This window comes from Salmo salar, unplaced genomic scaffold, assembly GCF_905237065.1.
Source record: "Salmo salar unplaced genomic scaffold, Ssal_v3.1, whole genome shotgun sequence".
Taxonomy (NCBI): Eukaryota; Metazoa; Chordata; class Actinopteri; order Salmoniformes; family Salmonidae; genus Salmo; species Salmo salar.
This window is the reverse complement of record NW_025548356.1, coordinates 136,223-208,311: the sequence shown is the minus strand read 5'-3', so window position 1 is coordinate 208,311 and position 72,089 is coordinate 136,223. Positions and strand designations below refer to the sequence as shown.

The window sequence follows — 72,089 nt, the reverse complement described above, 5'->3', positions numbered from 1 at the left end:
ATTCAAGACTCTGTCTACCAACGTGGTCACTAACGTAAGTATCAGGGCAATTCCACGCCAGCGTTGGTGGAAAACATTTCTGGTAGCTCAGATTGTTCTGGCAATTCTCACACAGAAACTTCATTGGGAGGAAGGCTGTTTGACACTTGTTTTACTTTTTACGACAATCCATTTTTGGGACAATCATAGGGCAGCGGTCTAAGGCACTGCATCTCAGTGCTAGAGGCGTCACTACAGACCCTGGTTCGATTCCGGGCTGTATCACAGCGGTCTAAGGCACTGCATCTCAGTGCTAGAGGCGCCACTACAGACCCTGGTTCGATTCCAGTCTATATCACAGCGGTCTAAGGCACTGCATCTCAGTGCTAGAGGCGTCACTACAGACGCTGGTTCGATTCCAGGCTGTATCGTAACCGGCCCTGATTGGGAGTCCCATAGGGCGGTGCACAATTGGCCCAGCGTCGTCCTGGTTAGGGTTTGGTTGGGGGGTAGGCCGTCAATGTAAATAAGAGTTTGTTCTTAACTGACTTGCCTAGTTAAATAAAGGTTACATACATAAATGTAAGTGTCCCTTTTAGACTTGTACAATCCTCCTGTAAACCCCTATCATCAGTGAGCCTGTACATGCCTCCTGTAAACCCCTATCATCAGTGAGCCGTACATGCCTCCTGTAAACCCCCTATCATCAGTGAGCCGTATATGCCTCCTGTAAAACCCTATCATCAGTGAGCCGTACATGCCAAGTCAAAAAGGATACTATTGAGAGGTCTATTTACTATGAAAGAATTAAACCAAAGCTTCTGTTAATGCCGTCAAGGGCCCTGTTTTCATTGAACCTTTGATCATCCTATCTTTCAACGCAGGTGAACACGGTTTTTGCTGGGACGGCAGGCTTCCGTCGTTCCATTGTCAACTCATTCAGGTAAGTGTATGAATTCTCATTACTGATTGACTAGGTTTCTGTTCTACCTTGTGTTATTTGTACTACTACATTGATATTGATTACTGCATTGTTGGGTTTAATGCTTGCAAGAAAAGGCATTTCACTGCACTTGGTCACATGACATTAAAACTTGAAAACTTTGACGATTCTGGTGATGATGATTTCTGAGGGTTGTCCATTTTCTCTCCTTCTCCTGAGTAGGAGTGGATCTGTAGTTACCGACATGACCCTCGTGTTCGACAAGCAGTCTTCGGTTCCCAGCTCAAGCAGCGCACAGACAATTCTCACCAACAGTTCCACCTCCCTGAACATTCTACCAGGCAGTATCAGTGTTGGTAAGTATTCATCTCCAGGGGCGGACTGGCCATCTGGCATTTTGGGCAAATGATCATGTTTTTTTCGGGGGGGGGGGAAAAATTATAATTATCTGGCTAATAATTTGGGGGAAAATGAGCCAATATGTTAAAAATGCCAGGGCCAATTTCTGGTCCCAGTCCGCCCCTGTTTCACTGTCACCATACACATCTATAAGAGCAAAGTCAACATTTGAACAGAAACATGAAAAGACAATCCACTTTTGTAATTTACTGAACAATTTCTCTGTTTTTCCTACTTTTTCAGGGTCATCAACCACATCAGGAAGTGCTCCCCGACCCACTGCCTTCACTCTGGCTGCCTTGCCTCTCAGTTTGGCTCTGTTAATGGTACAGCTGTTGGCTAGCTAATAGCCTGGGGCATAGCTGCTGTGGCTCTGCTAGCTGCTAGGCTAGCTAATAGCCTGGGGCATAGCTGCTGTGGCTCTGCTAGCTGCTGGCTAACCAATAGCCTGGGACATAGCTGCTCTGGCATTGGTTTAACCAATCAATGGTTTCCCAGCTCTCATAGATACAGCCTTAAAGCTAGAATCCTTAGTTGCTACACCCATTTTTTGACCAATAAATTAATTATATCTACCCATTGATTCTAGAAGAATGTAACATATGAATGCCTCATGAGTTTAGCTCAACTGTCGTACCCCATCAGAACCCAAAATATAAGCTTGTTTTACTCCAATGTTTCTAAACAATGCAAACAAACACTGTATAGCTTTAAAACATTATTAAAACTATAATTCTGATATCATGTATGGTCAGTCCTTGCAACCATAGCTCTGTCTATGAATTTGAGAGTGGTCACATTCGTATTACCAAAAACAGAGAGCAGGTGTGAATGTGTTATTGTTTCAGTTAAGGATTCTAGCTTTAAGATGAATTACCTGCTTAAGCATGAGAGTACATAACACATTTTCACCATGTTATTTGGCAAAATTAGATATGTACATTACCCTACATTCATACACAAACAAAAACAAAACTAAATGTACTTTTTTATGTCATGTATGATATTTGTGAAATACTTTAAGAATTCTTATAGTTTTTGTTCATTAATATTATTATTATATTATTAACAAATGGATATTATTATTATTATTATATTATTAATAAAGGGATATTTTGTTTGTTTTTTACAGATTTTTTTTTTACACACCAATACTAACATGTGACAAGTTTAAATGCATATACCTTGGGCTAGATTCCATCTGTTCTACTGCTAAATGACGTCCGAATAGCCGGTTGTTTTGACGGTGTCGTAGGTGGAACTGCATTAGAGCTGTCAATTTGGGGTGAGGCGGCAGGTAGCCTAGTGGTTAGAGCATTGGACTAGTTAACCGAAAGGTTGCTAGATTGAATCCCCGAGCTGACAAGGTAAAACTCTGTCGTTCTGCCGCTGAACAAGGCAGTTAACCCCACTGTTCCTAGACCGTCATTGAAAAATTGAATTTGTTCTTAACTGACTTGCCTAGTTAAATAAAAAATCCACAATCTGTTCCTGGGAATATACCTAAAGCGGACATTGGCTGCACGAAGAAGCATTAACAGAAATCCCATGTAGCCTTGTTGGAACACTGGAATGTGAGATGTAATCAACACCTCGATTAGGTTGATAATGATAATCATTATAATGATTTTACAAAATTGAGCGTCAATATTTTCTATATAACCTACACAATTTCCTCATTGTGAACTTGTAACGCAAGTAGGGACGGTGTACTTTTCGTGACAAGAGCTGCTGCTTACCGATTTGACAGCTGATTTGGATCAGTTACACCTCCGACATGTTATTTATTTATTAATGTTATATTTATTTAACCAGGTAGGCTAGTTGAGAACAAGTTGCCAAACACTAGCTGTCGGCTATCGCTGGTAAACAGCTGATTGGATGGAAACTAAGCCCGTATCTTTCAAGTTTCAAGTTATTATTATTATAATTAATATTATTATTAATTTTATTATTATTATTATAGTTATTATTATTATTATTACTATTATTTCAAATTACTATTATTATTATTATAATTATTATTATTATTAGTATTATTATTATTACTATTATTTCAAGTTACTATTATTTAACACTTATAGGTTCTCACAGACATCAATTCATGATGTATTCACACTTGCACACTATTTATCCTTCAAATTTTTATACTGAAAATAACTAAAAGAAACAACAACTTTCCTATTGTACAATTTTTTAATTTTTTAATTTTTAAATGTTTTATTTGATCATAGTTCCCTCTTTAATTATTAACTATATTTAAATTTAAATTCACCAGGACCGGGATGATATTTACTTTGAGTTATTTTGGGCATATCACTGAAAATGTGGACCACTACAATGTTTTAAAACTGTTGTAGAGCCTCACCTGGTTTGTACTTGTCTTGTTATTAATAAATCTAATATATTACATAACACTCAAGAATATAGATATGACATTTCTTTCATTAGTGTTGGAATATAATGACATGTCAAAATCATTCTAGGGGTAAATCTCAATAGTTTGGTCTAATATCCTTCTAGGGGTGCATCTCAATAGTGTAGTCTAATATCCTTCTAGGGGTAGATCTCAATAGTGTGGTCTAATATCCTTCTAGGGGTGCATCTCAATAGTGTAGTCTAATATCCTTCAAGGGGTACATCTCAATAGTTTGGTTTAATATCCTTCTAGGGGTGCATCTCAATAGTGTGGTCTAATATCCTTCTAGGGGTGCATCTCAATAGTGTGGTCTAATATCCTTCTAGGGGTACATCTCAATAGTGTAGTCTAATATCCTTCTAGGGGTACATCTCAATAAGTTGGTCTAACATCCTTATAGGGGTATCAAATTCAAATCAAACGTATTTATAAAGCCCTTCTTACATCAGCTGATATCTCAAAGTGCTGTACAGAAACCCAGCCTAAAACCCCAAACAGCAAGCAATGCAGGTGTAGAAGCACGGTGGCTAGGAAAAACTCCATAGAAAGGCCAAAACCTAGGAAGAAACCTAGAGAGGAACCAGGCTATGAGGGGTGGCCAGTCCTCTTCTGGTTGTGCCGGGTGGAGGTTATAACAGAACATGGCCAAGATGTTCAAATGTTCATAAATGACCAGCATGGTCAAATAATAATGATCATAGTAGTTGTCAAGGGTGCAACAAGTCAGCAACTCAAGAGTAAGTGTCAGTTGGCTTTTTCATAGCCAATGTTTGAGAGTATCTCTACCGCTCCTGCTGTCTCTAGAGAGTTGAAAACAGCAGGTTTGGGACAGGTTGCACGTCCGGTGAACAGGTCAGGGTTCCAGCAGGTCTGGGACAGCAGGTCTGGGACAGGTAGCACGTCCGGTGAACAGGTCAGGGTTCCATAGCCGCTGGCAGAACAGTTGAAACTGGAGCAGCAGCACGGCCAGGTGGACTGGGGACAGCAAATAGTCATCATGCCAGGTAGTCCTGAGGCATGGTCCTGGGGCTCAGGTCCTCCGAGAGAGAGAGAGAAAGAAAGAAAGAAAGAAAGAAAGAAAGAAAGAAAGAAAGAAAGAAAGAAAGAAAGAAAGAAAGAAAGAAAGAAAGAAAGAAAGAAAGAAAGAAAGAAAGAGAGAATTGGAGAGAGCATATTTAAATTCACACAGGACACCGGATAAGACAAGAGAAATACTCCAGATATAACAGACTGACCCTAGCCCCCCGACACGTAAACTACTGCAGCATAAATACTGGAGGCTGAGATAAGAGGGGTCCGGAGACACTGTGGCTCCATCCGATGAAACCCCCGGACAGGGCCAACCAGGCAGGATATAACCCCACCCACTTTGCCAAAGCACAGCCCCCACACCACTGGAGGGATATCTCCAACCACCAACTTACCATCCTGAGACAAGGCTGAGTATAGCCCACAAAGATCTCCGCCACGGCACAACCCAAGGGGTGGCGCCAACCCAGACAGAAAGACCACATCAGTGACTCAACCCACTCAAGTGACGCAACCCTCCTAGGGATGGCATGGAAGAACACCAGTAAGCCAGTGACTCAGCCCCTGTAATAGGGTTAGAGGCAGAGAATTCCAGTGGAGAGAGGGGAACCGGCCAGGCAGAGACAGCAAGGGCGGTTCGTTGCTCCAGCCTTTCCGTTCACCTTCACACTCCTGGGCCAGACAACACTTAATCATAGGAGAAACTGAAGAGATGAGTCTTCAGTAAAGACTTAAAGGTTGAGACTGAGTCTGCATCTCTCACATGGGTAGGCAGACCATTCCATAAAAATGGAGCTCTATAGGAGAAAGCCCTGCCTCCAGCTGTTTGCTTAGAAATTCTAGGGACAATTAGGAGGCCTGCGTCCCACCTACTCAACAGCCAGTGTAATCCCGTGGCGCGATATTCAAATACCTCAAAAATGCAAAAACTTCAATTTTTCAAACATATGACTATTTTACACCATTTTAACCTGTTAGGGCTAGGGGGCAGCATTGACACGGCTGGATAAAAAACATACCCGATTTAATCTGGTTACCACTCCTACTCAGTAACTAGAATATGCATATACTTATTACATATGGATAGAAAACACCCTAAATTTTCTAAAACTGTTTGAATGGTGTCTGTGAGTATAACAGAACTCAAATGGCAGGTCAAAACCTGAGAGATTCCTTTACAGGAAGTGGCCTGTCTGACCATTTCTGGAACTTCTTTGCCATCTCTATCATTTACTAAGGATCTCTGCTCTAACGTGACACTTCCCACGTCGTCCATAGGCTCTCAGAGCCCGGGAAAAAGAGAATGTCGTCATTCCAGCCCCAGGCTGAAACACATTATCGCCTTTCTCAAGTGGCCCATCAAGAGACACTAGCTTATGCGCGTGACCCCGACCGCCCCCGCCTTTGGGATTTTTTCCTCTGTTTGCCGAAAAGGAGATTCCCTGTCGGAATTTTATCGCTTTTCTACGAGAAAAATGACGTAAAAATTGATTTTAAACAGCGGTTGACATGCTTCGACGTACGGCAATGGAATACTTTGAATTTTATTGTCAGGAATTGCGCCAAGCGCGCGACACTTCTTTACTATTTCGGATAGTGTCTGAACGCATCGAACAAAACGCCGCTATTCGGATATAACGATGGATTATTTTGGACCAAACCAACATTTGTTATTGAAGTAGACGTCCTGGGTGTGCATTCTGACGAAGACAACAAAAGGTAATGACATTTTTATAATAGTAAATATGATTATGGTGAGTGCTAAACTTGCCGGGTGTCTAAATAGCGAGCCCGTGATGCCTGGGCTATGTACTTAGAATATTGCAAAATGTGCTTTCACCAAAAAGCTATTTTAAATCGGACATATCGAGTGCATAGAGGAGGTCTGTATCTATAATTCTTAAAATAATTGTTATGCTTTTTGTGAACGTTTATCGTGAGTAATTTAGTAAAATGTTAGCGAATTCCCCGTAAGTTTGCGGGGGTATGCTAGTTCTGAACGTCACATGCTAATGTAAAAAGCTGGTTTTTGATATAAATATGAACTTGATTGAACAAAACATGCATGTATTGTATAACATAATGTCCTAGGGTTGTCATCTGATGAAGATCATCAAAGGTGAGTGCTGCATTTAGCTGTCTTCTGGGTTTTGGTGACATTATATGCTGGCTTGAAAAATGGGTGTCTGATTATTTCTGGCTTGGTACTCTGCTGACATAATCTAATGTTTTGCTTTCGTTGTAAAGCCTTTTTGAAATCGGACAGTGTGGTTAGATTAACGAGAGTCTTATCTTTAAATGGCTGTAAAATAGTCATATGTTTGAGAAATTGAAGTAATATGATTTTGAAGATTTTGAAAATCGCGCCACAGGATGGCAGTGGCTGTTACGTAGGTGGGACGAATTCGTCCCGCCGGTCCCATAGAGGTTAAACACAAGACTCTCATTAATCTAACCACACTGTCCGATTTCAAAAAGGCTTTACAACGAAAGCAAAACATTAGATTATGTCGCAGAGTACCCAGCCAGAAATAATCAGACACCCATTTTTCAAGCTAGCATATAATGTCACTTAAACCCAAACCACAGCTAAATGCAGCACTAACCTTTGATGATCTTCATCAGATGACAACCCTAGGACATTATGTTATACAATACATGCATGTTTTGTTCAATCAAGTTCATATTTATATCAAAAACCAGCTTTTTACATTAGCATGTGACTAGCATGTGACTAGCATTCCCACCGAACACTGCCGGTGAATTTACTAAATTACTCACGATAAACGTTCACAAAAAACATAACAATTATTTTAAGAATTATAGATACAGAACTCCTCTATGCACTCGATATGTCCGATTTTAAAATAGCTTTTCGGTGAAAGCACATTTTGCAATATTCTCAGTAGATAGCCCGGCATCACAGGGCTAGCTATTTAGACACCCAGCAAGTTTAGCACTCACCAAAGTCAGATTTACTATAAGAAACATGTTATTACCTTTGTTGTTCTTCGTCAGAATGCACACCCAGGACTTCTACTTCAATAACAAATGTTGGTTTGGTCCCAAATAATCCATTGTTATATCCAAATAGCGGCGTTTTGTTCGTGCGTTCAAGACACTATCCGAAAGGGTAAATAAGGGTGACGAGCATGGCGCATTTCGTGACAAATTTTTGGGAAATATTCCATTACCGTACTTCGAAGCATGTCAACCGCTGTTTAAAATCCATTTTTATGCCATTTTTCTCGTAAAAAAGCGATAATATTCCGACCGGGAATCTGCGTTTAGGTAAAAAGAGGAAAGAAAATAAAGCACGGGTCGACTCGTGCACGCGCCTGAGTCTCAGAGTACTCTGATCGGCCACTTGCCAAACGCGATAATGTGTTTCAGCCAGAGTCTGCCTCGATATCATTCAGCTTTTTCTCGGGCTCTGAGAGCCTATGGGAGCCGTAAGAAGTGTCACGTTACAGCAAAGATCCTCAGTCTTCAATAAAAAGAGCCAAGATGAACAACAACTTGTCAGACAGGCCACTTCCTGTAAGGAATCTTCTCAGGTTTTTGCCTGCCATATGAGTCCTGTTATACTCACAGACACCATTCAAACAGTTTTAGAAACTTTAGGGTGTTTTCTATCCAAAGCCAATAATTATATGCATATTCTAGTTACTGGGCAGGAGTAGTAACCAGATTAAATTGGGTACGTTTTTTATCCGGCCGTGTCAATACTGCCCCCTAGCCCCAACAGGTTAATAGGAAGCCAGTGTAGGGAGGCTAGCACTGGCGTAATATGATAACATTTTTGGGTTCTAGTCAGGATTCCAGCAGCCGTATTTAGCACTAACTGATGTTTATTTAGTGCTTTATCCGGGTAGCCGGAAGGTAGAGCATTGCAGTGGTCCAACCTAGAAGTAACAAAAGCATGGATACATTTAGGATATATTCTAAGCAAACAGGACAGGAACATATGACATATGTAGGTGATCCAGGATCATTGAGGGTATCGAGATAAATTTAAGTAGCTATGGAATAATCTTGATATTAACTTCTTGGGGCTATGTGGGACGCTAGCGTGCCACCCGTGGTGCACCCTATCAACAGCAGGTGCATTTCAAGAGCGGCAAATTTGAAACCAAATAAATGTCAAAATTCAAATTTTTCAAACATACAACTATCTTACATCCTTTGAAAGATAAACATCTCCTTAATCTAACCACGTTGTCCGATTTCAAAAAGGTTTTACGGCGAAAGCATAAAGTTAGATTATGTTAGGAGAGTACATTGACAATAGCTGTGTGTAATGTTTTGTCAATTCAAAGACGGGCGTCACCAAACCATAAAACCAGCTAAAATGATGCACTAACCTTTTACAATCTCCATCAGATGACACTCCTAGGACATTATGTTAGACAATGCATGCATTTTTAGTTCTATCAAGTTCATATTTATATCCAAAAACAGCGTTTTACTATGGCATTGATGTTGAGGAAATCGTTTCCCTCCAATAACCGGCAGTCAAGTCAGCACCACAAATTAAATAATTAAAATTAGAAAACATTGGTAAAATATTATATTGTCATTTAAAGAATTATAGATTTACATCTCTTGAACGCAATCAACTTGCCAGATTTAACCTCTATGGGCTAGGTGGGACGCTAGCGTGCCACCCGTGGTGCACTCCATCAACAGCATGTGCATTTCAAGAGCGGCAAATTTGAATCCAAATAAATGTCAAAATTCAAATTTTTCAAACATACAACTATTTTACACCCTTTGAAAGATAAACATCTCCTTAATCTAACCACGTTTTACGATTTCAAAAAGGTTTTACGGCGAAAGCATAAATTTAGAGTATGTTAGGACAGTACATTTACAAGAGTTGTGTGTAATGTTTTGTCAAGTCAAAGACAGGGTCACCAAAACCATAAAACCAGCTAAAATGATGCACTAACCTTTTACAATCTCCATCAGATGACACTCCTAGGACATTATGTTAGACAATGCATGCATTTTTAGTTCTATCAAGTTCATATTTATATCCAAAAACAGCGTTTTACTATGGCATTGATGTTGAGGAAATCGTTTCCCTCCAATAACCGGCAGTCAAGTCAGCGTCACAAATTAAATAATTAAAATTAGAAAACATTGGTAAAATATTATATTGTCATTTAAAGAATTATAGATTTACATCTCTTGAACGCAATCAACTTGCCAGATTTAAAAATAACCTTACTGGGAAATCACACTTTGCAATAATCTGAGCACTGCGCCCAGCAAAATACGCGTTGCGATACAGACTAGACGTCATGTTGGGGAGATCTAAAATCGAAAATACTATGTAAATAATCCATTACCTTTGATTCTCTTCATCAGATGTCACTTCCAGGTATCACAGGTCCATAACGAATGTAGTTTTGTTCAAAAAAGCTCATCATTTATGTCCAAAAATCTCCGTCTTGTTAGCACATGATCTAAGCCAGCCGGACTTCTCGTCATGAACGAGGGGAAAAATATATTTACGTTCGTTCAAACATGTCAAACGTTGTATAGCATAAATCATTAGGGCCTTTTTAACCAGAACATGAATAATATTCAAGGTGGACGAATGCATACTCTTTTATAACGTATTGGAACGAGGGTACCCAACATGAACTCGCACGCCAGGTGTCTAATGGGACATCATCGTTCCATGGCTCTTGTTCGGTCAGATCTCCCTCCAGAAGACTCAAAACACTTTGTAAAGGCTGGTGACATCTAGTGGAAGCAATAGGAAGTGCCATAATATTCCTCAGCCCCTGTGTTTTTCAATGGGATTGGTTTAAAGGTAATACAACACATCAGGTATCCACTTCCTGTCAGAAAATGTCTCAGGGTTTTGCCTGCCAAATGAGTTCTGTTATACTCACAGACACCATTCAAACAGTTTTAGAAACTTTAGAGTGTTTTCTATCCATATATAATAAGTATATGCATATTCTAGTTACTGGGTAGGATTAGTAACCAGATTAAATCGGGTACATTTTTTTTATCCAGACGTGCAAATGCTGCCCCCTAGCCCTAACAGGTTAAAAATAACCTTACTGGGAAATCACACTTTGCAATAATCTGAGCACTGCGCCCAGAAAAATATGCTTTGCTATACAGACAAACGGACATGTTGGAGAGATCTAAAATCGAAAATACTATGTAAATAATCTATTACCTTTGATTCTCTTCATCAGATGTCACTTCCAGGAATCCCAGGTCCATAACGAATGTAGTTTTGTTCAAAAAAGCTCATCATTTATATCCAAAAAGCTCTGTGTTGTTAGCACATGATCTAAGCCAGCCGGACTTCTCGTCATGAACGAGGGGAAAAAAATATATTTACGTTCGTTCAAACATGTCAAACGTTGTATAGCATAAATCATTAGTGCATTTTTTAACCTCTATGGGCTAGGTGGGACGCTTGCAGCCACTGGCAGCCTGTGGCGCGATTTTCAAAACCTTAAAAATCCTATTACTTCAATTTCTCAAACATATGACTATTTTACAGCTATTTAAAGACAAGACTCTCGTTAATCTAACCACACTGTCCGATTTCAAAAAGGCTTTACAACGAAAGCAAAACATTAGATTATTTCAGCAGAGTACCAAGCCAGAAATAATCAGACACCCATTTTTCAAGCCAGCATATAATGTCACCAAAACCCAGAAGACAGCTAAATGCAGCACTCACCTTTGATGATCTTCATCAGATGACAACCCTAGGACATTATGTTATACAATACATGCATGTTTTGTTCAGTCAAGTTCATATTTATATCAAAAACTAGCTTTTTACATTAGCATGTGACGTTCAGAACTAGCATACCCCCCGCAAACTTCCGGGGAATTCGCTAACATTTTACTAAATTACTCACGATAAACGTTCACAAAAAGCATAACAATTATTTTAAGAATTATAGATACAGACCTCCTCTATGCACTCGATATGTCTGATTTTAAAATAGCTTTTTGGTGAAAGCACATTTTGCAATATTCTAAGTACATAGCCCAGTCATCACGGGCTCGCTATTTAGACACCCGGCAAGTTTAGCACTCACCATAATCATATTTACTATTATAAAAGTTTGATTACCTTTTGTTGTCTTCGTCAGAATGCACTCCCAGGACTGCTACTTCAATAACAAATGTTGGTTTGGTCCAAAATAATCCATTGTTATATCCGAATAGCGGCGTTTTGTTCGTGCGTTCCAGACACTATCCGAAATAGTAAAGAAGTGTCGTGCGCATGGCGCAATTCGTGACAATAAAATTCTAAATATTCCATTACCGTACTTCGAAGCATGTCAACCGCTGTTTAAAATAAATTTTTACGCCATTTTTCTCGTAGAAAAGCGATAATATTCCGACAGGGAATCTCCTTTTCGGCAAACAGAGGAAAAAATCCCAAAGGCGGGGGCGGTCGGGTCACACGCCTAAGCCCTTGGTCCCTTGATCGGCCACTTGAGAAAGGCGATAATGTGTTTCAGCCTGGGGCTGGAATGACGACATTCTGTTTTTTCCCGGGCTCTGAGCGCCTATGGACGACGTGGGAAGTGTCACGTTAGAGCAGAGATCCTTAGTAAATGATAGAGATGGAAAAGAAGATCAAGAAATGGTCAGACAGGCCACTTCCTGTAAAGGAATCTCTCAGGTTTTGACCTGCCATTTGAGTTCTGTTATACTCACAGACACCATTCAAACAGTTTTAGAAAATTTAGGGTGTTTTCTATCCATATGTAATAAGTATATGCATATTCTAGTTACTGGGTAGGAGTGGTAACCAGATTAAATCGGGTATGTTTTTTATCCAGCCGTGTCAATACTGCCCCCTAGCCCTAACAGGTTAACCAGAACATGAATAATATTCAAGGTGGACGAATGCATTCTCTTTTATAACATATTGGAACGAGGGTACCCAACATGAACTCGCGGGCAGAGTCTAATCGGCCATCACCGTTCCATGGCTCTTGTTCGGTCAGATCTCACAGTAAAAGACTCAAAACACTTTGTAAAGGCTGGTGACATCTAGTGGAAGCAATAGGAAGTGCCAAAACATTAATCAACCCCTGTGTGTTTCAATGGCATAGGCTTAAAGGTAATTCAACACATCAGGTATCCACTTCCTGTCAGAAAATGTCTCAGGGTTTTGCCTGCCAAATGAGTTCTGTTATACTCAGACACCATTCAAACAGTTTTAGAAACTTTAGGGTGTTTTCTATCCATATATAATAAGTATATGCATATTCTAGTTACTGGGTAGGATTAGTAACCAGATGAAATCGGGTACGTTTTTTTATCCAGCCGTGAAAATACTGCCCCCTAGCCCCAACAGGTTAAGACTATAGACATGTTGATTTTTCTAAAAAGCCAGGAGTGCAACCAGGGAGACAGTGAGACATTTAGTCAATATTTGGAAACAACCCATATTTGATACTGACTGTTATGAGAAAAAGCTACAGACCGATAGAAGGAAGGGCAGATGGAGAAGTCCTCCCCGCACTGCTGAAACCTTGAGGGTTGGGGAGTAGCAGGAAGAATGGAGGGGGGCCAGCAGGAGAAGATAGTAAGCAATATCCCATGAAACCTTGAGGGTTGGGGAGTAGCAGGAAGAATGGAGGGGGGCCAGCAGGAGAAGATAGTAAGCAATATCCCATGAAACCTTGAGGGTTGGGGAGTAGCAGGAAGAAAGGAGGGGGGCCAGCAGGAGAAGATAGAAAGAGAATTTGGTTCACTTCGCTTTAGGATATTAATTCATGGAGAGACTAACGGCTCCATTGGCATGTATTTTAGTTTTGATTTTAAGTTATGTTTGGTAAATTCGCTAGGAAAAGAGAATTATAATTTTGTTGAAAGTAGTTGTTAAATCTTAAAGACGATAAGACACTTGACAGAGAATTGTTACAGGATAGCAAAGGATGAAGGCCCCAGGGAGAATTGGACATGTGGAAAATGAAAGGCGGCATCCTACAAGAGAAGGTCTGACATAAGGATCATTTACTAATCTTACCAAAGACATTGTTTAGAAATGCAGCAATATTGATACATGGGCTGAGCCATGTGTCAATAGGGGGGAAGAATGGTAGAGCAGGTGATAGAACAGGTTAGGATAATTACTTAAACCTCCAGACTACACTAGAGACTATTGAGACTCACCTCTAGACTACAGTAGAGACTATTGAGACTCACCCCTAGACTAAACCAGACTATTGAGACTCACCTCTAGACTACACTAGAGAATATTGACTATTTCTTGAATTGTTTAACACTTTTTTAGTTACTACATGATTCCATATGTATTATTTCATAGTGTTGATGTCTTCACTATTATTCAACAATGTAGAAAACGCCCATGACATGCTGTTCAGCATGTACACTGAGCTGCAGACACAGAAGATCAGAATCCCTGCTGAGATGAACACCAACCTCATGATCCTCCACTCATACATACTGGTGAAGGTAGAACTACACTACCCAGCATCCTCTACCGCTATACCATTACACTACCCAGCATCCTCTACTGCTATACCACTACACTACCCAGCATCCTTTACCGTTATACCACTACACTACCCAGCATCCTCTACCGATATACCACTACACTACCCAGCATCCTCTACCGCTATACAACTACACTACCCAGCATCCTCTACCACTACACTACCCAGCATCCTCTACCGCTCTACCACTACACTACCCAGCATCCTCTACTGCTCAAACCACTACACTACCCAGCATCCTCTACTGCTATACCTCTACACTACCCAGCATCCTCTACTGCTATACCTCTACACTACCCAGCATCCTCTACTGCTCTACCACTACCCAGCATCCTCAACGGCTATACCACTACACTACCAAGCATCCTCTACTGCTCTACGACTACCCAGCATCCTCTATTGCAATACCACTGCACTACCCAGCATCCTCTACTGCTATACAACTACACTAGCCAACATCCTTTACCACTATAGCACTTCACTACCCAGCAACCTCTACTGCTCAAACCACTACACTACCCAGCATCCTCTACTGCTATACCTCTACACTACCCAGCATCCTCTACTGCTCTACCACTACCCAGCATCCTCAACGGCTATACCACTACACTACCAAGCATCCTCTATTGCAATACCACTGCACTACCCAGCATCCTCTACTGCTATACAACTACACTAGCCAACATCCTTTACCACTATAGCACTTCACTACCCAGCAACCTCTACTGCCATACCACTACACTACCAGGCATCCTCTACTGCTATACCACTACACTTCCCAGCAAACTCTACTGCCATACCACGACACTACCAGGCATCCTCTACTGCTATACCACTACACTTCCCAGCAAACTCTAATGCTCTACCACTACACTACCCAGCATCCTCTACCGCTATACCACTACACTACCCAGCATTCTCTACTAATCTACCACTACACTACCCAGAATTCTCTAATCCTATACCACTACCCAGCATCCTCTACTGCTATACCACTACCCAGAATCCTCTACTCCTGTACACCTACCCAGCATCCTCTACTGCTCTACCTCTACACTACCCAGCATCCTCTACTGTTATACCTTTACCCAGCATCCTCTACAGCAATACCACTACCCAGCATCCTCTACTGCTATACCACTATCCAGCATCCTCTACTGCTATACCATTACACTACCCAACATCCTCTTCTGCTATAGCTCTACAATACCCAGCATCCTTTACTGCTGTCCCACTACCCAGCATCCTCTACTACTATAACACTACCCAGCAATATCCACTCAGGTAGAACTACACTCCTGGGGGCCAGATGATGATACCTGATGCTGTGATTATGGATTGATTGATTTATTGACTGGTTGATGTATTGATTGGTTGATGGATTGATGTAGTGACTAATTGATGTATTGACTGGTTGATGTATTGACTGATTGATGGATTGGTTGATTGATGTATTGGATCGTTGGTGTATTGGTTGGTTGATTGATGTATTGGTTGATGTATTGGTTGGTTGATGTATTGGTTTGTGTATTGGTGTATTGGTTGGTTGATTGATTGATGTATTGTTTGGTTGATGTATTGGTTGGTTGGTGTATTGGTTGGTTGACTGATGTATTGGCTGATGTATTGGTTGGTTGACTGACATATTGATTGATGTATTGGTTGATGTATTGGTTGATGTAAAGGTTGCTTGATTGATGTATTTGTTTATGTATTGGTTGACTGATTGATGTATTGGTTAATGTATTGGTTGGTTGATTGACATATTGGTTGGTTGATGTATTGGTGGGTTAGTTGATTATTGATTGGTTGATTGATATATTGATTGATGTATTGGTTGGTTGATTGATGTATTGGTTGATTACTGTATTGCTTGGTTGATGTATTGGTTGGTTGATGTATTGTTAATGTATTGGTTGGTTGATGTATTGGTTGATGTATTGGTTGATGTATTGGTTGATGCATTGGTTGGTTGATTGATTGATGTATTGGTTGGTTTATTTATTACGTTATGTATTGGTTGATGTATTGTTTAAGTCTATTTTCCTAGAACAATAAGGGTGCAATAATTTTCCTTTGTGGAGTAGTACAGATTAGTCATTTTGATCTGATTATGTTATTTTAATATCTTTTGACCAGTAGTAGTATTTTTATACATTATTTAGATAAGTATTTTCCTTTACGTAGTCAGCTGTTGTTGTATTCAATTGAAGAGATTTAACACAACAAGGCTGTGGAATTGATATAATAAGTATTATTATATTTTGCTATTGAACAAGGTTTTTGAGTTAACAAGAAAAGTTTAATAATACTAGACTTATGTCAAGTATTTAGGATATATTCTAAGCCAACAGGACAGGAATATATGACATATGTAGGTGATCCAGGATCATTGAGGGTATCGAGATAAATTTAAGTAGCTATGGAATAATCTTGATATTAAGACTATAGACATGCTGATTTTTCTAAAAAGCCAGGAGTGCAACCAGGGAGACAGTGAGACATTTAGTCAATATTTGGAAACAACCCATATTTGATACTGACTGTTATGAGAAAAAGCTACAGACCGATAGAAGGAAGGGCAGACGGAGAAGTCCTCCCCGCACTGCTGAAACCTTGAGGGTTGGGGAGGAGCAGGAAGAATGGAGGGGGGCCAGCAGGAGAAGATAGTAAGCAATATCCCATGAAACCTTGAGGGTTGGGGAGTAGCAGGAAGAATGGAGGGGGGCCAGCAGGAGAAGATAGTAAGCAATATCCCATGAAACCTTGAGGGTTGGGGAGTAGCAGGAAGAAAGGAGGGGGACCAGCAGGAGAAGATAGTAAGCAATATCCCAGGAAACCTTGAGGGTTGGGGAGTAGCAGGAAGAATGGAGGGGGGCCAGCAGGAGAAGATAGTAAGCAATATCCCATGAAACCTTGAGGGTTGGGGAGTAGCAGGAAGAAAGGAGGGGGGCCAGCAGGAGAAGATAGAAAGAGAATTTGGTTCACTTAGCTTTAGGATATTAATTCATGGAGAGACTATCAGCTCCATTGGCATGTATTTTAGTTTTGATTTTAAGTTATGTTTGGTAAATTCGCTAGGAAAAGAGAATTATAATTTTGTTGAAAGTAGTTGTTAAATCTTAAAGACGATAAGACACTTGACAGAGAATTGTTACAGGATAGCCAAGGATGAAGGCCCCAGGGAGAATTGGACATGTGGAAAATGAAAGGCGGCATCCTACAAGAGAAGGCTTGACATAAGGATCATTTACTAATCTTACCAAAGACATTGTTTAGAAATGCAGCAATATTGATACATGGGCTGAGCCATGTATCAATAGGGGGGGGAAGAATGGTAGAGCAGGTGATAGAACAGGTTAGGATAATTACTTAACCTGTTGGGTCTAGGGGGCAGCATTTGCACGTCTGGATAAAAAAATGTACCCGATTTAATCTGGTTACTAATCCTACCCAGTAACTAGAATATGCATATACTTATTATATATGGATAGAAAACACTCTAAAGTTTCCAAAACTGTTTGAATGGTGTCTGTGAGTATAACAGAACTCATTTGGCAGGCAAAACCCTGAGACATTTTCTGACAGGAAGTGGATACCTGATGTGTTGTATTGAGTTTAAACCTATCCCATTGAAAAACACAGGGGTTTAGGAATATTTTGGCACTTCCTATTGCTTCCACTAGATGTCACCAGCCTTTACAAAGTGTTTTGAGTCTTCTGGAGGGAGATCTGACCGAACAAGAGCCATGGAACGGTGATGTCCCATTAGACACCTGGCGCGCTACTTCATGTTGGGTACCCTCGTTCCAATACGTTATAAAAGGCTATGCATTCGTCCACCTTGAATATTATTCATGTTCTGGTTAAAAAGGCCCTAATGATTTATGCTATACAACGTTTGACATGTTTGAACGAACGGAAATATATTTTTTCCCCTCGTTCATGACGAGAAGTCCGGCTGGCTTACATCATGTGCTAACGAGACGGAGATTTTTGGACATAAATGATGAGCTTTTTTGAACAAAACTACATTCGTTATGGACCTGTGATACCTGGAAGTGACATCTGATGAAGAGAATCAAAGGTAATGGATTATTTACATAGTATTTTCGATTTTAGATCTCCCCAACATGACGTCTAGTCTGTATCGCAACGCGTATTTTTCTGGGCACAGTGCTCAGATTATTGCAAAGTGTGATTTCCCAGTAAGGTTATTTTTAAATCTGGCAAGTTGATTGCGTTCAAAAGATGTAAATCTATAATTCTTTAAATGACAATATAATATTTTACCAATGTTTTCTAATTTTAATTATTTAATTTGTGACGCTGACTTGACTGCCGGTTATTGGAGGGAAACGATTTCCTCAACATCAATGCCATAGTAAAACGCTGTTTTTGTATATAAATATGAACTTGATAGAACTAAAAATGCATGCATTGTCTAACATAATGTCCTAGGAGTGTCATCTGATGGAGATTGTAAAAGGTTAGTGTATCATTTTAGCTGGTTTTATGGTTTTGGTGACCCTGTCTTTGACTTGACAAAACATTACACACAACTCTTGTAAATGTACTGTCCTAACATACTCTAAATTTATGCTTTCGCCGTAAAACCTTTTTGAAATCGTAAAACGTGGTTAGATTAAGGAGATGTTTATCTTTCAAATGGTGTAACATAGTTGTATTTTTGAAAAATTTGAATTTTGACATTTATTTGGATTCAAATTTGCCGCTCTTGAAATGCACCTGCTGTTGATGGAGTGCACCACGGGTGGCACGCTAGCGTCCCACCTAGCCCCAAGAGGTTAAACCTCCAGACTACACTAGAGACTATTGAGACTCACCTCTAGACTACAGTAGAGACTATTGAGACTCACCCCTAGACTAAACCAGACTATTGAGACTCACCTCTAGACTACACTAGAGAATATTGACTATTTCTTGAATTGTTTAACACTTTTTTAGTTACTACATGATTCCATATGTATTATTTCATAGTGTTGATGTCTTCACTATTATTCAACAATGTAGAAAACGCCCATGACGTGCTGTTCAGCATGTACACTGAGCTGCAGACACAGAAGATCAGAATCCCTGCTGAGATGAACACCAACCTCATGATCCTCCACTCATACATACTGGTTAAGGTAGAACTACACTACCCAGCATTTTCTACTGGTATACCATTACACTACCCAGCATCCTCTACTGCTATACCACTACACTACCCAGCATCCTTTACCGTTATACCACTACACTACCCAGCATCCTCTACCGATATACCACTACACTACCCAGCATCCTCTACCGCTATGCAACTACACTACCCAGCATCCTCTACCACTACACTACCCAGCATCCTCTACCGCTCTACCACTACACTACCCAGCATCCTCTACCGCTCTACCACTACCCAGCATCCTCTACTGCTCAAACCACTACACTACCCAGCATCCTCTACTGCTTTACCTCTACACTACCCAGCATCCTCTACTGCTCTACCACTACCCAGCATCCTCAACGGCTATACCACTACACTACCAAGCATCCTCTACTGCTCTACGACTACCCAGCATCCTCTATTGCAATACCACTGCACTACCCAGCATCTTCTACTGCTATACAACTACACTAGCCAACATCCTTTACCACTATAGCACTTCACTACCCAGCAACCTCTACTGCCATACCACTACACTACCAGGCATCCTCTACTGCTATACCACTACACTTCCCAGCAAACTCTACTGCCATACCACGACACTACCAGGCATCCTCTACTGCTATACCACTACACTTCCCAGCAAACTCTACTGCTCTACCACTACACTACCCAGCATCCTCTACCGCTATACCACTACACTACCCAGCATTCTCTACTGCTCTACCACTACACTACCCAGAATTCTCTAATCCTATACCACTACCCAGCATCCTCTACAGCAATACCACTACCCAGCATCCTCTACTGCTATACCACTACCCAGAATCCTCTACTCCTGTACCACTACCCAGAATCCTCTACTCCTGTACCACTACCCAGAATCCTCTACTGCTCTACCACTACACTACCCAGCATCCTCTACTGTTATACCTTTACCCAGCATCCTCTACAGCAATACCACTACCCAGCATCCTCTACTGCTATACCACTATCCAGCATCCTCTACTGCTATACCATTACACTACCCAACATCCTCTTCTGCTATAGCTCTACAATACCCAGCATCCTCTACTACTGTCCCACTACCCAGCATCCTCTACTACTATAACACTACCCAGCAATATCCACTCAGGTAGAACTACACTCCTGGGGGCCAGATGATGATACCTGATGCTGTGATTATGGATTGATTGATTTATTGACTGGTTGATGTATTGATTGGTTGATGGATTGATGTAGTGACTAATTGATGTATTGACTGGTTGATGTATTGACTGATTGATGGATTGGTTGATTGATGTATTGGATCGTTGGTGTATTGGTTGGTTGATTGATGTATTGGTTGATGTATTGGTTGGTTGATGTATTGGTTGGTTGGTGTATTGGTTGGTTGACTGATGTATTGGCTGATGTATTGGTTGGTTGACTGACATATTGATTGATGTATTGGTTGATGTAAAGGTTGCTTGATTGATGTATTTGTTTATGTATTGGTTGACTGATTGATGTATTGGTTGATTGATGTATTGGTTAATGTATTGGTTGGTTGATTGACATATTGGTTGATTGATGTATTGGTGGGTTAGTTGATTATTGATTGGTTGATTGATGTATTGATTGATGTATTGGTTGGTTGATTGATGTATTGGTTGATTACTGTATTGGTTGGTTGATGTATTGGTTGGTTGATGTATTGTTAATGTATTGGTTGGTTGATGTATTGGTTGATGTATTGGTTGATGCATTGGTTGGTTGATTGATGTATTGGTTGGTTGGTTGAACTATTGGTTGAGGTATTGATTGATGCACTTATTAATTGATGTATTGATTTTTTTATTGTTTGGTGTATTGGTTGAGTGATGAATTAGCTGAATGATGTATTGGTTGGTTGATGTGTTGATTGGTTGATTGATGTATTGGTTGGTTTATTTATTACGTTATGTATTGGTTGATGTATTGTTTAAGTCTATTTTCCTAGAACAATAAGGGTGCAATAATTTTCCTTTGTGGAGTAGTACAGATTAGTCATTTTGATCTGATTATGTTATTTTAATATCTTTTGACCAGTAGTAGTATTTTTATACATTATTTAGATAAGTATTTTCCTTTACGTAGTCAGCTGTTGTTGTATTCAATTGAAGAGATTTAACACAACAAGGCTGTGGAATTGATATAATAAGTATTATTATATTTTGCTATTGAACAAGGTTATTGAGTTAACAAGAAAAGTTTAATAATACTAGACTTATGTCAAGTATTTAGGATATATTCTAAGCCAACAGGACAGGAATATATGACATATGTAGGTGATCCAGGATCATTGAGGGTATCGAGATAAATTTAAGTAGCTATGGAATAATCTTGATATTAAGACTATAGACATGCTGATTTTTCTAAAAAGCCAGGAGTGCAACCAGGGAGACAGTGAGACATTTAGTCAATATTTGGAAACAACCCATATTTGATACTGACTGTTATGAGAAAAAGCTACAGACCGATAGAAGGAAGGGCAGACGGAGAAGTCCTCCCCGCACTGCTGAAACCTTGAGGGTTGGGGAGTAGCAGGAAGAATGGAGGGGGGCCAGCAGGAGAAGATAGTAAGCAATATCCCATGAAACCTTGAGGGTTGGGGAGTAGCAGGAAGAATGGAGGGGGGCCAGCAGGAGAAGATAGTAAGCAATATCCCATGAAACCTTGAGGGTTGGGGAGGAGCAGGAAGAAAGGAGGGGGGCCAGCAGGAGAAGATAGAAAGAGAATTTGGTTCACTTAGCTTTAGGATATTAATTCATGGAGAGACTATCGGCTCCATTGGCATGTATTTTAGTTTTGATTTTAAGTTATGTTTGGTAAATTCGCTAGGAAAAGAGAATTATAATTTTGTTGAAAGTAGTTGTTAAATCTTAAAGACGATAAGACACTTGACAGAGAATTGTTACAGGATAGCCAAGGATGAAGGCCCCAGGGAGAATTGGACATGTGGAAAATGAAAGGGGGCATCCTACAAGAGAAGGTCTGACATAAGGATCATTTACTAATCTTACCAAAGACATTGTTTAGAAATGCAGCAATATTGATACATGGGCTGAGCCATGTATCAATAGGGGGGGAAGAATGGTAGAGCAGGTGATAGAACAGGTTAGGATAATTACTTAAACCTCCAGACTACACTAGAGACTATTGAGACTCACCTCTAGACTACAGTAGAGACTATTGAGACTCACCCCTAGACTAAACCAGACTATTGAGACTCACCTCTAGACTACACTAGAGAATATTGACTATTTCTTGAATTGTTTAACACTTTTTTAGTTACTACATGATTCCATATGTATTATTTCATAGTGTTGATGTCTTCACTATTATTCAACAATGTAGAAAACGCCCATGACATGCTGTTCAGCATGTACACTGAGCTGCAGACACAGAAGATCAGAATCCCTGCTGAGATGAACACCAACCTCATGATCCTCCACTCATACATACTGGTTAAGGTAGAACTACACTACCCAGCATTTTCTACTGGTATACCATTACACTACCCAGCATCCTCTACTGCTATACCACTACACTACCCAGCATCCTTTACCGTTATACCACTACACTACCCAGCATCCTCTACCGATATACCACTACACTACCCAGCATCCTCTACCGCTATACAACTACAATACCCAGCATCCTCTACCGCTATACAACTACACTACCCAGCATCCTCTACCACTACACTACCCAGCATCCTCTACCGCTCTACCACTACACTACCCAGCATCCTCTACCGCTCTACCACTACCCAGCATCCTCTACTGCTCAAACCACTACACTACCCAGCATCCTCTACTGCTATACCTCTACACTACCCAGCATCCTCAACGGCTATACCACTACACTACCAAGCATCCTCTACTGCTCTACGACTACCCAGCATCCTCTATTGCAATACCACTGCACTACCCAGCATCCTCTACTGCTATACCACTACACTTCCCAGCAAACTCTACTGCCATACCATTACACTACCAGGCATCCTCTACTGCTCTACCACTACACTACCCAGCATCCTCTACCGCTATACCACTACACTACCCAGCATCCTCTACTGCTATACCACTACACTACCCAGCATCCTCTACCACTACACTACCCAGCATCCTCTACCACTCTACCACTATACTACCCAGCATCCTCTACCGCTCTACCAATACCCAGCATCCTCTATTGCTATACCACTACACTACCCAGCATCCTCTACCACTACACTACCCAGCATCCTCTACCGCTCTACCACTATACTACCCAGCATCCTCTACCGCTCTTCCACTACCCAGCATCCTCTATTGCTATACCACTACACTACCCAGCATCCTCTACCACTACACTACCAGGCATCCTCTACCGCTCTACCACTATACTACCCAGCATCCTCTACCGCTCTACCACTACCCAGCATCCTCTATTGCTATACCACTACACTACCCAGCAACCTCTACTGCCATACCACTACACTTCCCAGCAAACTCTACTGCTCTACGACTACCCAGCATCCTCTATTGCAATACCACTGCACTACCCAGCATCCTCTACTGCTATACAACTACACTAGCCAACATCCTTTACCACTATAGCACTTCACTACCCAGCAACCTCTACTGCCATACCACTACACTACCAGGCATCCTCTACTGCTATACCACTACACGTCCCAGCAAACTCTACTGCCATACCACGACACTACCAGGCATCCTCTACTGCTATACCACTACACTTCCCAGCAAACTCTACTGCTCTACCACTACACTACCCAGCATCCTCTACCGCTATACCACTACACTACCCAGCATTCTCTACTGCTCTACCACTACACTACCCAGAATTCTCTAATCCTATACCACTACCCAGCATCCTCTACTGCTATACCACTACCCAGAATCCTCTACTCCTGTACCACTACCCAGCATCCTCTACTGCTCTACCACTACACTACCCAGCATCCTCTACTGTTATACCTTTACCCAGCATCCTCTACAGCAATACCACTACCCAGCATCCTCTACTGCTATACCACTATCCAGCATCCTCTACTGCTATACCATTACACTACCCAACATCCTCTTCTGCTATAGCTCTACAATACCCAGCATCCTCTACTGCTGTCCCACTACCCAGCATCCTCTACTACTATAACACTACCCAGCAATATCCACTCAGGTAGAACTACACTCCTGGGGGCCAGATGATGATACCTGATGCTGTGATTATGGATTGATTGATTTATTGACTGGTTGATGTATTGATTGGTTGATGGATTGATGTAGTGACTAATTGATGTATTGACTGGTTGATGTATTGACTGATTGATGGATTGGTTGATTGATGTATTGGATCGTTGGTGTATTGGTTGGTTGATTGATGTATTGGTTGGTTGATGTATTGGTTGGTTGGTGTATTGGTTGGTTGACTGATGTATTGGCTGATGTATTGGTTGGTTGACTGACATATTGATTGATGTATTGGTTGATGTAAAGGTTGCTTGATTGATGTATTTGTTTATGAATTGGTTGACTGATTGATGCATTGGTTGATTGATGTATTGGTTCATGTATTGGTTGGTTGATTGACATATTGGTTGATGTATTGGTGGGTTAGTTGATTATTGATTGGTTGATTGATGTATTGATTGATGTATTGGTTGGTTGATTGATGTATTGGTTGATTACTGTATTGGTTGGTTGATGTATTGGTTGGTTGATGTATTGTTAATGTATTGGTTGGTTGATGTATTGGTTGATGTATTGGTTGATGCATTGGTTGGTTGATTGATGTATTGGTTGGTTGGTTGAACTATTGGTTGAGGTATTGATTGATGCACTTATTAATTGATGTATTGATTTTTTTATTGTTTGGTGTATTGGTTGAGTGATGAATTAGCTGAATTATGTATTGGTTGGTTGATGTGTTGATTGATGTATTGGTTGGTTTATTTATTACGTTATGTATTGGTTGATGTATTGTTTAAGTCTATTTTCCTAGAACAATAAGGGTGCAATAATTTTCCTTTGTGGAGTAGTACAGATTAGTCATTTTGATCTGATTATGTTATTTTAATATCTTTTGACCAGTAGTAGTATTTTTATACATTATTTAGATAAGTATTTTCCTTTACGTAGTCAGCTGTTGTTGTATTCAATTGAAGAGATTTAACACAACAAGGCTGTGGAATTGATATAATAAGTATTATTATATTTTGCTATTGAACAAGGTTATTGAGTTAACAAGAAAAGTTTAATAATACTAGACTTATGTCAAGTATTTAGGATATATTCTAAGCCAACAGGACAGGAATATATGACATATGTAGGTGATCCAGGATCATTGAGGGTATCGAGATAAATTTAAGTAGCTATGGAATAATCTTGATATTAACCTGTTAGGGCTAGGGGGCAGCATTGACACGGCTGGATAAAAAACATACCCGATTTAATCTGGTTACCACTCCTACTCAGTAACTAGAATATGCATATACTTATTACATATGGATAGAAAACACCCTAAATTTTCTAAAACTGTTTGAATGGTGTCTGTGAGTATAACAGAACTCAAATGGCAGGTCAAAACCTGAGAGATTCCTTTACAGGAAGTGGCCTGTCTGACCATTTCTGGAACTTCTTTGCCATCTCTATCATTTACTAAGGATCTCTGCTCTAACGTGACACTTCCCACGTATTCCATAGGCTCTCAGAGCCCGGGAAAAAACAGAATGTCGTCATTCCAGCCCCAGGCTGAAACACATTATCGCCTTTCTCAAGTGGCCCATCAAGAGACACTAGCTTATGCGCGTGACCCCGACCGCCCCCGCCTTTGGGATTTTTTCCTCTGTTTGCCGAAAAGGAGATTCCCTGTCGGAATATTATCGCTTTTCTACGAGAAAAATGACGTAAAAATTGATTTTAAACAGCGGTTGACATGCTTCGACGTACGGCAATGGAATACTTTGAATTTTATTGTCAGGAATTGCGCCAAGCGCGTGACACTTCTTTACTATTTCGGATAGTGTCTGGAACGCATACGAACAAAACGCCGCTATTCGGATATAACGATGGATTATTTTGGACCAAACCAACATTTGTTATTGAAGTAGCTGTCCTGGGTGTGCATTCTGACGAAGACAACAAAAGGTAATGACATTTTTATAATAGTAAATATGATTATGGTGAGTGCTAAACTTGCCGGGTGTCTAAATAAGCGAGCCCGTGATGCCTGGGCTATGTACTTAGAATATTGCAAAATGTGCTTTCACCAAAAGCTATTTTAAAATCGGACATATCGAGTGCATAGAGGAGGTCTGTATCTATAATTCTTAAAATAATTGTTATGCTTTTTGTGAACGTTTATCGTGAGTAATTTAGTAAAATGTTAGCGAATTCCCCGGAAGTTTGCGGGGGTATGCTAGTTCTGAACGTCACATGCTAATGTAAAAAGCTGGTTTTTGATATAAATATGAACTTGATTGAACAAAACATGCATGTATTGTATAACATAATGTCCTAGGGTTGTCATCTGATGAAGATCATCAAAGGTGAGTGCTGCATTTAGCTGTCTTCTGGGTTTTGGTGACATTATATGCTGGCTTGAAAAATGGGTGTCTGATTATTTCTGGCTTGGTACTCTGCTGACATAATCTAATGTTTTGCTTTCGTTGTAAAGCCTTTTTGAAATCGGACAGTGTGGTTAGATTAACGAGAGTCTTATCTTTAAATGGCTGTAAAATAGTCATATGTTTGAGAAATTGAAGTAATAGGATTTTTAAGATTTTGAAAATCGCACCACAGGCTGCAAGTGGCTGTTACGTAGGTGGGACGAATTCATCCCGCCTAGCCTAGACAGGTTAAGACTATAGACATGCTGATTTTTCTAAAAAGCCAGGAGTGCAACCAGGGAGACAGTGAGACATTTAGTCAATATTTGGAAACAACCCATATTTGATACTGACTGTTATGAGAAAAAGCTACAGACCGATAGAAGGAAGGGCAGACGGAGAAGTCCTCCCCGCACTGCTGAAACCTTGAGGGTTGGGGAGTAGCAGGAAGAATGGAGGGGGGCCAGCAGGAGAAGATAGTAAGCAATATCCCATGAAACCTTGAGGGTTGGGGAGTAGCAGGAAGAAAGGAGGGGGGCCAGCAGGAGAAGATAGTAAGCAATATCCCAGGAAACCTTGAGGGTTGGGGAGTAGCAGGAAGAAAGGAGGGGGGCCAGCAGGAGAAGATAGTAAGCAATATCCCATGAAACCTTGAGGGTTGGGGAGTAGCAGGAAGAATGGAGGGGGGCCAGCAGGAGAAGATAGTAAGCAATATCCCATGAAACCTTGAGGGTTGGGGAGGAGCAGGAAGAAAGGAGGGGGCCAGCAGGAGAAGATAGTAAGCAATATCCCATGAAACCTTGAGGGTTGGGGAGTAGCAGGAAGAAAGGAGGGGGGCCAGCAGGAGAAGATAGTAAGCAATATCCCATGAAACCTTGAGGGTTGGGGAGGAGCAGGAAGAATGGAGGGGGGCCAGCAGGAGAAGATAGTAAGCAATATCCCATGAAACCTTGAGGGTTGGGGAGTAGCAGGAAGAAAGGAGGGGGGCCAGCAGGAGAAGATAGAAAGAGAATTTGGTTCACTTAGCTTTAGGATATTAATTCATGGAGAGACTATCGGCTCCATTGGCATGTATTTTAGTTTTGATTTTAAGTTATGTTTGGTAAATTCGCTAGGAAAAGAGAATTATAATTTTGTTGAAAGTAGTTGTTAAATCTTAAAGACGATAAGACACTTGACAGAGAATTGTTACAGGATAGCCAAGGATGAAGGCCCCAGGGAGAATTGGACATGTGGAAAATGAAAGGCGGCATCCTACAAGAGAAGGTCTGACATAAGGATCATTTACTAATCTTACCAAAGACATTGTTTAGAAATGCAGCAATATTGATACATGGGCTGAGCCATGTATCAATAGGGGGAAGAATGGTAGAGCAGGTGATAGAACAGGTTAGGATAATTACTTAAACCTCCAGACTACACTAGAGAATATTGACTATTTCTTGAATTGTTTAACCTCTATGGGCTAGGTGGGACGCTTGCGTCCCACCTACGTAACAGCCACTGCCAGCCTGTGGCACGATTTTCAAAACCTTAAAAATCCTATTACTTCAATTTCTCAAACATATGACTATTTTACAGCCATTTAAAGACAAGACTCTCGTTAATCTAACCACACTGTCCGATTTCAAAAAGGCTTTACAACGTAAGCAAAACATTAGATTATGTCAGCAGAGTACCAAGCCAGAAATAATCAGACACCCATTTTTCAAGCCAGCATATAATGTCACCAAAACCCAGAAGACAGCTAAATGCAGCACTCACCTTTGATGATCTTCATCAGATGACAACCCTAGGACATTATGTTATACAATACATGCATGTTTTGTTCAATCAAGTATATATTTATATCAAAAACCAGCTTTTTACATTAACATGTGACGTTCAGAACTAGCATACCACACCGCAAACTTCCGGGAATTCGCTAACATTTTACTAAATTACTCACGATAAACGTTCACAAAAAGCATAACAATTTTTTTAAGAATTATAGATACAGACCTCCTCTATGCACTCGATATGTCCGATTTTAAAATAGCTTTTTGGTGAAAGCACATTTTGCAATATTCTAAGTACATAGCCCAGGCATCACGGGCTCGCTTATTTAGACACCCGGCAAGTTTAGCACTCACCATAATCATATTTACTATTATAAAAGTTTGATTACCTTTTGTTGTCTTCGTCAGAATGCACACCCAGGACTGCTACTTCAATAACAAATGGTAGTTTGGTCCAAAATAATCCATCGTTATATCCGAATAGCGGCGTTTTGTTTGTGCGTTCCAGACACTATCCGAAATAGTAAAGAAGTGTCGCGCGCATGGCGCAATTCATGACAATAAAATTCTAAATATTCCATTACCGTACTTCGAAGCATGTCAACCGCTGTTTAAAATCAATTTTTACGACATTTTTCTCGTAGAAAAGCGATAATATTCCGACAGGGAATCTCCTTTTCGGCAAACAGAGGAAAAAATCCCAAAGGCGGGGGCGGTCGGGGTCATGCGCATAAGCCGAGTGTCCCTTGATCGGCCACTTGAGAAAGGCGATAATGTGTTTCAGCCTGGGGCTGGAATGACGACATTCTGTTTTTTCCAGGGCTCTGAGCGCCTATGGACGACGTGGGAAGTGTCACGTTAGAGCAGAGATCCTTAGTAAATGATAGAGATGGAAAAGAAGTTCAAGAAATGGTCAGACAGGCCACTTCCTGTAAAGGAATCTCTCAGGTTTTGACCTGCCATTTGAGTTCTGTTATACTCACAGACACCATTCAAACAGTTTTAGAAAATTTAGGGTGTTTTCTATCCATATGGATTAAGTATATGCATATTCTAGTTACTGGGTAGGAGTGGTAACCAGATTAAATCGGGTATGTTTTTTATCCAGCCGTGTCAATACTGCCCCCTAGCCCTAACAGGTTAACACTTTTTTAGTTACTACATGATTCCATATGTATTATTTCATAGTGTTGATGTCTTCACTATTATTCAACAATGTAGAAAACGCCCATGACATGCTGTTCAGCATGTACACTGAGCTGCAGACACAGAAGATCAGAATCCCTGCTGAGATGAACACCAATCTCATAATCCTCCACTCATACATACTGGTTAAGGTAGAACTACACTACCCAGCATTTTCTACTGCTATACCATTACACTACCCAGCATCCTCTACTGCTATACCACTACACTACCCAGCATCCTTTACCGTTATACCACTACACTACCCAGCATCCTCTACCGATATACCACTACACTACCCAGCATCCTCTACCGCTATACAACTACACTACCCAGCATCCTCTACCACTACACTACCCAGCATCCTCTACCGCTCTACCACTACCCAGCATCCTCTACTGCTCAAACCACTACACTACCCAGCATCCTCTACTGCTATACCTCTACACTACCCAGCATCCTCTACTGCTCTACCACTACCCAGCATCCTCAACGGCTATACCACTACACTACCAAGCATCCTCTACTGCTCTACGACTACCCAGCATCCTCTATTGCAATACCACTGCACTACCCAGCATCCTCTACTGCTATACAACTACACTAGCCAACATCCTTTACCACTATAGCACTTCACTACCCAGCAACCTCTACTGCCATACCACTACACTACCAGGCATCCTCTACTGCTATACCACTACACTTCCCAGCAAACTCTACTGCCAGACCACGACACTACCAGACATCCTCTACTGCTATACCACTACACTTCCCAGCAAACTCTACTGCTCTACCACTACACTACCCAGCATCCTCTACCGCTATACCACTACACTACCCGGCATTCTCTACTGCTCTACCACTACACTACCCAGAATTTTCTAATCCTATACCACTACCCAGCATCCTCTACTGCTATACCACTACCCAGAATCCTCTACTCCTGTACCACTACCCAGAATCCTCTACTCCTGTACCACTACCCAGAATCCTCTACTGCTCTACCACTACACTACCCAGCATCCTCTACTGTTATACCTTTACCCAGCATCCTCTACAGCAATACCACTACCCAGCATCCTCTACTGCTATACCACTATCCAGCATCCTCTACTGCTATACCATTACACTACCCAACATCCTCTTCTGCTATAGCTCTACAATACCCAGCATCCTCTACTACTGTCCCACTACCCAGCATCCTCTACTACTATAACACTACCCAGCAATATCCACTCAGGTAGAACTACACTCCTGGGGGCCAGATGATGATACCTGATGCTGTGATTATGGATTGATTGATTTATTGACTGGTTGATGTATTGATTGGTTGATGGATTGATGTAGTGACTAATTGATGTATTGACTGGTTGATGTATTGACTGATTGATGGATTGGTTGATTGATGTATTGGATCGTTGGTGTATTGGTTGGTTGATTGATGTATTGGTTGATGTATTGGTTGGTTGATGTATTGGTTGGTTGGTGTATTGGTTGGTTGACTGATGTATTGGCTGATGTATTGGTTGGTTGACTGACATATTGATTGATGTATTGGTTGATGTAAAGGTTGCTTGATTGATGTATTTGTTTATGTATTGGTTGACTGATTGATGTATTGGTTGATTGATGTATTGGTTAATGTATTGGTTGGTTGATTGACATATTGGTTGATTGATGTATTGGTGGGTTAGTTGATTATTGATTGGTTGATTGATGTATTGATTGATGTATTGGTTGGTTGATTGATGTATTGGTTGATTACTGTATTGGTTGGTTGATGTATTGGTTGGTTGATGTATTGTTAATGTATTGGTTGGTTGATGTATTGGTTGATGTATTGGTTGATGCATTGGTTGGTTGATTGATGTATTGGTTGGTTGGTTGAACTATTGGTTGAGGTATTGATTGATGCACTTATTAATTGATGTATTGATTTTTTTATTGTTTGGTGTATTGGTTGAGTGATGAATTAGCTGAATGATGTATTGGTTGGTTGATGTGTTGATTGGTTGATTGATGTATTGGTTGGTTTATTTATTACGTTATGTATTGGTTGATGTATTGTTTAAGTCTATTTTCCTAGAACAATAAGGGTGCAATAATTTTCCTTTGTGGAGTAGTACAGATTAGTCATTTTGATCTGATTATGTTATTTTAATATCTTTTGACCAGTAGTAGTATTTTTATACATTATTTAGATAAGTATTTTCCTTTACGTAGTCAGCTGTTGTTGTATTCAATTGAAGAGATTTAACACAACAAGGCTGTGGAATTGATATAATAAGTATTATTATATTTTGCTATTGAACAAGGTTATTGAGTTAACAAGAAAAGTTTAATAATACTAGACTTATGTCAAGTATTTAGGATATATTCTAAGCCAACAGGACAGGAATATATGACATATGTAGGTGATCCAGGATCATTGAGGGTATCGAGATAAATTTAAGTAGCTATGGAATAATCTTGATATTAAGACTATAGACATGCTGATTTTTCTAAAAAGCCAGGAGTGCAACCAGGGAGACAGTGAGACATTTAGTCAATATTTGGAAACAACCCATATTTGATACTGACTGTTATGAGAAAAAGCTACAGACCGATAGAAGGAAGGGCAGACGGAGAAGTCCTCCCCGCACTGCTGAAACCTTGAGGGTTGGGGAGTAGCAGGAAGAATGGAGGGGGGCCAGCAGGAGAAGATAGTAAGCAATATCCCATGAAACCTTGAGGGTTGGGGAGTAGCAGGAAGAATGGAGGGGGGCCAGCAGGAGAAGATAGTAAGCAATATCCCATGAAACCTTGAGGGTTGGGGAGTAGCAGGAAGAATGGAGGGGGCCAGCAGGAGAAGATAGTAAGCAATATCCCATGAAACCTTGAGGGTTGGGGAGGAGCAGGAAGAATGGAGGGGGGCCAGCAGGAGAAGATAGTAAGCAATATCCCATGAAACCTTGAGGGTTGGGGAGTAGCAGGAAGAAAGGAGGGGGGCCAGCAGGAGAAGATAGTAAGCAATATCCCATGAAACCTTGAGGGTTGGGGAGGAGCAGGAAGAAAGGAGGGGGGCCAGCAGGAGAAGATAGAAAGAGAATTTGGTTCACTTAGCTTTAGGATATTAATTCATGGAGAGACTAACGGCTCCATTGGCATGTATTTTAGTTTTGATTTTAAGTTATGTTTGGTAAATTCGCTAGGAAAAGAGAATTATAATTTTGTTGAAAGTAGTTGTTAAATCTTAAAGACGATAAGACACTTGACAGAGAATTGTTACAGGATAGCCAAGGATGAAGGCCCCAGGGAGAATTGGACATGTGGAAAATGAAAGGGGGCATCCTACAAGAGAAGGTCTGACATAAGGATCATTTACTAATCTTACCAAAGACATTGTTTAGAAATGCAGCAATATTGATACATGGGCTGAGCCATGTGTCAATAGGGGGGAAGAATGGTAGAGCAGGTGATAGAACAGGTTAGGATAATTACTTAAACCTCCAGACTACACTAGAGACTATTGAGACTCACCTCTAGACTACAGTAGAGACTATTGACTATTTCTTGAATTGTTTAACACTTTTTTAGTTACTACATGATTCCATATGTATTATTTCATAGTGTTGATGTCTTCACTATTATTCAACAATGTAGAAAACGCCCATGACATGCTGTTCAGCATGTACACTGAGCTGCAGACACAGAAGATCAGAATCCCTGCTGAGATGAACACCAACCTCATGATCCTCCACTCATACATACTGGTTAAGGTAGAACTACACTACCCAGCATCCTCTACTGCTATACCATTACACTACCCAGCATCCTCTACTGCTATACCACTACACTACCCAGCATCCTTTACCGTTATACCACTACACTACCCAGCATCCTCTACCGATATACCACTACACTACCCAGCATCCTCTACCGCTATACCACTACACTACCCAGCATCCTCTACCACTACACTACCCAGCATCCTCTACCGCTCTACCACTATACTACCCAGCATCCTCTACCACTACACTACCCAGCATCCTCTACCGCTATACAACTACACTACCCAGCATCCTCTACCACTACACTACCCAGCATCCTCTACCGCTCTACCACTACCCAGCATCCTCTACTGCTATACCATTACACTACCCAGCATCCTCTACCGTTATACCACTACACTACCCAGCATCCTCTACCGATATACCACTACACTACCCAGCATCCTCTACCACTACACTACCCAGCATCCTCTACTGATATACCACTACACTACCCAGCATCCTCTACCACTACACTACCCAGCATCCTCTACTGCTATACCACTACACTACCCAGCATCCTCTACCGATATACCACTACACTACCCAGCATCCTCTACCACTACACTACCCAGCATCCTCTACTGCTATACCACTACACTACCCAGCATCCTTTACCGTTATACCACTACACTACCCAGCATCCTCTACCGATATACCACTACACTACCCAGCATCCTCTACCGCTATACAACTACACTACCCAGCATCCTCTACCACTACACTACCCAGCATCCTCTACCGCTCTACCACTACACTACCCAGCATCCTCTACCGCTCTACCACTACCCAGCATCCTCTACTGCTCAAACCACTACACTACCCAGCATCCTCTACTGCTATACCTCTACACTACCCAGCATCCTCTACTGCTCTACCACTACCCAGCATCCTCAACGGCTATACCACTACACTACCAAGCATCCTCTACTGCTCTACGACTACCCAGCATCCTCTATTGCAATACCACTGCACTACCCAGCATCCTCTACTGCTATACCACTACACTTCCCAGCAAACTCTACTGCCATACCACTACACTACCAGGCATCCTCTACTGCTCTACCACTACACTACCCAGCATCCTCTACCGCTATACCACTACACTACCCAGCATCCTCTACTGCTATACCACTACACTACCCAGCATCCTCTACCACTACACTACCCAGCATCCTCTACCACTCTACCACTATACTACCCAGCATCCTCTACCGCTCTACCAATACCCAGCATCCTCTATTGCTATACCACTACACTACCCAGCATCCTCTACCACTACACTACCAGGCATCCTCTACCGCTCTACCACTATACTACCCAGCATCCTCTACCGCTCTACCACTACCCAGCATCCTCTATTGCTATACCACTACACTACCCAGCAACCTCTACTGCCATACCACTACACTTCCCAGCAAACTCTACTGCTCAACCACTACACTACCCAGCATCCTCTACCGCTATACCACTACACTACCCAGCGTTCTCTACTGCTCTACCACTACACTACCCAGCATCCTCTACTGCTATACCACTACCCAGCATCCTCTACTGCTATTCCACTACCCAGCATCCTCTACTGCTATACCACTATCCAGCATCCTCTACTGTTATACCTTTACCCAGCATCCTCTACAGCAATACTACTACCCAGCATCCTCTACTGCTATTCCACTACCCAGCATCCTCTACTGCTATACCACTATCCAGCATCCTCTACTGGTATACCACTACACTACCCAACATCCTCTTCTGCTATATGCACTACACTACCCAGCATCCTCTACTGCTATCCCACTACCCAGCATCCTCTACTGCTATAACACTACCCAGCAATATCCACTCAGGTAGAACTACACTCCTGGGGGCCAGATGATAATACCTGATGCTGTGATTATGGATTGATTGATTTATTTACTGGTTGATGTATTGATTGGTTGATGGATTGATGTATTGACTGGTTGATGTATTGACTGGTTGACGTATTGACTGATTGATGGATTGGTTGATTGATGTATTGGTTCATTGGTGTATTGGTTGGTTGATTGATGTATTGGTTGATGTATTGGTTGATGTATTGGTTGGTTGATATATTGGTTGGTTGATGTATTGGTTTGTGTATTGGTGTATTGGTTGGTTGATTGATTGATGTATTTGTTTGTTTGATGTATTGGTTGGTTGGTGTATTGGTAGGTTGACTGATGTATTGGCTGATGTAAAGGTTGGTTGATTGACGTATTGATTGATAGATGTATTGGTGGGTTAGTTGATTATTGATGTATTGATTGATGTATTGGTTAATGTAAAGGTTGCTTGAATGATGTATTTGTTTATGTATTGGTTGACTGATTAATGTATTGGTTGATTGACGTATTGGTTGATGTATTGGTTAATGTATTGATTTGTTGATAGATGTATTGGTTGATAGATGTATTGGTGGGTTAGTTGATTATTGATGTATTGATTGATGTATTGGTTGGTTGATTGATGGCTTGGTTGGTTGGTTGAACTATTGGTTGAGGTATTGATTGATGCATTGGTTGATGTACTTATTAATTGATGTATATATTGTTGTATTTTTTTGGTGTATTGGTTGAGTGATGAATTAGCTGATTAATGTAGTTGTTGATTGATGTATTGGTTGGTTGATTTATTAATTTATGTATTGGTTGATATATTGGTTGATTGATGTATTGGTTGGTTGATGTGTTGATTGGTTGATTTATTAATTTATTATTGGTTGATGTATTGGTTGGTTGGTGTATTAATTTATGTATTTGCTGATTGGTTAATGTATTGGTTGATGTATTGGTTGGTTGATGTATTGGTTGATTGATGTGTTAGTTGGTTGATGGATGATTTGGTTGGTTGGTTGAGGTATTGGTGGGTTGATGTGTTGATTGGTTGATTTATGCATTGGTTGGTTGATGTATTGGTTGGTTGATATATAGGTTGGTTGATGTGTTGATTGGTTGATTTATGTGTTGGTTGGTTGATGGATGATTTGGTTGGTTGATTGATGTATTGGTTGGTTGATTGATGTGTTCGTTTGTTGGTTGATGTATTGGTTGATGTATTGGTTGGTTTATTGATGTATTAATTGATGTGTTGATTGATGCATTGGTTGGTTGATTGATGTATTGGTTGATGTATTGGTGGGTTGATGTGTTGATTGGTTGATTTATGCATTGGTTGGTTGATATATAGGTTGGTTGATGTGTTGATTGGTTGATTTATGCATTGGTTGGTTGATGTATTGGTTGGTTGATATATAGGTTGGTTGATGTGTTGATTGGTTGATTTATGCATTGGTTGGTTGATGTATTGGTTGGTTTATTGATGTATTGGTTGGTTGATGTGTTGATTGGTTGATTTATGCATTGGTTGGTTGATGTATTGGTTGGTTGATGTGTTGATTGGTTGATTTATGCATTGGTTGGTTGATGTATTGGTTGGTTTATTGATGCATTGGTTGGTTGATTGATGTATTGGATGATGTATTGGTTGGTTTATTGATGCATTGGTTGGTTGATTGATGTATTGGATGGTTGAGGTGTTGGTTGATGTTTTGGTTGGTTGATGTATTTTTTGTTGATTGATGTATTTGCTGATTGGTTGATGTATTGGTGGGTTACTTGATTATTCATTGGTTTGTTGATATATTGGTTGGTTGATTGATGTATTGGTTGGTTGATGTATTGGTTGGTTGATGTATTGGATGGTTGATTGATGTATATGTTTATGTATTGGTGGGTTGATGTGTTGATTGGTTGATTGATGTATTGGTTCATTGATGTCTTGGTTGGTTGATGTGTTGATTGATTGATTGATGTATTGGTTGGTTTATGTATTGATTGGTCTATCTATTGGTTGGTTGAATGATGTTTAATAGTTGATTGATGTATTGTTTGGTTGATTTATGTATTGGTTGATGGATGTATTGGTTGGTTGATTGATATATTGTTTGGTTGATGTATTGATAGGTTGATTGATATATTGGTTGATTGATGTATTGGTTGGTTTATTGATGTGTTGGTTGATGGATGTATTGGTTGGTTGATTGATATATTGGTTGATTGGTTGATGTATTGGTTGATGTATTGGTTGATATATTGGTTGATGTATTGGTTGATATATTGGTTGATGTATTAGTTGATGTATTGGTTGATGTATTGGTTGATGTATTGGTTGATATATTGGTTGATGTATTGGTTGATGTATTAGTTGATATATTGGTTGATGTATTAGTTGATATATTGACTAGTTGATTGATATTTTGGTTGTTTGATGTATTGGTTGATTGATGTATTGGGTGATGTATTGATTGATGTATTGATATATGTTTTGGTTAATATATGTATTGATTGATGTATTGGTTCATTGATGTGTTGATTGATGTATTGGTTGGTTTATGAATTGATTGATTGATTGATGTATTGATGTTTTGATTGATTGATTTCAGATCCATGTGAGGAGAGGGGAGCATCTAAAAAAAGCTTGCATGCTCTTCAGAGTTTCCAACAACGTCAGCAAATTCCTCTCCCGTGAGTAACACACACACACACACACACACACACACACACACACACACACACACACACACACACACACACACACACACACAGAGAGAGACACACCCAGGAGCACACAATATGTGTCGTTACCTGATACAGGTGAACACACACACTGTTCCAGCTACCTGCAGCCTGATACAGGTAAACACACACACTGTTCCAGCTACCTGCAGCCTGATACAGGTAAACACACACACTGTTCCAGCTACCTGCAGCCTGATACAGGTAAACACACACACTGTTCCAGCTACCTGCAGCCTGATACAGGTAAACACACACACTGTTCCAGCTCCCTGCAGCCTGATACAGGTAAACACACACACTGTTCCAGCTACCTGCAGCCTGATACAGGTGAACACACACACTGTTCCAGCTACCTGCAGCCTGATACAGGTGAACACACACTGTTCCAGCTACCTGCAGCCTGATACAGGTGAACACACACACTGTTCCAGCTACCTGCAGCCTGATACAGGTAAACACACACACTGTTCCAGCTACCTGCAGCCTGATGCAGGTAAACACACACACTGTTCCAGCTACCTGCAGCCTGATACAGGTGAACACACACACTGTTCCAGCTACCTGCAGCCTGATACAGGTAAACACACACACTGTTCCAGCTACCTGCAGCCTGATACAGGTGAACACACACACTGTTCCAGCTACCTGCAGCCTGATACAGGTGAACACACACACTGTTCCAGCTACCTGCAGCCTGATACAGGTGAACACACACACTGTTCCAGCTACCTGCAGCCTGATACAGGTGAACACACACACTGCTCCAGCTACCTGCAGCCTGATACAGGTGAAAACACACACACTGCTCCAGCTACCTGCAGCCTGATACAGGTAAACACACACACTGTTCCAGCTATGTGCAGCCTGATACAGGTAAACACACACACTGTTCCAGCTACCTGCAGCCTGATACAGGTGAACACACACACTGTTCCAGCTACCTGCAGCCTGATACAGGTAAACACACACACTGTTCCAGCTACCTGCAGCCTGATACAGGTAAACACACACACTGTTCCAGCTACCTGCAGCCTGATACAGGTAAACACACACACTGTTCCAGCTACCTGCAGCCTGATACAGGTGAACACACACTGTTCCAGCTACCTGCAGCCTGATACAGGTGAACACACACACTGTTCCAGCTACCTGCAGCCTGATACAGGTGAACACACACACTGTTCCAGCTACCTGCAGCCTGATACAGGTGAACACACACACTGTTCCAGCTACCTGCAGCCTGATACAGGTGAACACACACACTGTTCCAGCTACCTGCAGCCTGATACAGGTAAACACACACACTGTTCCAGCTACGTGCAGCCTGATACAGGTAAACACACACACTGTTCCAGCTACCTGCAGCCTGATACAGGTGAACACACACACTGTTCCAGCTACCTGCAGCCTGATACAGGTGAACACACACACTGTTCCAGCTACCTGCAGCCAGACCAACCGGAGCACTGACATAGGTAAACACACCACATGTGTGTAAGTATGTGTGAATATTAAATGGGGTGGTGGAAGGAGGGGGAGGGAGGGAAGGAGGGGGGAGGGAGGGAGGGGTGCAAGGAGGGGGGAGGGAGGGGTGGTGGAAGGAGGGGGGAGGGAGGGAGGGGTGGAAGGAGTGGGGAGGGAGGGAGGGGTGGAAGGAGTGGGGAGGGAGGGGTGGTGGAAGGAGGGGGGAGGGAGGGGTGGAAGGAGTGGGGAGGAAGGAGTGGAAGGGAGGGAGGGGTGGTGCCTATGAGGTGGTGGGAGGAGACGGAGGGATGAGTACAGCTTTGGGAATTCTGTTCATCTTTTGTTCCGCCCAACAACGTGGCTAAATGGGGTGTGAGCCGTTCTGAGATGGTTTTGGGGGAAGTATGTGCCTCTGGGTTACTGGGGAATAGATGCTTTATAATAGCCTGTGTGTTTCCGGGTAAGGTTGGGTCCTGACTGTTTGTGTTGTTAAGAGGATTCTAGAACAGGTCGGTTGTTTTCTTACTGTCACATGAGGATTCTAGAACAGGTCAGTTGGTTTCTTACTGTCACATGAGGATTCTAGAACAGGTCAGTTGGTTTCTTACTGTCACATGAGGACTATTTCTGTCTAATAGCAAGCTTTTGTGGGGAAAAACTCATTCTAATTGGCTGGGCCTGGCTGCCAAGTGGGTAGGCCTATGCCCTCCCAGACCCACCCATGGCTACACACCTGCCAAGTCATGTGACAGCCATATATTAGGGCCTAATGAATATTTAAATTGACTGATTTCCTTCTACAAAGGTTGTTCAGTGTTTTTTATTGGCTTACAAAGTTACGAATATTAATGAGGAGGATGATAATCTGAATATGAGGAAAACATCATGGTTTTTAAAACATCAAAATAACCAACTCTCGTCTCCAGACGTATACTGAGTAACAGTTTATATAACACCTAGCGACATCACCAGGAGATTTTAACCTTTCGGTATAATGGTTTTAGAATGACAGTCACAGGCACAAGGGTTTGAGTCCCAGTCAGGGTACTCCTGTAATTAACCTGTTTGGGCTAGGGGGCAGTATTGAGAATTTTGGAAAAAATATGTGCCCATTTTTAACTGCCTCCTACACCAACTCAGAAGCTAGAATATGCATATTATTGTTCAGGTTTGGATAGAAAACACCCTAAAGTTTCTAAAACTGTTTGAATGGTGTCTGTGAGTATAACAGAACTCCTATGGCAGGCAAAAACCTGACAAGGTTTCATGCAGGAAGTGGCCTGTCTGACAAGGAGTCGTGCGTCTTGCATCTGTTTATTGAAGAGTAAGGATCTTAGCTGTAACGTGACAATTCCCAGGGCTCCAATAGGCTCTCAGAAGCCGGGAAAATCCTGAAGGATGACGAGGCAGCCTCAGGCTGAAACAGACTATCACTTTATCCAAGTGGCCGATCAGAGGACCATTGAATGAGGCGCGTGCGCGATTCGCCCCCGTGGAGTATATTCATTAGGCTGTTTAGCATATTGCAGATTCCCGGTCGGAATATTATCGCTTTTCAACGAGATAAATTGCATAAAAAGTGATTTTAAACAGCGGTTGACATGCTTCGAAGTACGGTAATGGAATATTTAGAAATCTTTTGTCACGTTCTGCGCCATGCGCACGACCGTGGATTACCATTCTGATAGTGTCTAGAACGCACGAACAAAACGACGCTATTTGGATATAAAGATGGATTATTTGGGACCAAACTTACATTTGTTATTGAAGTAGAAGTCCTGGGAGTGCATTCTGACGAAGACAACAAAAGGTAATCAAACTTTTATAATAGTAAATCTGATTTTGGTGAAGGCTAAACTTGCCGGGTGTCTAAATAGCTAGCCCTTGATGGCTGGGCTATGTACTTAGAATATTGCAAAATGTGCTTCATCCGAAAAGATATTTTAAAATCGGACATATCGAGTGCATAGAGGAGTAATGTATCTATAATTCTTAAAATAATTGTTATGCTTTTTGTGAACGTTTATCGTGAGTAATTTAGTAAAATTGTTAGTAAATTCACCGGAAGTTTGCGGGGGCTATGCTAGTTCTGAACGTCACATGCTAATGTAAAAAGCTGTTTTTTGATATAAATATGAACTTGATTGAACAGACATGCATGTATTGTATAACATAATGTCCTAGGTGTGTCATCTGATGAAGATCATAAAAGGTTAGTGCTGCATTTAGCTGTGGCTTTGGGTTTATGTGACATTGTATGCTAGCTTGAAAAATGGGTGTCTGATTATTTCTGGCTGGGCACTCTCCTGACATAATCTAATGTTTTGTTTTCGTTGTAAAGCCTTTTTGAAATCGGACAGTGTGGTTAGATAAACGAGAGTCTTGTCTTTAAATAGCTGTAAAATAGTCATATGTTTGAGAAATTGAAGTAATAGTATTTCAAACGATTCAAAAATCGCGCCACTGGATTAGACTGGCTGTTACGTAGGTGGGACGAATTAGCCACTGCTCCAAAACTGCCTGTCATGTCCTGACCAGTGAAAGGTTATTTGGCATTGGAGTTTGGTCAGGGCGTGGCAGGGGTGTTTGTTTTGGTGATTTTGGTTTAGGTTCTATGTTTTCTATTTCTATGTTTAAATCTAGTTTTCTATTTCTATGTTGGGAGTTTTGGTAGGACCTCCAATTAGAGGTTAACTACATTGGTGTCAGGTAATTGGACAACACCACTGAAAGCATGTCCTGGCAGAGTTATAGTCACAATAAGCTGTGTTCGAGGAATAAGCTGTGTTAGAATACCCACACTAAAATACTGTATACTAATTACTTAATGAGTATATACTATGTACTATTAGTTCATTAGTGCGGTTAGTATGAGTATTCGAACACAACTACAGTCAGGGATGGAAAGTGAGCTAGCCCACTAGCCCGAGGCTACCACCTTTCAGACCAGACTAGTAGATCTACTAGCCCGAGGCTACTACCTTTCAGACCAGACTAGTAGACCCACTAGCCCGAGGCTACTACCTTTCAGACAAGAATAGTAGACCCACTAGCCCGAGGCTACTACCTTTCAGACCAGAATAGTAGACCCACTAGCGCGAGGCTACTACCTTTCAGACCAGACTAGTAGATCCACTAGCCCGAGGCTATCACCTTTCAGACAAGAATAGTATAAAATGTGCCCATCTAACCAGCTAGTCTGAGGATAGTACACTATAGACCATTCACTAGAGGTAAAGATCTATAGAACTATAGACCATTCACTAGAGGAATAGAACTATAGACCATTCACTAGAGGTAAAGAACTATAGAACTATAGACCATTCACTAGAGGAATAGAACTATAGACCATTCACTAGAGGAATAGAACTATGGACCATTCACTAGAGGTAAAGAACTATAGACCATTCACTAGAGGTATAGAACTATAGAACTATAGACCATTCACTAGAGGAATAGAACTATAGACCATTCACTAGAGGTAAAGAACTATAGAACTATAGACCATTCACTAGAGGTAAAGATCTATAGAACTATAGACCATTCACTAGAGGTTTAGAACTATAGACCATTCACTAGAGGTATAGAACTATAGACCATTCACTAGAGGTATAGAACTATAGACCATTCACTAGAGGTATAGAACTATAGAACTATAGACCATTCACTAGAGGTAAAGAACTATAGAACTATAGACCATTCACTAGAGGTATAGAAATATAGACCATTCACTAGAGGTAAAGAACTATATACCATTCACTAGAGGTATAGAACTATAGACCATTCACTAGAGGTATAGAACTATAGACAATTCACTAGAGGTATAGAACTATAGACCATTCACTAGAGGTATAGAACTATAGATCATTCACTAGAGGTATAGAACTATAGAACTATAGACCATTCACTAGAGGTATAGAACTATAGACCATTCACTAGAGGTAAAGAACTATAGAACTATAGACCATTCACTAGAGGTATAGAACTATAGACCATTCACTAGAGGTATAGAAACAAGGGGTGGAGCCCATGAGGTGGTGGGAGGAGACGGAGGGATGAGTACAGCTTTGGGAATTCTGTTCGTCTTTTTTTCCGCCCAACAAGGTGGCTAAATAGGGTGTGAGCCGTTCTGAGATGGTTTTGCGGGAAGTATGTGCCTCTGGGTTACTGGGGAATAGATGCTTTATAATAGCCTGTGTGTTTCTGGGTAAGGTTGGGCCCTGACTCTTTGTGTTGTTAAGAGGATTCTAGAACAGGTCGGTTGGTTTCTTACTGTCACATGAGGATTCTAGAACAGGTCAGTTGGTTTCTTACTGTCACATGTATGCCGGTGATCTGAGTCAGACCTTTTATTTAATATATAAACTCAGCAAAAAAAGAAACGTCCCTTTTTCAGGACCCTGTCTTTCAAAGATAATTCATAAAAATCCAAATAACTTCACAGATCTTCATTGTAAGGGGTTTAAACACTGTATCCCATGCTTGTTCAATGAACCATAAACAATTAATGAACATGTACATGTGGAACGGTCGTTAACCTGTTGGGTCTAGGGGGCAGCATTTGCACGTCTGGATAAAAAAAATGTACCCGATTTAATCTGGTTACTAATCCTACCCAGTAACTAGAATATGCATATACTTATTATATATGGATAGAAAACACTCTAAAGTTTCCAAAACTGTTTGAATGGTGTCTGTGAGTATAACAGAACTCATTTGGCAGGCAAAACCCTGAGACATTTTCTGACAGGAAGTGGATACCTGATGTGTTGTATTGACTTTAAACCTATCCCATTGAAAAACACAGGGGTTTAGGAATATTTTGGCACTTCCTATTGCTTCCACTAGATGTCACCAGCCTTTACAAAGTGTTTTGAGTCTTCTGGAGGGAGATCTGACCGAACAAGAGCCATGGAACGGTGATGTCCCATTAGACACCTGGCGCGCTAGTTCATGTTGGGTACCCTCGTTCCAATACGTTATAAAAGAGTATGCATTCGTCCACCTTGAATATTATTCATGTTCTGGTTAAAAAGGCCCTAATGATTTATGCTATACAACGTTTGACATGTTTGAACGAAGGGAAATATATTTTTCCCCTCGTTCATGACGAGAAGTCCGGCTGGCTTACATCATGTGCTAACGAGACGGAGATTTTTGGACATAAATGATGAGCTTTTTTGAACAAAACTACATTCGTTATGGACCTGTGATACCTGGAAGTGACATCTGATGAAGAGAATCAAAGGTAATGGATTATTTACATAGTATTTTCGATTTTAGATCTCCCCAACATGACGTCTAGTCTGTATCGCAACGCGTATTTTTCTGGGCGCAGTGCTCAGATTATTGCAAAGTGTGATTTCCCAGTAAGGTTATTTTAAAATCTGGCAAGTTGATTGCGTTCAAGAGATGTAAATCTATAATTCTTTAAATGACAATATAATATTTTACCAATGTTTTCTAATTTTAATTATTTAATTTCTGACGCTGACTTGACTGCCGGTTATTGGAGGGAAACGATTTCCTCAACATCAATGCCATAGTAAAACGCTGTTTTTGTATATAAATATGAACTTGATAGAACTAAAAATGCATGCATTGTCTAACATAATGTCCTAGGAGTGTCATCTGATGGAGATTGTAAAAGGTTAGTGCATCATTTTAGCTGGTTTTATGGTTTTGGTGACCCTGTCTTTGACTTGACAAAACATTACACACAACTCTTGTAAATGTACTGTCCTAACATACTCTAAATTTATGCTTTCGCCGTAAAACCTTTTTGAAATCGTAAAACGTGGTTAGATTAAGGAGATGTTTATCTTTCAAATGGTGTAACATAGTTGTATTTTTGAAAAATTTGAATTTTGACATTTATTTGGATTCAAATTTGCCGCTCTTGAAATGCACCTGCTGTTGATGGAGTGCACCACGGGTGGCACGCTAGCGTCCCACCTAGCCCCAAGAGGTTAAGACACTAACAGCTTACAGACGGTAGGCATTTAAGGTCAAAGTTATGAAAACTTAGTACACTAAAGAGTCCTTTCTACTGACTCTGGAAAACACCAAAAGAAAGATGCCCAGGGTCCCTGCTCATCTGCGTGAACGTGCCTTAGGCATGCTGCAAGGAGGCATGAGGACTGCAGATGTGGCAAGAGCAATAAATTGCAATGTCCGTACTGTGAGATGCCTAAGACAGCGCTACAGGGAGACAGTACGGACAGTTGATCGTCCTCCCAGTGGCAGACCACGTGTAACAACACCTGCGCAGGATCGGTACATCCGAACATCACACCTGCGGGACAGGTACAGGATGGCAACAACAACTGCCTGAGGTACACCAGGAATGCACAATCCCTCCATCAGTGCTCAGACTGTCCGCAATAGGCTGAGAGAGGCTGGACTGAGGGCTTGTAGGCCTGTTGTAAGGCAGGTCCTCACCAGACATCACAGGCAACAACGTCACCTATGGGCACAAACCCACCGTCGCTGGACCAGACAGGACTGGCAAAAATTGCTCTTCACTGACGAAGTCGCGGTTATTTCTCACCAGGTGAGATGTCGGATTCGCGTTTATCGTCGAAGGAATGAGCTTTACACCGAGGCCTGTACTCTGGAGCGGGATCGATTTGGAGGTGGAGGGTCCGTCATGGTCTGGGGAGGTGTGTCACGGCATCATCGGACTGAGCTTGTTGTCATTGCAGGCAATCTCAACGCTGTGCGTTACAGGGAAGACATCCTCCTCCCTCATGTGGTACCCTTCCTGCAGGCTCATCATGACATGACCCTCCAGCATGACAATGCCACCAGCCATACTGCTCATTCTGTGCGTGATTTCCTGCAAGACAGGAATGTCAGTGTTCTGCCATGGCCAGCGAAGAGCCCAGATCTCAATCCCATTGAGCACGTCTGGGACCTGTTGGATCGGAGGGTAAGGGCTAGGGCCATTCCCCCCTGAAATATCCGTGAACTTGCAGGTGCCTAGGTGAAAGACTGGGTTAACATCTCACAGCAAGAACTGGCAAATCTGGTGCAGTACATGAGGAGGAGATGCACTACAGTACTTAAAGCAGCTGGTGGCCACACCAGATACTGACTGTTACTTTTGATTTTGACCACACATTTGTTTAGGGACATATTATTCAATCTCTGTTAGTCACATGTCTGTGGAACTTTTTCAGTTTATGTCTCAGTTGTTGAATCTTATGTTCACACAAATATTTACTCTATGGACCATTCACTAGAGGTTTAGTATAGAGAACTGTAATCATGCTGCTCTATATGACAGTCTAGAGAACTGTAATCATGCTGCTCTATCTGACAGTATAGATGTGATTTTCAACTGCATTTGATGTCAGAGTTGTTAGAGGGACAATAGAGCCCTGAGTACCAGGCTATTAGGACCTGATGGAGGGACAATAGAGCCCAGAGTACCAGGCCATTAGGACCTGATGGAGGGACCATAGAGCCCTGAGTACCAGGTCAATAGGACCTGATGGAGGGACAATAGAGCCCTGAGTACCAGGCCATTATGACCTGATGGAGGGACAATAGAGCCCTGAGTACCAGGCTATTAGGACCTGATGGAGTGACAATAGAGCCCTGAGTACCAGGACATTAGGACCTAATGGTCGTTAGTGAGTTGGGTACCAGGACATTAGGACTCGATAGTCGTTAGTGATTTGGGTACCAGGATATTAGGACCTGATGGTCGTTAGTGAGTTGGGTACTACCAATGCATGTCCAGAGTGCATTAGAGGAGATGACCAAGATATGGAATTTGACAGCGGTCATGACTCATGACTGCTAGTGTGGTGGTAATACGGTCACAGCAACAGCCCTAACCGTAACCGTGGAAATAGGGGCACACATCGGTTAAACAGCAACAGCCCTAACCGTAACCGTGGAAATAGGGGCACACATCGGTTACACAGGAACAGGTGTAAACACACACACAGCACATACATAACCTGTCTGTTTATACACCCCCCCCTACTCTGTCAGATCTTCGTGTGCTGTACTCATCCTTGTCTCCGGGTAGTAAGTTAGTGGTCTGTTGATATCCCTCTAGTGGTGTTGGGGCTGTGGGTATCCTCCCTGGTTGTCCCTGTCTGGAGGTAACTTTAGACAAGGCCCTGAACCCCCCCCCCCTGTCTCAGAGCCCAGTATCTATGTTGCATAGCCAGGGAGCTAAGGTCAGTCTGTCTGATCTAGGGTACTGTGTGTTCTTAGGTATGCTCCCAGCCTGTCCAACTGGTTTCTATCTCCCCTATCTCCCCTCCTGTTCTTCCTGCGACTATTGAACCCTGACCTGGGGGCGACCACACCGTGTTGCTGATTCACTCTTAAATCTCTATCTGGCACAGCCAGAAGAGGACTGGCCCACCGCTCAGATCCTGGTTCCTCTCTAGGTTTCTAATCTCCACCCAGCAGAGCCAGAAGAGGACTGGTCCACCCCTCAGAGCCTGGTTCCTCTCTAGGTTTCTAATCTCCACCCCTCAGAGCCTGGTTCCTCTCTAGGTTTCTAATCTCCACCCAGCACAGCCAGAAGAGGACTGGCCCACCGCTCAGATCCTGGTTCCTCTCTAGGTTTCTAATCTCCACCCAGCAGAGCCAGAAGAGGACTGGTCCACCCCTCAGAGCCTGGTTCCTCTCTAGGTTTCTAATCTCCACCCCTCAGAGCCTGGTTCCTCTCTAGGTTTCTAATCTCCACCCAGCACAGCCAGAAGAGGACTGGTCCACCCCTCATAGCCTGGTTCCTCTCTAGGTTTCTAATCTCCACCCAGCACAGCCAGAAGAGGACTGGTCCACCCCTCAGAGCCTGGTTCCTCTCTAGGTTTCTTCCTAGGTTCCTGCCTTTCTAGGGAGTTTTTCCTAGCCACCGTGCTTCTACAGCTGCATTGCTTGCTGTGTGGTGTTTTAGGCTGGGTTTCTGTACAGCACTTTGTGACGTCAGCTGATGTAAGAAGGGCTTTATGAATAAATGTGATTGATCCCTCACTTTGTATTTGTTGTTTGTCTTCATCTGGGTTTGAACAAACATCATAACACTGAGGGTGGGGTTAAGGTCAGGGTTAAGGTCAGGGTTAAGGTAGTCTAAGAGTCACTTTTTGATTTTGGTTAGTCGTTTTGCGGGTCTTGTAGGTGGATACATTTTTATTGAAAGGCGTGATTGACGCTCATAAATGGCAGTGGAAAAACGAGTCCAGCAACTTAGAATAAACTTCCAAGTCTCATATTCCGTCATCGTACAAAACCCCCTCTGCCCAGGAGTTGATCATCTTTAGTTCTCAGACAGAGAGGTGAAGTTATTGGTGCGTACTTTCTCATCTGAGTAGTCTACAAACCGCAGGTTCTTGCTGAAACAACATCTCTGATATTCTCAGGTAAGAAGCAGCTTCGGTGAATTTGACTGTCATGATTGCTTGTTCAAATTGTATTTATATTTTTCTTCCTATTTCAAGACATTAGTAGTCCTAGACCTAACTATGCAATTGAAATCTCCATCTGTTATTAATGGGATGCTATAGGACTAAACCCATAGTTGTAGGTTAACTGTTGCCATCTGTTATTAATGGGACACTATAGGTATAAACCCATAGATGTAGGCTAACTGTTGCCATCTGTTATTAATGGGATGCTATAGGTATAAACCCATAGATGTAGGTTAACTGTTGCCATCTGTTATTAATGGGATGCTATAGGTGTAAACCCATAGATGTAGACTAACTGTTGCCATCTGTTATTAATGGGATGCTACAGGTATAAACCCATAGATGTAGGCTAACTGTTGCCATCTGTTATTAATGGGATGCTATAGGTATAAACCCATAGATGTAGGCTAACTGTTGCCATCTGTTATTAATGGGATGCTATAGGTATAAACCCATAGATGTAGGCTAACTGTTGCCATCTGTTATTAATGGGATGCTATAGGTATAAAACCATATGTGAATGTGATTGCTTGACGGGATATTTTTATAGAATTGTTGTTGTAGCTTCACCAGGGCCAATCAGATTCACAATTTAGAGACACAGAGAGAGAGAGAGAGAGAGAGAGAGAGAGAGAGAGAGAGAGAGAGAGATGCAGAGAGAGATGGAGATGAAAGTGAGGTGTGGTCGGCACAGGAGGGGAGAAAGAAACAGGTTGGACCCACTTCCACTTCACATTGTTAAGATAATTACCACACTGAATCAATGACTAAGATAATTACTGGTTCGAATCATGGCTGGATCACAACTGGCCCGTGAGTGGGAGTCCCACTCGTCCGAGTTTGGCCGGTGTAGGCCGTCATTGTAAATAATAATTTATTCTTAACTGACTTGCCTAGTTAAATAAAGGTTTACATTAAAATAAACTGTATATAGGGAATAGTAGTGCACTTTACTGTATATAGGGAATAGGGTGCCTAGGTAGTGCACTATACTGTATATAGGGAATAGGATGCCTAGATAGTGCACTATACTGTATATAGGGAATAGGGTGCCTAAGCAGTGCACTATACTGTATATAGGGAATAGGGTGCCTAAGCAGTGCACTATACTGTATATAGGGAATAGGGTGCCTAAGCAGTGCACTATACTGTATATAGGGTGCCTAAGCAGTGCACTATACTGTATATAGGGTGCCTAAGCAGTGCACTATACTGTATATAGGGTGCCTAAGCAGTGCACTATACTGTATATAGGGTGCCTAAGCAGTGTGCTATACTTTTAGAAGGTTAAATAAATAATAATAATAGTAATAATAATAATAATAATGATAATAATAATATTAATAAAAATAATAATGATAATAATGATGATGATAATAATACTAATAATGATGATAATAATAAAAATAATAATAATAATGATGATAATAATCATAATAATGACAATAATAACAATAATTTACAGTGAAAGCAAAGCAGAGGGCTGAAGACATTGGAAGCAGGCTGAAAAGACACCTACTGGTAAACACATAAGGGATACCGTTAATACAACTGGAAGTATTATGGGATTGCTTTTTTGAATATCAACGAACATCATGTGATTTTGGAATATTGACTAATCTCTAATTAATGTTGGTCAATGACATCATCCTTCAACAGCTGTTAATGGAAGATCCAATGGGGTTCATTTATGATTGATGTTGTGTGGTTCACCTCTACAGAGACATAAAAGGACATGGATATGAAGCCTCTGATGATTCTCCTCCTGCTAGCAGGTAATACACTGTGTGTGTGTGTGTGTGTGTGTGTGTGTGTGTGTGTGTGTGTGTGTGTGTGTGTGTGTGTGTGTGTGTGTGTGTGTGTGTGTGTGTGTGTGTGTGTGTGTGTGTGTGTGTGTGTGTGTGTGTGTGCGTGTGTGTGTGTGTGTGTGTGTGTGCGCGTGTCTGTGTGTGTGTGTGTGTGTGAGTGTGTGTGTGTGTGTGTGTGTGTGTTTATGTTCCTTAGTGGTTAACCTTTCATTAGGTTAAACACGTTCTATATGTCTTGAGGGGATGCACAGCCTCATTCTACCACTACAGCCAGAAAAAAAGGGTTATGTCCTTATCAGCCTATAGACGTTAATTTCATACCCCTGTAGTTGCAGCAAACTTGCAAGGAATCCCCACCACCACTCCTGCAGCAGCTGCTACCACCAACACCCCTGCAGCAGCTGTCACCACCACCACTCCTGCAGCAGCTGTCACCACCACCACTCCTGCAGCAGCTGTCACCACCACCACTCCTGCAGCAGCTGCTACCACCACCACCCCTGCAGCAGCTGTCACCACCACCACTCCTGCAGCAGCTGTCACCACCACCACTCCTGCAGCAGCTGTCACCACCACCACTCCTGCAGCAGCTGTCACCACCACCACTCCTGCAGCAGCTGCTACCACCACCACCCCTGCAGCAGCTGTCACCACCACCACTCTTGCAGCAGCTGTCACCACCACCACTCCTGCAGCAGCTGTCACCACCACCACTCCTGCAGCAGCTGTCACCACCACCACTCCTGCAGCAGCTGTCACCACCACCACTCCTGCAGCAGCTGTTACCACCACCACTCCTGCAGCAGCTGTCACCACCACCACCCCTGCAGCAGCTGTCACCACCACCACTCCTGCAGCTGCTGTCACCACCACCACTCCTGCAGCAGCTGTCACCACCACCACTCCTGCAGCAGCTGTCACCACCACCACTCCTGCAGCAGCTGTTACCACCACCACTCCTACAGCAGCCGTCACCACCACCACTCCTGCAGCAGCTGTCACCACCACCACTCCTGCAGCAGCTGTCACCACCACAACTCCTGCAGCAGCCGTCACCACCACCACTCCTGCAGCAACTATCACCACCACTACTCCTGCAGCAGCAGTCACCACCACCACTCCTGCAGCAGCTGTCACAACCACCACTCCTGCAGCAGCTGTCACAACCACCACTCCTGCAGCAGCTGTCACCACCACCACTCCTGCAGCAGCTGTTACCACCACAACTCCTGCAGCAGCTGTTATCACCACCATTCCTGCAGCAGCTGTCACCACCACCACTCCTGCAGCAGCTGTCACCACCACCACTCCTGCAGCAGCTGTTACCACCACAACTCCTACAGCAGCTGTTACCACCACCACTCCTGCAGCAGCTGTCACAACCACCACTCCTGCAGCAGCTGTCACAACCACCACTCCTGCAGCAGCTATCACCACCACTACTCCTGCAGCAGCTGTCACCACCACCACTCCTGCAGCAGCTGTCACAACCACCACTCCTGCAGCAGCTGTCACAACCACCACTCCTGCAGCAGCTGTCACCACCACCACTCCTGCAGCAGCTGTTACCACCACAACTCCTGCAGCAGCTGTTATCACCACCAGTCCTGCAGCAGCTGTCACCACCACCACTCCTGCAGCAGCTGTCACCACCACCACTCCTGCAGCAGCTGTTACCACCACAACTCCTACAGCAGCTGTTACCACCACCACTCCTGCAGCAGCTGTCACAACCACCACTCCTGCAGCAGCTGTCACCACCACCACTCCTGCAGCAGCTGTTACCACCACAACTCCTGCAGCAGCTGTCACCACCACCACTCCTGCAGCAGCTGTCACCACCACCACTCCTGCAGCAGCTGTCACCACCACCACTCCTGCAGCAGCTGTCACCACCATCACTCCTGCAGCAGCTGTTACCACCATCACTCCTGCAGCAGCTGTCACCACCACCACTCCTGCAGCAGCTGTCACCACCACCACTCCTGTAGCAGCTGTCACCACCTCCTCTCCTGCATCAGCTGTTACCACCACTCCTGCAGCAGCTGTCACCACCACCACTCCTGCAGCAGCTGTCACCACCACTACTTCTGCAGCAGCTGTCACCACCACCACTCCTGCAGCAGCTGTTACCACCACCACTCCTGTTGCAGCTGTTACCACCACAACTACTGCAGCAGCTGTCACCACCACCACTCCTGCAGCAGCTGTCACCACCACCACTCCTGCAGCAGCTGTCACCACAACTCCTGCAGCAGCTGTCACCACCACCACTCCTGCAGCAGCTGTCACCACCACTACTCCTGCAGCAGCCGTCTCCACCACCAATCCTGCAGCAGCTGTCACCACCACTACTCCTGCAGCAGCCGTCACCACCACCACTCCTGCAGCAGCTGTCACCACCACCACTCCTGCAGCAGCTGTCACCACCACCACTCCTGCAGCAGCTGTCACAACCACCACTCCTGCAGCAGCTGTCACAACCACCACTCCTGCAGCAGCTGTCACAACCACCACTCCTGCAGCAGCTGTCACCACCACCACTCCTGCAGCAGCTGTCACCACCACCATCCCTGCAGCAGCTGTTACCACCACAACTCCTGCAGCAGCTGTTACCACCACCACTCCTGCAGCAGCTGTCACCACCACCACTCCTGCAGCAGCTGTCACAACCACCACTCCTGCAGCAGCTGGCACAACCACCACTCCTGCAGCAGCTGTCACCACCACCACTCCTGCAGCAGCTGTTACCACCACAACTCCTGCAGCAGCTGTTACCACCACCACTCCTGCAGCAGCTGTCACCACCACCACTCCTGCAGCAGCTGTCACCACCACCACTCCTGCAGCAGCTGTTACCACAACCACTCCTGCAGCAGGTGTTACCACCACCATTCCTGCAGCAGCTGTCACCACCACCACTCCTGCAGCAGCTGTCACCACCACCACTCCTGTAGCAGCTGTCACCACCACCACTCCTGCAGCAGCTGTTACCACCACCACTCCTGCAGCAGCTGTCACCACCACCACTCCTGCAGCAGCTGTCACCACCACCACTCCTGCAGCAGCTGTTACCACCACATCTCCTGCAGCAGCTGTTACCACCATCACTCCTGCAGCAGCTGTCACCACCACTACTCCTGCAGCAGCTGTTACCACCACCACTCCTGCAGCAGCTGTCACCACCACCACTCCTGCAGCAGCTGTTACCACCACCACTCCTGCAGCAGCTGTCACCACCACACCTGCAGCAGCTGTCACCACCACTACTCCTGCAGCAGCTGTCACCACCACTACTCCTGCAGCAGCTGTCACCACCACCACTCCTGCAGCAGCTGTCACCACCACCACTCCTGCAGCAGCTGTCACCACCACTACTCCTGCAGCAGCTGTCACCACCACTACTCCTGCAGCAGCTGTCACCACCACCACTCCTGCAGCAGCTGTCACCACCACTACTCCTGCAGCAGCTGTCACCACCACCACTCCTGCAGCAACTGTCACCACCACCACTCCTGCAGCAGCTGTCACCACCACCACTCCTGCAGCAGCTGTTACCACCACCACTCCTGCAACAGCTGTTATCACCACCACTCCTGCAGCAGCTGTCACCACCACCACTCCTGCAGCAGCTGTCACCACCACCACTCCTGCAGCAGCTGTTACCACCACAACTCCTGCAGCAGCTGTTACCACCACCACTCCTGCAGCAGCTGTCACAACCACCACTCCTGCAGCAGCTGTCACAACCACCACTCCTGCAGCAGCTGTCAACACCACCACTCCTGCAGCAGCTGTTACCACCACAACTCCTGCAGAAGCTGTTACCACCACCACTCCTGCAGCAGCTGTTACCACCACAACTCCTGCAGCAGCTGTTACCACCACCACTCCTGCAGCAGCTGTCACCACCACCACTCCTGCAGCAGCTGTCACCACCACCACTCCTGCAGCAGCTGTTACCACAACCACTCCTGCAGCAGGTGTTACCACCACCATTCCTGCAGCAGCTGTCACCACCACCACTCCTGCAGCAGCTGTCACCACCACCACTCCTGTAGCAGCTGTCACCACCACCACTCCTGCAGCAGCTGTTACCACCACCACTCCTGCAGCAGCTGTCACCACCACCACTCCTGCAGCAGCTGTCACCACCACCACTCCTGCAGCAGCTGTTACCACCACATCTCCTGCAGCAGCTGTTACCACCATCACTCCTGCAGCAGCTGTCACCACCACTACTCCTGCAGCAGCTGTTACCACCACCACTCCTGCAGCAGCTGTCACCACCACCACTCCTGCAGCAGCTGTTACCACCACCACTCCTGCAGCAGCTGTCACCACCACACCTGCAGCAGCTGTCACCACCACTACTCCTGCAGCAGCTGTCACCACCACTACTCCTGCAGCAGCTGTCACCACCACCACTCCTGCAGCAGCTGTCACCACCACCACTCCTGCAGCAGCTGTCACCACCACTACTCCTGCAGCAGCTGTCACCACCACTACTCCTGCAGCAGCTGTCACCACCACCACTCCTGCAGCAGCTGTCACCACCACTACTCCTGCAGCAGCTGTCACCACCACCACTCCTGCAGCAACTGTCACCACCACCACTCCTGCAGCAGCTGTCACCACCACCACTCCTGCAGCAGCTGTTACCACCACCACTCCTGCAGCAGCTGTTATCACCACCACTCCTGCAGCAGCTGTCACCACCACCACTCCTGCAGCAGCTGTCACCACCACCACTCCTGCAGCAGCTGTTACCACCACAACTCCTGCAGCAGCTGTTACCACCACCACTCCTGCAGCAGCTGTCACAACCACCACTCCTGCAGCAGCTGTCACAACCACCACTCCTGCAGCAGCTGTCAACACCACCACTCCTGCAGCAGCTGTTACCACCACAACTCCTGCAGCAGCTGTTACCACCACCACTCCTGCAGCAGCTGTCACCACCACCACTCCTGCAGCAGCTGTCACCACCACCACTCCTGCAGCAGCTGTTACCACCACCACTCCTGCAGCAGCTGTCACCACCACCACTCCTGCAGCAGCTGTTACCACCACCATTCCTGTTGCAGCTATTACCACCACAACTCCTGCAGCAGCTGTCACCACCACCACTCATGCAGCAGCTGTTACCACCACCACTCCTGCAGCAGCTGTTACCACCACCACTCCTGCTGCAGCTGTCACCACCACCACTCCTTCAGCAGCTGTCACCACCACCAATCCTGCAGCAGCTGTCACCACAACTCCTGCAGCAGCTGTCACCACCACCACTCCTGCAGCAGCTGTCACCACCACTACTCCTGCAGCAGCTGTTACCACCACCACTCCTGCAGCAGCTGTCACCACCACCAGTCCTGCAGCAGCTGTTACCACCACCAGTCCTGCAGCAGCTGTTACCACCACCACTCCTGCAGCAGCTGTTACCACCACCACTCCTGCAGCAGCTGTCACCACCACCACTCCTGCAGCAGCTGTCACCACAACTCCTGCAGCAGCTGTCATCACCACCACTCCTGCAGCAGCTGTCACCACCACTACTCCTGCAGCAGCTGTTACCACCACCACTCCTGCAGCAGCTGTTACCACCACCACTCCTGTAGCAGCTCTCACCACCACCACTCCTGCAGCAGCTGTTTCCACCACCACTCCTGCAGCAGCTGTTACCACCACCACTCCTGCAGAAGCTGTTACCACCACCACTCCTGCAGCAGCTGTTACCACCACCACTCCTGCAGCAGCTGTTACCACCATCACTCCTGCAGCAGCTGTCACCACCACTACTCCTGCAGCAGCTGTTACCACCACTACTCCTGCAGCAGCTGTTACCACCACCACTCCTGCAGCAGCTGTCACCACCGCACCTGCAGCAGCTGTCACCACCACACCTGCAGCAGCTGTCACCACCACTACTCCTGCAGCAGCTGTCACCACCACCACTCCTGCAGCAGCTGTCACCACCACCTCTCCTGCAGCAGCTGTCACCACCACTACTCCTGCAGCAGCGGTCACCACCACTACTCCTGCAGCAGCTGTTACCACCACCACTCCTGCAGCAGCTGTTACCACCACCACTCCTGTAGCAGCTCTCACCACCACCACTCCTGCAGCAGCTGTTTCCACCACCACTCCTGCAGCAGCTGTTACCACCACCACTCCTGCAGAAGCTGTTACCACCACCACTCCTGCAGCAGCTGTTACCACCACCACTCCTGCAGCAGCTGTTACCACCATCACTCCTGCAGCAGCTGTCACCACCACTACTCCTGCAGCAGCTGTTACCACCACTACTCCTGCAGCAGCTGTTACCACCACCACTCCTGCAGCAGCTGTCACCACCGCACCTGCAGCAGCTGTCACCACCACACCTGCAGCAGCTGTCACCACCACTACTCCTGCAGCAGCTGTCACCACCACCACTCCTGCAGCAGCTGTCACCACCACCTCTCCTGCAGCAGCTGTCACCACCACTACTCCTGCAGCAGCGGTCACCACCACTACTCCTGCAGCAGCTGTCACCACCACCACTCCTGCAGCAGCTGTCACCACCACTACTCCTGCAGCAGCTGTCACCACCACCACTCCTGCAGCAGCTGTCACCACCACCACTCCTGCAGCAGCAGTTACCACCACCACTCCTGCAGCAGCTGTTACCACCACCACTCCTGCAGCAGCTGTTACCACCACCACTCCTGCTGCAGCTGTCACCACCACAACACCTGCAGCAGCTGTCACCACAACTCCTGCAGCAGCTGTCACCACCACCACTCCTGCAGCAGCTGTCACCACCACTACTCCTGCAGCAGCTGTTACCACCACCACTCCTGCAGCAGCTGTTACCACCACCACTCCTGTAGCAGCTGTCACCACCACCACTCCTGCAGCAGCTGTTTCCACCACCACTCCTGCAGCAGCTGTTACCACCACCACTCCTGCAGCAGCTGTTACCACCAAAACTCCTGCAGCAGCTGTCACCACCACTACTCCTGCAGCAGCTGTCACCACCACCACTCCTGCAGCAGCTGTCACCACCACTACTCCTGCAGCAGCTGTCACCACCACCACTCCTGCAGCAGCTGTCACCATCACCACTCCTGCAGCAGCAGTTACCACCACCACTCCTGCAGCAGCTGTTACCACCACCACTCCTGCAGCAGCTGTTACCACCACTACTCCTGCAGCAGCTGTCACCACCACCACTCCTGCAGCAGCTGTCACCACCACTACTCCTGCAGCAGCTGTTACCACCACCACTCCTGCTGCAGCTGTCACCACCACAACTCCTGCTGCAGCTGTCACCACAACTCCTGCAGCAGCTGTCACCACCACCACTCCTACAGCAGCTGTCACCAACACTACTCCTGCAGCAGCTGTCACCACCACTACTCCTGCAGCAGCTGTTACCACCACCACTCCTGCAGCAGCTGTTACCACCACCACTCCTGTAGCAGCTGTCACCACCACCACTCCTGCAGCAGCTGTTTCCACCACCACTCCTGCAGCAGCTGTTACCACCACCACTCCTGCAGCAGCTGTTACCACCACCACTCCTGCAGCAGCTGTCACCACCACTACTCCTGCAGCAGCTGTCACCACCACCACTCCTGCAGCAGCTGTCACCACCACTACTCCTGCAGCAGCTGTCACCACCACCACTCCTGCAGCAGCTGTCACCACCACCACTCCTGCAGCAGCAGTTACCACCACCACTCCTGCAGCAGCTGTTACCACCACCACTCCTGCAGCAGCTGTTACCACCACCACTCCTGTAGCAGCTGTCACCACCACCACTCCTGCAGCAGCTGTTTCCACCACCACTCCTGCAGCAGCTGTTACCACCACCACTCCTGCAGCAGCTGTTACCACCACCACTCCTGCTGCAGCTGTCACCACCACAACTCCTGCAGCAGCTGTCACCACAACTCCTGCAGCAGCTGTCACCACCACCACTCCTGCAGCAGCTGTCACCACCACTACTCCTGCAGCAGCTGTTACCACCATCACTCCTGCAGCAGCTGTTACCACCACCACTCCTGTAGCAGCTGTCACCACCACCACTCCTGCAGCAGCTGTTTCCACCACCACTCCTGCAGCAGCTGTTACCACCACCACTCCTGCAGCAGCTGTCACCACCACCACCACTCCTGCAGCAGCTGTAACCACCACCACTCCTGCAGCAGCTGTCACCACCACTACTCCTGCAGCAGCTGTCACCACCACCACTCCTGCAGCAGCTGTCACCACCACCACTCCTGCAGCAGCTGTTACCACCATCACTCCTGCAGCAGCTGTCACCACCACCACTCCTGCAGCAGCTGTCACAACCACTACTCCTGCAGCAGCTGTCACAACCACCACTCCTGCAGCAGCTGTTACCACCACCACCACCACTCCTGCTGTCGCATCAACTGACCCTCCATCTTCTAGTGAAGGAACCCTGGGTCTTCAGTTCAGTCTCAACCAGACGTTCAACTCAAATCTTTCCAACCCGTCCTCTTCAGAGTTCAAGACTCTGGCTTTCAAAGTGCAATCTGAAGTAAGTATCAGGGCATTTCCATGCCAGCGTAGGTAGGAAATTATTTCTGGTAGCTCAGATTGATCTGGAAATTCTCAGACTGAAACTTAATTGGGAGGAAGGCTGTTTGACACATGTTTTATTTTTGTATGACAAACCGTTTTTGGGGGAAATCGTAGGGCAGCGCTCTAAGGCACTGCATCTCAGTGCTAGAGGCGTCACTACAGACCCTGGTTCGATTCCAGGCTGTATCACAGTGGTCTAAGGCACTGCATCTCAGTGCTAGAGGCGTCACTACAGACGCTGGTTCGATTCCAGGCTGTATCACAACCGGCCCTGATTGGGAGTCCCATAGGGCGGTGCACAATTGTCCCAGTGTCGTCCTGGTTAGGGTTTGGTTGGGGGGGTAGGCCATCAATGTAAATAAGAATTTGTTCTTAACTGACTTACCTAGTTAAATAAAGGTTCAATACATAAATGTAAGTGTCCCTTTTAGACTTGTACAATCCTCCTGTAAACCCCTTATCATCAGTGAGCCTGTACATGCCTCCTGTAAACCCCTATCATCAGTGAGCCTGTACATGCCATGTCGTAAAAAGGGTACTATTGAGAGGTCTATTTACTATGAAAGAATTAAACCAAAGCTTCTGTTAATGCCGTCAAGGGCCCTGTTTTCATTGAACCTTTGATCATCCTATCTTTCAACGCAGGTGAACAAGGCTTATGCTGGGACCCCAGGCTTCAATCGTTCTATTGTCAACTCATTCAGGTAAGTGTATGAATTCTCATTACTGATTGACTAGGTTTCTGTTCTACCTTGTGTTATTTGTACTACTACATTGATATTGATTACTGCATTGTTGGGTTTAAAGCTTGCTAGAAAAGGCATTTCAATGCACTTGGGCACATGACATTAAAACTTGGACGATTCTGGTGATGATGATTTCTGAAGGTTGTCCATTTTCTCTCCTTCTCCTGAGTAGCAGTGGATCTGTAGTTACTGACATGACCCTCGTGTTCGACAAGCAGACTTCGGTTCCCAGCTCAAGCAACGCACAGACAATTCTCACCAACAGTTCCACCTCCCTGAACATTCTACCAGGCAGCATCAGGGTTGGTAAGTATTCATCTCCAGAGGCGGACTGGCCATCTGGCATTTTGGGCAAATGACCAGATGGGCTGGTCCATTTTCATTCCAGTGGCCCTGTTTAATGTGTTTTTTTTTGCAGATGTTGCCACAACCACTCCTGCAGCAGCTGTTACCACCACCACTCCTGCAGCAGCTGTCACAACCACCACTCCTGCAGCAGCTGTCACCACCACCACTCCTGCTGTCGCATCAACTGACCCTCCATCTTCTAGTGAAGGAACCCTGGGTCTTCGGTTCAGTCTCCACCAGCCATTCAACTCAAATCTTTCCAACCGGTCATCTTCAGAGTTCAAGACTCTGTCTGCCAACGTGGTCACTAACGTAAGTATCAGGGCATTTCCATGCCAGCGTAGGTGGAAAACATTTCTGGTAGCTCAGATTGTTCTGGCAATTCTCACACAGAAACCTCCTTGGGAGGAAGGCTGTTTGACACTTGTTTTACTTTTTACGACAATCCATTTTTGGGACAATCATAGGGCAGCGGTCTAAGGCACTGCATCTCAGTGCTAGAGGCGTCACTACAGACCCTGGTTCGATTCCGGGCTGTATCACAGCGGTCTAAGGCACTGCATCTCAGTGCTAGAGGCGCCACTACAGACCCTGGTTCGATTCCAGTCTATATCACAGCGGTCTAAGGCACTGCATCTCAATGCTAGAGGAGTCACTACAGACCCTGGTTCGATTCCAGGCTGTATCGTAACCGGCCCTGATTGGGAGTCCCATAGGGCGGTGCACAATTGGCCCAGCGTCGTCCTGGTTAGGGTTTGGTTGGGGGGGTAGGCCATCAATGTAAATAAGAGTTTGTTCTTAAAACTGACTTGCCTAGTTAAATAAAGGTTACATTCATAAATGTAAGTGTCCCTTTTAGACTTGTACAATCCTCCTGTAAAACCCTATCATCAGTGAGCCTGTACAAGCCTCCTGTAAACCCCTATCATCAGTGAGCCGTACATGCCTCCTGTAAACCCCTATCATCAGTGAGCCGTACATGCCAAGTCAAAAAGGATACTATTGAGAGGTCTATTTACTATGAAAGAATTAAACCAAAGCTTCTGTTAATGCCGTCAAGGGCCCTGTTTTCATTGAACCTTTGATCATCCTATCTTTCAACGCAGGTGAACAAGGTTTATGCTGGGACCCCAGGCTTCAATCGTTCTATTGTCAACTCATTCAGGTAAGTGTATGAATTCTCATTACTGATTGACTAGGTTTCTGTTCTACCTTATGTTATTTGTACTACTACATTGATATTGATTACTGCATTGTTGGGTTTAATGCTTGCAAGAAAAGCCATTTCACTGCACTTGGGCACATGACATTAAAACTTGAAAACTTTGACGATTCTGGTGATGATGATGATGATTTCTGAGGGTTGTCCATTTTCTCTCCTTCTCCTGAGTAGGAATGGATCTGTAGTTACCGACATGACCCTCGTGTTCGACAAGCAGTCTTCGGTTCCCAGCTCAAGCAGCGCACAGACAATTCTCACCAACAGTTCCACCTCCCTGAACATTCTACCAGGCAGCATCAGGGTTGGTAAGTATTCATCTCCAGGGGCGGACTGGCCATCTGGCATTTTGGGCAAATGACCAGATGGGCTGGTCCATTTTCATTCCAGTGGCCCTGTTTAATGTGTTTTTTTTTGCAGATGTTGCCACAACCACTCCTGCAGCAGCTGTTACCACCACCACTCCTGCAGCAGCTGTTACCACCACCACTCCTGCAGCAGCTGTCACCACCACCACTCCTGCAGCAGCTGTCACAACCACCACTCCTGCAGCAGCTGTCACAACCACCACTCCTGCAGCAGCTGTTACCACCACCACTCCTGCTGTCGCATCAACTGACCCTCCATCTTCTAGTGAAGGAATCCTGAGTCTTCGGTTCAGTCTCAACCAGACGTTCAACTCAGATCTTTCCAACCCGTCCTCTTCAGCATTCAAGACTCTGTCTACCAACGTGGTCACTAACGTAAGTATCAGGGCAATTCCACGCCAGCGTTGGTGGAAAACATTTCTGGTAGCTCAGATTGTTCTGGCAATTCTCACACAGAAACTTCATTGGGAGGAAGGCTGTTTGACACTTGTTTTACTTTTTACGACAATCCATTTTTGGGACAATCATAGGGCAGCGGTCTAAGGCACTGCATCTCAGTGCTAGAGGCGTCACTACAGACCCTGGTTCGATTCCGGGCTGTATCACAGCGGTCTAAGGCACTGCATCTCAGTGCTAGAGGCGCCACTACAGACCCTGGTTCGATTCCAGTCTATATCACAGCGGTCTAAGGCACTGCATCTCAGTGCTAGAGGCGTCACTACAGACGCTGGTTCGATTCCAGGCTGTATCGTAACCGGCCCTGATTGGGAGTCCCATAGGGCGGTGCACAATTGGCCCAGCGTCGTCCTGGTTAGGGTTTGGTTGGGGGGTAGGCCGTCAATGTAAATAAGAGTTTGTTCTTAACTGACTTGCCTAGTTAAATAAAGGTTACATACATAAATGTAAGTGTCCCTTTTAGACTTGTACAATCCTCCTGTAAACCCCTATCATCAGTGAGCCTGTACATGCCTCCTGTAAACCCCTATCATCAGTGAGCCGTACATGCCTCCTGTAAACCCCTATCATCAGTGAGCCGTATATGCCTCCTGTAAAACCCTATCATCAGTGAGCCGTACATGCCAAGTCAAAAAGGATACTATTGAGAGGTCTATTTACTATGAAAGAATTAAACCAAAGCTTCTGTTAATGCCGTCAAGGGCCCTGTTTTCATTGAACCTTTGATCATCCTATCTTTCAACGCAGGTGAACACGGTTTTTGCTGGGACGGCAGGCTTCCGTCGTTCCATTGTCAACTCATTCAGGTAAGTGTATGAATTCTCATTACTGATTGACTAGGTTTCTGTTCTACCTTGTGTTATTTGTACTACTACATTGATATTGATTACTGCATTGTTGGGTTTAATGCTTGCAAGAAAAGGCATTTCACTGCACTTGGTCACATGACATTAAAACTTGAAAACTTTGACGATTCTGGTGATGATGATTTCTGAGGGTTGTCCATTTTCTCTCCTTCTCCTGAGTAGGAGTGGATCTGTAGTTACCGACATGACCCTCGTGTTCGACAAGCAGTCTTCGGTTCCCAGCTCAAGCAGCGCACAGACAATTCTCACCAACAGTTCCACCTCCCTGAACATTCTACCAGGCAGTATCAGTGTTGGTAAGTATTCATCTCCAGGGGCGGACTGGCCATCTGGCATTTTGGGCAAATGATCATGTTTTTTTCGGGGGGGAAAAATTATAATTATCTGGCTAATAATTTGGGGGAAAATGAGCCAATATGTTAAAAATGCCAGGGCCAATTTCTGGTCCCAGTCCGCCCCTGTTTCACTGTCACCATACACATCTATAAGAGCAAAGTCAACATTTGAACAGAAACATGAAAAGACAATCCACTTTTGTAATTAACTGAACAATTTCTCTGTTTTTCCTACTTTTTCAGGGTCATCAACCACATCAGGAAGTGCTCCCCAACCCACTGCCTTCTCTCTGGCTGCCTTGCCTCTCAGTTTGGCTCTGTTAATGGTACAGCTGCTGTCTAGCTAATAGCCTGGGGCATAGCTGCTGTGGCTCTGATAGCTGCTAGGCTAGCTAATAGCCTGGGGCATAGCTGCTGTGGCTCTGCTAGCTGCTGGCTAACCAATAGCCTGGGACATAGCTGCTCTGGCATTGGTTTAACCAATCAACGGTTTCCCAGCTCTCATAGATACAGCCTTAAAGCTAGAATCCTTAGTTGCTACACCCATTTTTTGACTTATAAATTAATTATATCTACCCATTGATTCTAGAAGAATATAACATATGAATGCCTCATGAGTTTAGCTCAACTGTCGTACCCCATCAGAACCCAAAATATAAGCTTGTTTTACTCCAATGTTTCTAAACAATGCAAACAAACACTGTATAGCTTTAAAACATTATTAAAACTATAATTCTGATATCATGGATGGTCAGTCCTGGCAACCATAGCTCCTCTATGAATTTGAGAGTGGTCACATTTGTATTACCAAAAACAGAGAGCAGGTGTGAATTTGTTATTGTTTCAGTTAAGGATTCTAGCTTTAATATGAATTACCTGCTTAAGCATGAGAGTACACAACACATTTTAACCGTGTTAGTTGGCAAAATTATATATGTATTTTAGGTACATTCCCCTACATACAAACAAAAACAAAACTAAATGTACTTTTTGATGTCATGTATGATATTTGTGAAATACTTTAAGAATTCTCATAGTTTTTGTTCATTAATATTTATATTTATAGTATTATTAATAAAGGGATATTATTATTATTATTATTATTATTACTACTATTATTTTAAGTTACTATTATTATAATAATTATTATTATTACTATTATTTCAAGTTACTATTATTTAACACTTATAGGCTCTCACAGACATCAATTCATGATGTATTCACACTTGCACACTATTTATCAGTCAAATTTTTATACTGAAAATAACTAAAAGAAACAACAACTTTCCTATTGTACAATTTTTAATTTTTTAATTTTTAAATGTTTTATTTGATCATAGTTCCCTCTTTAATTATTAACTATATTTAAATTTAAATTTACCAGGACCGGGATGATATTTACTTTGAGTTATTTTGGGCATATCACCAAAAATGTGGACCACTACAATGTTTTAAAACTGTTGAAGAGCCTCGCCTGGTTTGTACTTGTCTTGTTATTATTAAATCTAATATATTACGTAACACTCAAGAATGTAGATATGACATTTCTTTCATTAGCGCTGGAATATAATGACATGTCAAAATCATTCTAGGGGTAAATCTCAATATTTTGGTCTAATATCTTTCTAGGGCTACATCTCAATAGTGTGGTCTAATATCCTTCTAGGGGTACATCTCAATAGTCTAGTTTTGTTTCCTCATTGCGGTGCATCTCAATAGTCGAACTAGACTGCCAAATTAAAATGCTCACTAGCAGTTCCACCTGACCCAAATCTAGTGGCAGCATTAGTAAGACAGACAACGTACTATTGAGAATCCCCTACACAACACTAGATACTATTGAGACTCACCCCTACACAACACTAGATACTATTGACACTCACCCCTAGACTACACTAGAGACTATTGACACTCACCCCTGGACTACACCAGATACTATTGACACTCACCCCTAGACTACACTAGATACTATTGACACTCACCCCTAGACTACACTAGATACGAGTGAGACTCACATATAGACTACACTAGACTATTGAGACTGATAAGAGAATTATCTAATGAAGGTAAATGAATCAATAATCCATTATGAATTAGTAGTTATGTAGCAAAGATACTAAACTGTAAGTCATTGTACTGAACGTTAGTCCCATCAAGTTTAGAAATGGGTGTGTGAGATACCGGGAGTAGCCTTCAAGGTTCTCCTAATCTATGGGGGAAAGGAACAGACAGTGCTGGAACAGTGGTGGGAGGTCAAGGAAGAGATACTGTTCACCAACTGTCTGTGCGTATGTGTGTGCATAGGCTTTCTACTGTTGGTGTGGAGGTGTGTACGTAAGCGGAGAGAGAAGATAAAATGAACATCTTTGGGCATGTTGGGTAGAACGTTCTCCGAATAAACTGCACAGACTTTTGCAGAAAGCTGAGTCCTTGCCTAATAATTAACCTAGTGTCTTACAAACCCTGGGGATTAGTCAAGGCTTATTGATTGTTAATTATTCATTAGGATAGAACATTTCTTTGACAATTGGTCCTACGAGCTCGGATCTCAATATCTGCCTCTGTCGGTCCGGGAAGACACCGAAACCGTGCACGGGCGGATGAAATATCCGTAGATCAAAGACCTGGCCCCTTGCTGAGGGTTCTTTACAGGCCGGTGGCAAACTGGTATGCGACAGAGGCGGTGACGAGATTTTACCAACATTGAAACCTCAGCTGCAAATAACAAGGTCAGTGCGCTTTATTCAGTTTTTTGGGGATAGCACCTGTATGATTACATTAAATGATGAATGAGTGATCATTAAATGATGAAAAGCAATTGATGTGAAAGTGAAAGGCAAAAGCGATTGATGTGGAAGTGAAAGGCGGGAGCGATTAGAGGATTTTAATGTACTTTGGGTGTTAGACGCTGGAAATATCCGGACGGAGTTTATAACTGGTGACCTGTCTTTATAAGTTTGGGTAGAGAAAAATGTTTTAAAAGCAACCAAGTATTCTATATTTCCTAGAGGAAATTACCAGTAGGTAAGAGATGCACATAGAAGTAAATTGAATCAGAGTTTTGAAAAGCACACACATAGAATAAAAAAATATATAATTATTTGCGTTTGAGATAGATATATTGATCAGTCAAAAGTTGCAAGAAACGACAAGAAAATAAGTATAACTTATAGTCGTATACGTGTGAGATATAAATAATATGTCAGGATCCATACGAATAATTATTCTAAAATTCTAGGTTAATGATAATAGCGGTAAACAGCACACACATAGAGATCAATAGCAAGTAGACACAGATTGTAATTGAATCAGAGTTTTAAAAAAGCACATAGAATAAGAAGATAATTCAGGATTCATACTAATACTCCTTCTAAAATTCTAGATTGTGAGCAGGAGCAGAATACCTACGATAGTAATTTAATGAACATGAGTAGTAAATCCTCTCAGACGGAGAGGACTCCCACGTCAACCACAGAGACACCACCTAAGCCCAAATTGTACCCCTCCCTGGTAGACCAGGGGGTGGCGGGAAAACCCAGATAACGAGGTGGCGGTAGGGAGACAGAGACAACCACATCAAGTGCCGCCCGTACCGTTACCCCCTCCCCCATATGCTGGTCCTCAGGGAGCCGAGGGAGGTAGAGAGGAAGAGATACAGAGAGGAGAACAGGATTTAGCAAACTTATTGAGAAAAGTGGATGGAGACAGTCAAAAGAAAGGGGGAGATAGATGCTTTAACGATAACAAACCGGGTCAATTCGCTAGAGATTGTGAGGCACCGTGTAAACACTGCAATAAAGCAGGTCATAATCACGGAGACTGTAAAAAGAGTGAACCGGTTGAGGTAGTGCATCGAACAGTAACTGTCAGGGTGACTGTGTTCAAGAAAAAAAAGAAATGAAAAATTGGATAGGAATAAGGCAAATACATGTTTCAACTGTCAGAAGTCGGGGCATTATGCAAGAGACTCTAAAACACCTTGTGAACATTGTGACCGAGTCGGACACAACTACAGAAATTGTGAAATATAAGCAAAAGCGTTTGCTTAAAATTTGAGGTGCTGATTGTCATTCAACTGTTGGTATGTTTTGCCTGGAAACATACGGTTGTTAGTGGTTGTTTAAGGTATAACCCGAACGTTTTGATAGCTTGTTTAGTTTAAATTGAAAGACAGATTCATTCAAAAATAATAGCGAGGGGATTTCGATAAAGTACGTTGTTTGTGGTCTAAATGGCCTGCTTAAAGGATATATAGAGAATGGGAGTTGTATTTGAATGACGGAATCAAGGAAAAGGCAGTTACCTAAATCTAATGAATTATAAGGAGCGGATGGGTAATTGTAACCACCGAAAGGTGTTTATTTTTATGCTAAAAGAGTTGAAAGAAGTATTTTATAAATTTGGCGATATAGATGGTATTTTTAAAAGTCTTGGACATTTCATAAGAGTGAAGCCGAAAGAGAGATAGAGTTGTAACATTGGTTTTAATCTTGCGATAGAGGTAAGGCAGAAAGTTGTTTGAAAAGAGGTCATGTTTTTCCCTTCCGGGTTAAAAGAGGAGAGTTGGTTGTGAGCGCTGGACTATATGTGGCTGGAAGCGATTCTGGTCTGAATAATGGAATCGTAAAAGTTTAGTGATAAATTCTGGTTATTGATTCGTGGTTCAATTGTTTAGTAACACCAGTGAATTGAACAGGAAGTGAATGTAAGCTAACATTATAATCTGTTTCCATTGCATGGAAAAATGTCAAGTCAGTAAAGTGAATTGCAGGTGGAGTTAATTTTATTTTTACAGGGACGGTGCACATTAAACACAGTTGTGTGTATAATGGCAGGGTATTCCTAGCAAACAGAATGGGCCGGTTTGCAGACAAACTGAAGGGGTTTTAAGGTTTTAAGCAAGCTTGGGTCAAATTAGTCAAATAGTACGTTAAATATGGGGGTTTCATAGATTGGAAGTACAGTATTGTATCCAAGGGTAGTGTATGTTCAATTAAAGTACACAGAACCATCGAGGAAGTTTAAAACGAATGATTAATGATTTGTGGAAGTACAGTAGAGTTATTATTAGGTTTTGTTTGTAGTTAACGTTTGGGTTTCTGAATCGGTGTAGTTTAACCTGTTAGGGCTAGGGGGCAGTATTGACACGGCTGGATAAAAAACATACCCGATTTAATCTGGTTACCACTCCTACCCAGTAACTAGAATATGCATATACTTATTACATATGGATAGAAAACACCCTAAAGTTTCTAAAACTGTTTGAATGGTGTCTGTGAGTATAACAGAACTCAAATGGCAGGTCAAAACCTGAGAGATTCCTTTACAGGAAGTGGCCTGTCTGACCATTTCTTGAACTTCTTTTCCATCTCTATCTTTTACTAAGGATCTCTGCTCTAACGTGACACTTCCTACGTCGTCCATAGGCGCTCAGAGCCCGGGAAAAAACAGAATGTCGTCATCCCAGCCCCAGGCTGAAACACATTATCGCCTTTCTCAAGTGGCCGATCAAGGGACACTGGGCTTAGGCGCGTGACCCGACCGCCCCGCCTTTGTGATTTTTTCCTCTGTTTGCCGAAAAGGAGATTCCCTGTCGGAATATTATCGCTTTTCTACGAGAAAAATTGTGTAAAAATTGATTTTAAACAGCGGTTGACATGCTTCGAAGTACGGTAATGGAATATTTAGAATTTTTTGTCACGAATTGCGCCATGCGCGCGACCCTTCTTTACCATTTCGGATAGTGTCTGGAACGCATGAACAAAACGCCGCTATTCGGATATAACGATGGATTATTTTGGACCAAACCAACATTTGTTATTGAAGTAGCAGTCCTGGGAGTGCATTCTGACGAAGACAACAAAAGGTAATCAAACTTTTATAATAGTAAATATGATTATGGTGAGTGCTAAACTTGCCGGGTGTCTAAATAGCTAGCCCGTGATGCCTGGGCTATGTACTTAGAATATTGCAAAATGTGCTTTCACCAAAAAGCTATTTTAAAATCGGACATATCGAAAGTGCATAGAGGAGGTCTGTATCTATAATTCTTAAAATAATTGTTATGCTTTTTGTGAACGTTTATCGTGAGTAATCTAGTAAAATGTTAGCGAATTCCCCGGAAGTTTGCGGGGGTATGCTAGTTCTGAACGTCACATGCTAATGTAAAAAGCTGTTTTTTGATATAAATATGAACTTGATTGAACAAAACATGCATGTATTGTATAACATAATGTCCTAGGGTTGTCATCTGATGAAGATCATCAAAGGTGAGTGCTGCATTTAGCTGTCTTCTGGGTTTTGGTGACATTATATGCTGGCTTGAAAAATGGGTGTCTGATTATTTCTGGCTTGGTACTCTGCTGACATAATCTAATGTTTTGCTTTCGTTGTAAAGCCTTTTTGAAATCGGACAGTGTGGTTAGATTAACGAGAGTCTTGTCTTTAAATAGCTGTAAAATAGTCATATGTTTGAGAAATTGAAGTAATAGGATTTTTAAGGTTTTGTAAATCGCGCCACAGGCTTAAAGTGGCTGTTACGTAGGTGGGACGAATTCGTCCCGCCTAGCCCAGAGAGGATAAGGAATGATGACCAAATGTTCGTGGTTATTTTATGGAAAAAGGAATGTTTAGCTCTCTTTGGGAAAAATTCCTAGGGACAGGATATCTTAAAGGGGTATACACATATGGCATTTTGAAAGTTTTGTTTCTGAGTTTTAATTAAACACGTGAAATTCTTTTGATAGGGAATGTTCTGGAACCTGGGATACAAAATGTGGATAAAGTTCTGTCACGTCCTGACCAGCAGAGGGTGTTGTTGTGTAGTTTTGATCAGGACGTGGCGAGTATGTCTGTGTATGTGTTCTGGGTGTTGTATTTCTATGTGGGTCTGTGTGGCTCCTGATCAGGGACAGCTGGTGATCGTTGTTCCTGATTGGCAGTCAAATATTTAGGAGAATGTTTGTCACTTGGGTTTGTGGGTGGTTGTGCTAACACTGCTAGTCTTTGGTATGTACGTAGCCTGTTAGCCTGTTGTTAGTCGTTTTTGTTTATTGTTTTTTTTCCCATGGATACTTTGCTCATATATATTAAAAAGATGAGTATGTACATTTCACCTGCTGCAGTTTGGTCTCTTCAACACGGCTGTAATTATTACAGAACCACCCACCTAAACAAGACCAAGGAGAGGAACGCTGAGTACATGGACTATGGTGAGAAATGGACCTGGGAGGAGATCTTGGAGGAAAAGGCTCCTACACTTGGGAGGAGATCCAGGATGGAAAGGAATCGCCTTCCATGGGGACAGGTGGAAAGAAATAGGGAGGAACGGCGAAAGGCTGGTGAGGACTGGGAACGCTACCGGGGTACACGACTGGCGAGGAAGCCGGAGAGGCACCCCCAAGAAATCTTTTTGGGGGGCACACGGGTAGTTTGGCTAGGCCAAGGAAGAGCCATAAGCCAGCTACCCGTGATTATGTGGAGGAGCGTATGGAGTGAAGGGCGCCGTGTTTTGCTGAGGTGCGCACTATCTCACCCATACGCACGGTCCACAATGTAGGCAGACTCATTCAATATACAGTTAGTCACATTCAGTTCTCCGTGCCATTCCAGCCCCTCGCAGATGCCGTGCTAGAGTGGGCATCCAGCCTGGTAGGAGGATGCCTGCGCAGCGCATCTGGTTGCCGGTACGCCTCCTAGGACCAGGCTACCCTACTCCAGCTCTACGCACGGCAACCATCAGGCCCCTGCACAGCCCAGTTCGCCCTGTACCAGCACCCCGCTCGTACAGGGCTGCTAGTTCCATCCAGCCAGGACGGGTTGTGCAGGCGGTGCGGTCAAGGCCACCTGTGCGCCTCCATGGCCCAGTCTTTCCGGTTCCCGCCTCTCGTGCTATCCCGGAAGTGAGTACCTCCAGTATGGCACGACCAGTACCAGCAACCCGGACCAAGCTTCCCATGAGTTGGCCTAGTCCTATTCAGCCTGT

General features: G+C 43.7%; 2 protein-coding genes and 1 long non-coding RNA gene across 5 annotated transcripts in view; all 3 read left to right on the top strand.

Moving 5' to 3' along the window:
• LOC123732923 (integumentary mucin C.1) overlaps positions 1-2,060 on the top strand; it is a 56,985-nt gene extending 54,925 nt beyond the window's left edge. For 2 of the 3 annotated variants that reach the window (XM_045712243.1, XM_045712240.1), the window contains 4 exons: positions 1-34; positions 864-922; positions 1,145-1,278; positions 1,565-2,060. The exon at positions 1-34 is cut by the window's left edge and continues 289 nt beyond it. In XM_045712243.1, the coding sequence (XP_045568199.1) occupies positions 1-34; positions 864-922; positions 1,145-1,278; positions 1,565-1,668 (331 nt within the window). In that variant the 3' untranslated portion in view covers positions 1,669-2,060. The remainder of the gene's footprint in view (positions 35-863; positions 923-1,144; positions 1,279-1,564) is intronic. The other variant, XM_045712242.1, reaches the window with a different exon arrangement.
• Positions 2,061-33,187: 31,127 nt separating this feature from the next.
• On the top strand, positions 33,188-51,670 carry LOC123732922 (uncharacterized). The gene is made up of 5 exons (XR_006763496.1): positions 33,188-33,814; positions 38,331-38,412; positions 50,830-50,885; positions 51,086-51,139; positions 51,502-51,670. It is a non-coding gene; the product is annotated as an uncharacterized lncRNA (long non-coding RNA).
• A 7,705-nt stretch (positions 51,671-59,375) lies between these two features.
• LOC123732920 (cell wall protein DAN4) lies at positions 59,376-64,844 on the top strand. The gene is made up of 10 exons (XM_045712239.1): positions 59,376-59,723; positions 60,413-60,471; positions 60,686-60,819; positions 60,932-61,173; positions 61,968-62,026; positions 62,255-62,388; positions 62,501-62,823; positions 63,652-63,710; positions 63,933-64,066; positions 64,349-64,844. Exons 3-10 carry the CDS (start codon positions 60,708-60,710, stop codon positions 64,450-64,452), a joined length of 1,167 nt encoding a protein of 388 aa, XP_045568195.1. The 5' UTR covers positions 59,376-59,723; positions 60,413-60,471; positions 60,686-60,707; the 3' UTR covers positions 64,453-64,844.
• Positions 64,845-72,089: the final 7,245 nt, after the last annotated feature.

Excerpts from the sequence above, each read along its gene's own strand:
- LOC123732920 (XM_045712239.1), top strand. The coding sequence starts at position 60,708 with ATGACCCTCGTGTTCGACAAGCAGACTTCGGTTCCCAGCTCAAGCAAC. Across the intron at positions 62,389-62,500 it reads ACCAGGCAGCATCAGGGTTG|ATGTTGCCACAACCACTCCT; the intron begins GTAAGTATTCAT and ends TTTTTTTTGCAG. Across the intron at positions 63,711-63,932 it reads TCCATTGTCAACTCATTCAG|GAGTGGATCTGTAGTTACCG; the intron begins GTAAGTGTATGA and ends TCTCCTGAGTAG.